Raw genomic sequence first — 72,089 nt, 5'->3', positions numbered from 1 at the left:
CAAAGGAAGTGGACCAGACATTGTATAGATCTATGATTGGAAAGTTGCAATATGTAGTGCACACAAGACCAGGCACTGCCCTTGTAGTAGGAATTCTAGCAAGATTCTTAGCAAAACCAAAAGAAAATCACATGATGGCAATCAAAAGGATCATGAGATACTTAAAAGGAACTGAAGAATATGGATTATGGTACAAATTTTGAGGAAAAATAGATTTAAAGGTGTTTATTGATGCAGATTGGGCAGGAAATATTGATGACAGGAAGAGCACAAGTGGAGGAGCTTTCTTTCTTGGAAAAAGGTAGGTTTTTTGGACAAGAAAAAAGCATAATTGTACATCTCAATCCACAGTAGAAGCTAAATATGTTGTAACAATAGTAAATTGCTCAAACATTGTGTGGTTTAAACAAGTATTGGAAGGTATGAAGCAAAAAATCAAAGAACCAATTGTTATGTTTTGTGACAACACAAGTGCAATTAACATTTCCAAGAATCCAATGATGCATCCAAAAACCAAGCATATTGCCATAAATTATCACTTTGTTATAGAATTGGTGCAAGAAAAGGAAATAAGATTGGAATATGTGCATACAAAGGAACAAATTGCTGACATATTCACAAAGCCTTTACCTAAGGATGCGTTCTTGTATCTAAGAGGTAAGTTAGGGGTCATTCCCCTATCTGAAGCTCACTAAGATACAATTTTTGTGATGAATCTACATGAATAGAATTGGAGATCTATCAGTTGATGCAGCAAACCAATGAAGACATTGCATATGAATCGGTACATCAGGTACAATGCTATTTAGTTATTTTGAGTTATCTTTCGCATGTGTTGTCAAAGAGGGAGAAATACCATCATATCTTTTTGAAATTTGCAAATAAGAAGAGTTTTTGTAAGAGGGAGAGATTATTATGAAAGAGGGAGTTTTTGTATTCTGTCATTAAAAGACTTGTTTTCAAATTTCATTTTGCTATGACATGTTGTGTTGCCATCAATGCCAAAGGGGGAGATTGTTGCATACAATTGTTCAATTGTGTGTTGTCTTTGATGTCACACAAATGTCATATCAATCATCAGATAGTGTCTACCAAACTCAGAAGGTCAGCAAGGCAAAGGACATTGTGTACCGAGCTCAGAAGGTCAATAAGGCAATAGACAGTGTCTACTAAGCCCAAAAGATTAGTAAAGATAGTTTGCAGTGTCTACCGAGTAAACAGTTGGTTATCGAGCTTTCAAGGTAATCAAAGAAATTTAGTTCTTACTGAGCTCACTTGGTAATCGAAGAAAATATGACAAAAGTAGTTCTTATCGAGCTCACTCGATAATCGAAGAAAATGTGACAGAAATAGTTCTTACCGAGTTCACTCGGTCATCAAAGGTAATTTGATAAAAGTAGTTCTTACCGAGTAAACTCGATAGACAAAGGATTTTAAGGATATTGTAATGTTAACCGAGTCAAGAAGGTTGACTCTAGAAATTCTTGGAAGTAATATTTACCGAGTAGGGTTGGCCAGTAAAGGATTTCATTGTCTTTTGAAATAACATTTATTTGTTTAAGAGTAATATCTGTAGCCGAATGATGAATGGTTTATTGGTAAATGTAACTTGTAAATGGGATGACTTGACAATCTGAATGGTATAAGTAAGAGGTCAAGTTGCGAATTCAAAGTGATATAATGTGGAGGTATGAGAAGTTAATGTGATATGAAGACTGATTATTGTGGAAGTGAATTTGAAGGATGATCAAAGATCATTGAGGAGCAACAAAGTCATATTTGAAAAAGGAGGATCTAATGATGCTGAATAGAGACTTGTATCTAGCAAATTTAGTTGCATCTTGTTCAGGTCAATTCATTGTTGCTTTCTAACCATTGTGGCAGTGATTTCAAATCTCTTAATAGAGTTGGTTTAACAACCATTTTGTAAATCCTCTAACAAGGTGACAGTTCAGTTGAATTGTTCTAAAGACCTCTAGCAGGGCCACTCCTAACAAGGTGATTGAATCCTCTAATAGGGTCACACATAACAGTGTGTATTGTAACCTTTAACATGGTTGGTTCTTAATAGGTCTCACTTCAGAAGAGTGAAAAATTGGTGACTAGTTACTTGGTGGTTTTTCCCATATTAAGTTTCCATGTTAAATTTGGTGTCTCTTGTGTTTATTTTTTTTTGAGTTACATGTATGAATGCTTGAACTTAAGTAATAGTTTAATTTTTCGAGTTACAACATTTGTTTACCAAGTATCAATAGTAACCAAATCTTTAAGACATCTAAGGGATATGTGGATTAATTTTTGTTAGTAACTGATTCACCCCCCTCTCAGTTACACTATCTTTAATCCTAACATGGTGGAAAAATCTACAAGGTGATTATGGATGGTGGTAGTATTGATAACCTTGTTTCTGAAGAGAAGGTTCAGAAACTTGGTTTGAAGAGAATGAGACATTCTTACCCTTATAGGATTGGCTAGTTGCAAGGTAAGCATACTTTGGAAGTGAGGGAGCAGTGCCTTGTTGATTTCTAGATTGGGCAGTATAAGGATCAAGTGTCGTGTGATATTGTGGATATGAACAGTTGTCATGCTTTACTTGGTAGACCTTGGCAGTATGATTGTAGGACTGTACATGATTGTGTTAGGAATGTGTTTTCTATTGAGAAAGGTGGTAGGAAGTTTTTCCTAATTCCTTTGCATAATGAAGAACTTAGTAGGAGGAACCTGAGTATTGGTAGCCAAGTTGAGTTGGTAGATTCTGAGAAGGTTGGAGATCAACATGGAAAGTAGATATATGGAACACCTATGGTGGATGTGAAGAAGAAGAAGAAAAACAAGGGAAAGAGTGTGCAAGTTGAAGAATTGGAGGACATCTATGTGAAGAACCAATTTGGGATTTATGTAATGAATCCTAGAAGATTTTCTTCTAGTTACTAAAACATCCTTTTGAACTTGGGGTATCTAATGCAAGAGCATCCTAGGCTTGCTTACAATCCTACATGTTTAGAAGAATTTTGGTTAAGTGTTGAGGAGAATTGAGTTTGGATTTTGGTGGAGTTATACTTTCATGGTTAGGGATGTGCTGGAGACACATCGAGGAACCTTTCCTCATGATTTCATAGAGATTGGATGGATTGAGTTGAAGTTTGAATTGGTTTTTACCATACTGCTGAAACTATATTTTTCTGGTTTTTGGGTGCCTATTGCAGGCTATATAACTAATTTTTTATAATAAATGAGAGGCTATGAAATTTAAGGATTGAAGAGGTCCTAGAGTAATTCCTTTATTCAAAGGCATGAGTTCTAATTTCTCATAAGTTGGGAGACATGAAAATTCTCTCGGAGTATCAATTTCTGGCAGTTTTGCACAACAATTTTCTATGCTTCACTTTTGGGATGGATGCACACTTATCCTTCAGGAATCAACCTTTGCACATTTAAGGAGTTATAGAGGAATTAATGTTCTACTTTTTTTTTGAAGCATGAGTTCTAATTAAATCATAGCAAGGAGATATCATGATTTTTCTCAGATATCAATTTTTGGACATTTAATTGCTCTTGCAGGCCGACTTGTGGCTGTTCAAGTGTTTAATTTTAGTTTTTAGCATTCTAAACCACCTTGTGGCTTATATTATAATATGTAGGGGTTATGGTGAAGTATTTTATGATTATTATGCATCTTGGAGCATGGAGAGTAGCTAAAGAGCAAGTTTTCCTAAGTATGTGGACAAAGCACTGAATGTGAGGCAGTTTACAACATGATTATGATGGAATTGTGAGTGTGTATACAGAGCACCAAATGTGAGGCAGTTTACACTTGGATCTTGATAAAGTTGGAGTAGAGCTATGGTTGTAGCTAGAAAATAAGGAGATCTCTTCGTGGTCTTGCGAGCACAAGTTGAGATTTCCTTGGCGGTTTCTTCCTGATTGTTGTTATGTTATAGATCTGGGCTAGCTAGGATACTGTTTAAGTTGGATCTTGAGGGATCTTGCAGAACTAATTTGGTAATTGTTGTTTGTATTTGGCCCTAACCTAAAAGGCCTTACAACTAGGCATATTACATGTAACAGTTATATTTTATGAATAAATTATTGTAATTTGGTATCAGATCTTGCATTGTTGCTTCTTGTTGTTGTGTTTTGGCTATGTGGTTATATTGCTAGGAGCTAGGACATCTCCTTTGGGGATTCTCCTGCCTTGCACTATGTCAGTATTGAAATCATTTTAATCAAAGATTGACCTAACAATTATTAGCATGAGTGCTGATGATACTACATTGGGGGAGTATCCTAAGCAAATGAGAGTATGGATATATTGTATTCATGACTGTGTTTGTCATTAATGTCAACATAGTATTATTTCTGTAAAGATTGGGAGAATAGTAGTCAGAGATCTTACTGGTATGGAAAATGGTTTGACTATCTAGTGATGCACAATTAAAGACATATTCCAGACTATATCGTGGTGGCATGGTTAAGTACATAGAGTCTAATTCAAAGGCATATGGTAGTTGTACCTAATTTACTGAGAGTATTATAGAAATAGAGTATTGGAGAACAACATTCTGATGTTTGTTTTCTATCTTACATCTGAGATGCAATGAAGAAGTATGTAGTCACACAGTGATAGAGGATAGTCATATGATGGAATTAGCAAGTGCGCAAGCCCTAGTATCACACATGTGAAGATTTGTATAGACTGTGAGCCAATAGTTCTATTGTCATTATAATTAATAAATTATCTTATTATAATTAATTATGAAAGCCTCAAGGCTAGCTCAAGGAATTATTATGAAGATATGGTATAAAGGAAAGTTATTTTCCTTATTTTTATCAATTCATATGTGTATGAAGTGCAAAGTGCGAAAAGGAGAAGGGTGCTTACTGAATGTGAGTAAGCGATCCAAGTTATTGTTGGATGCAAGTTTTGTGATTTGGTTACAAGATCTAAAGGAGCAGAAGTCCGATTGATAGGATAAAGATAGAGGAAGGAAGTATATTTCATTTCTATTATCCTAAAATGAATAATACAAAGATCATTTGGGCAATGGGTTCATTGGTATGAACCTTGAATCTGTTTGGGCAGTGGGTCCGGCTGTCTTCCACAACTCCTAACAAAAATTTAAAGTCTCCTAATAGGGACTGATATGTATTGAATGTTGTAATAGAATCTTAATAGGGTCCCTCCTCTAACAAGGAATACTTATATTAGTACAACTATTAGAGTATGTAGTCCAGTGATGATATAATTGAGAGGGGGGTGGTGAATTAGTTATCTAACTAATATCAAAATTAACAACTTTAAATAATCTTAACCATATGAGTAATATAAATTGAAATCACAAGAAGATACTCATATACAATTACACTAGATATGTTAAATAGGGAAAACCTTGGTAGGTATGGTACCCACAAGATGATGTACTAATATAAATATTCCTTGTTAGAGGATAGACCCTATTAGGAGTATGTTACAACATTCAATACATATGAGTTCCTATTAGGAGACTTTGAATCCTTGTTAGGAGATTCCAACCCTATTAGGAGTTATGGAAGACAACTGGACCCACTGCCCAAATAACTTCAAGGGAAAGACCAACGAACCCACTGTCCAAATGATCCTTGTATTATTCCTTGTAGAATAATAGAACTAAAATGTACTTCCTTCCTCTATCTCTTTTCTATCAACCAGACTTCTGCTCCTTTGGATATTGTAACTAGATCTCAAATCTTCCATGCAATAATCCCTTGGATTGCTTACATGCATTAAGTAAGCACTCTACTTCTTTTTTCACTTCACACTTAAACAATGATCTCAATATACATCATAAATTTTACAATCAACGAAAATATCTTTCCTTTATACCATATCTTCATAATAATTCCTTGAGTGGGCCTTGAGGCTTTTGCAATTAATTAAAATAAGATAATTAATTAATTACAATTACAATAGCATTGTCGACTAATAGTCTATACAAAAATTCACAAATTCCATACTAAGGCTTGTGTATTCACTGATGTCATTAGATGACTATCCTCTATCACTGCCTGACTATGTATCTCTTCATTACATCCTAGATGTAAAATAGCCAACAATCATCAAGAATTGATTTTCCAATACTTTGTCTCTGAACTACTCTTTTTAAATTAGGTACAACTTCCGTACATCTTTGACTTAGACTCTATGCACTTAACCACATCATTAGAACACCGTGTCATAAATGTCCATAATTGTGCATGAGTAGACAATCAAAGCATTGTCGGTACCATCAATATCTATTTCTGCTACTCAGGTAGTCTTGAAAAAAACAATGCTATGTTGACATCAATGACAAACACAGTCATGATTGCAACATCTAAATACTCTCCAATGCTTAGGATACTCCCACAATGTAGTATCATCAACAGTCATGCTAACATACATCATCTTGTGGGTACCATCCCCACCAGGGTTTTCCTTATGATCAAGGGTTTCCCTAGTTGTGTATGAGTATCTTGTTATGATTTTTGATTATATTGATCATATGATTAAAGTTTAATAAGGTTGATAATTATGATATTAGTTGGGTAACTTATTCACCTCCCCCCCCTCCTAGTTATATTGCTAGACTATATATTCTAACAATTGGTATTAGAGCATCAGTTCCTTGAAGGATAAGCTTAACAACTTTGGGAGACCAATGATGAATCTTTTTAGAAAGGATAGTCCTAGATTTGATGGGGCCAACTTTGATGGTTGGAAGGAGAATATGAAGACTCATTTGTTATGCCTAAATCTAGGTTATTGGCTTTTGACATAAGCTAGCAAGAAAATTGTTGAAGAAAAAAAGATTGAGGAGTGCAGTGAGGTAGAAAGAGATTTGTTCATGTGTAACATGAGAGAAAGAGAAGCTTTACTATTAGCTCTTCCAAAGAATGAATAAAGTTAGGTAAAGACACTTCAAACATCTCATGAAATTTGGAAATCATTAGAATCTACTTTTGGAGGTGATTTATAAGCAAAGAGAATTAGATTGTAGAATTGGATATGTGCATTTCAAGATGCTAAAATGATGGAAGATGAATCTGTAAGAAGTTATATTTGTAGGATATTAGAAATTGTTGTAGGAATAAAGACTCATGATGGAACCAAGGAAGAAGATGAGGTTATATAGAAGATCTTGGAAAGTTTGACACTATCATTCAAGCAAATGGCTCAGATGATTCAACTACTTAGACCCTGCACTAAGGATTTCACCAAGTAAATATTGCTCGGTAGATTGGAAGCTACAAAAGTAGATATAAGACATTCTAGAGATCTAGTAAGAGTGGAACAAATTTTAGTGCACTTAATGTTAACCAAGTTTGACAAAGAGTACAAACACAAGAGGGAATCTTTTAGTAGTACTAGATCTGATGTAGACAAAAAGATTGAGGAAGGTATAGCCCTTCTTTTGAGAAGAGAAAAAGATGGTAAGAAAATATTATGCATCTAAATATCCTAAAAGAGAGAAAAATAATAAAGGTAAGATCAAGCCTAGAAGAGATAGAAATTGTTTATATGCTAATGAAGATGAAGAATCTAATAAGAGAGGTCAAATTAAAAGTGATGCCGAATTAGGATTTGTGGCTATCAAGGAAGATGCTCTTGATAGAGAAATTAGAAAAGAAAGAGATATGATTTTCCAAGTTGAAAAGAAGTCTCATTGGATAATTGACAATGGTTCTTCATGTCACATAATTAGTGATATGGATAAGTTTGTTAAGTTCAAGAACTATGGTGGAGGTATTGTTAGCGTTGAAAAATATATATCCTATCATATTACAAGGATTGGATCCATTACTTTAGATGAAAGAACTAACACTAACAATGTTTATTTTGTTGATGGATTAAAGCACAATTTGTTGAGTGGTGGAGAGTTGGTGGAAAAGGGATATCAATTTTTGTTCCCAGAGAAGACCTGTATTATCAAGGATAAGGATGGTAAGATGATTGGAACTAGAACTAGATCCAGAGGTAATGTATTTCAGTTGAATCCTACTAAAATGACATGTTTGGTTGTGAAAGTTGATAATAGTTGGTTATGGCATAGGATATTTTTTCATATAAACTTTGATAATATTGGGAAAGTTAGTAGCACATTTGCAGTTAGAGACTTGCCCAAGATAACAAAGCCTACTAATGTTATTTGCAAAGAGTGTATTATGGCTAAGTAGAAGAAAGTATCTTTTCCTAGCAAGAAGTTCACTACCACAGAGAAGCTAGAGATTATTTAGACATACCTGAGTGGTCCTCTAACAACAAGAGGATTCTGTGATGAAAGGTATTTTATGATTTTCGTCGATGATTTCACTAGAATTATGTGGGTCGCATTTCTTAAGGCAGATCTAAAGATTTTGAGAAGATATTTAAGAATAGAGTTGAAAATGAATCTGATGTTAAGAGGAGGAGAGTTCACCTCTAAAGAGTTTAACATATTTTGCAAAGAAAATGGAATCAAAAGATAGCCATCCTCACCTAGAACACCTTAGCAGAATGGGATTTCTGAAAGAAGAAATAAATTAGTAGCAGATGCAACAAGAGCAATTTTGTTCAAGAATAATATTTCTGAGACATTCTGGAGAGAAGCAGTCAATACAATAGTGTACAATCTGAATAGAGTACATATCAGAAAAGGTATGAGAAATACACCTTATGAATTATGGTTTGGTCATTCACCATCAGTTAAGTATTTTAGAATATTTGGGAGAAAATGTTACATTAAGAGAGATGATGACATTGGTAAGTTTGATCCAAGAAGTGATGAAAGTATGATTCTTGATTATTCATTGAAAAGAAAGGCATACAAATGTTTCAACTATAGAACTAAGACAATAGTTGAATATAAAAATGTAAGGATTGATGAAATGTTTGGTACTAAGGAAAAGATGGTAGATTATAATTCAGATGAAGAGCAAGACAATTCTAGAATTCTTAGTCAAAATGTTGAAGGACAATTCTAGAATTTTTAGTCAAAATGTTGAAGTTTTCTTTGAGACTATCAATGATTTGTAGAATGATATGTTATCTATTGAGAAAGGAGAACACAAGTCTAAACCTAGAAATGAGATAATAGTTGAGATGTCAACTCCTACCCCTAACAGGAATTTGACAAATAATTACCCTCCAAAGTAGATAATTGGAAGTAAAGACAAATGTGTGATGAGAAGGAATAGAGTGAATGAGGAATTATGTTTGATTTCTCAAGTTGAGCCTAAGAGCATAGATGAAACATGTAAAGATGATCATTTGATTCAAGAAATGAAGGAAGAATTGATAAGATTGTGAAGAATGAGACAAGGGAGTTAGTTCCTAGACCTAAAGACAAGAATGTGATAGGAACCAAATGGGTATTAAGAAATAAGATGAATGAACAAGGAGAAGTTGTGAGAAACAAGGCCAAACTTTTTAGCAAAGGTTAATCACAATAAGAGGGCATAGATTATGAGAAAACACATGAACCTATATCCCAAATGGAAGAAAAAATAATGTTCTTGGCTTATGCAGTGAATAAGAAATTCAAAGTATACCAAATGGATGTCAAGTCAATTTTTATGAAGGGAGAATTTGAAGAAGAAGTCTACATTGAGAAGATTGATGCATTCCATCTGGCAGAAGATAAAGAGATGGTATACATACCAAAGAAAGTTTTATATGATCTGAAGCAAGAGCCTAGAACTTGGTATGCAAGGAGATAAGTATTTGACAAAGCTTGGATTTGTTAAAGGTAAGAAAGATGATAATTTGTATTTGAGAGTAATTGACCAAGAAAAAATTATCAAAATTTGTACTAGAAATCATGAATCCACTCATGCAATGAAAGATATCATTCAATTAAATACCCATTGAGACTAGATCAATATAAGTGGCCTTCCTTGGTTATTAACAGAGAAGCAAAGAAATGCTATAAAAGAAGACATACAAAAATATACAATCTACCTCAGGATTTTCTGTGAACTTAAGCAATCTCTTATAAAAGAAAAGTTGAATTTGGCCCAGGGTTGAAAATGCATGATTGGCATAGCTTTATCAAGATAACTTGAGTTGTTATGTATTTACTAGATATTTGTAAAATGTGTGTATTTTTTATTCTATTATGTTAGAAAAAATGAAACAATTAATTTATAATTATTGCAATATGTGCTACCTCTATGTCTCCCAGACCACTTTAACAATAATGTCAAGAAATTCATGAATGGTCTTGGAAAATACATGAGGTAAATAGTGATATTTGTTCTTTTTTTTGTATAGGTATATTATATTAGCAATTTGGTTTTCTTGTTATGTAATACCTATATATTTTTCTATCTTGAATCTCTTGTAGGTGGTTGTCATCTAAAAAAATACATAAAGATGATATAGAATATTGGAAGAGAAAAATTCCTTGTCTAATGTGTAAAATGAAAAAATTTCTACCTTCAACTTTTTAAATGGACAAGAGCACTACCTAATATAGCAAGTTGAGGAGATTGAAATTTGTGGACCTATACCCACTAGATCGATGTGGATGGTTGAGAGACACTTGAAATTTATAAAGGCTTTGGTTCGACAAAAAGCACATCTTGAGGGTTCTATGGTGGAGGGACATATAGTATACTAGACTCTGGTGTATGTTATTGAATGAATATCTTCCTAAGCATGCAACAAAGTTCCATATAGATCACATTTGGGATCCCATCCCTATTAACCAATTTTAAGGGAAGTACTTGACGGGGAAAGATAGATTGAGGAAATTGAAAGGTAAATATAAGATGTTATTGTAGTTAAGTAATTCTTAATCTTTAAAATAAATCATTTCTAAGTCATCTATTTATTTTTTCTATAGTTGGTTGAGAGTGGAATGCATTGCATTTGTATCTTGAAAACCATCTTGATAGAATGATGATATGGATTGAATTTTGTCAATAATTTGGTTGCATAATAACAAGGGAAGGTGTGTCTTCATTGGTTAAAGAATATTATTGTAATGGAGATTCGAATGTTACAAAAAAATAAATTGATTTAGCATGTGTCTTAAGAGGTCATGAGGAACATATAAATTTACTAATGACTTGTATGTTTATCAAGTCACAATGTAATTGTTTTTTGCATGTTTAACATATTATTACAGCTCAAAAACCACAAGGCTATGTGGTACAATGGTTATAAATTTGGCATCCAAAAGTTGGATGATAGGAAGAAATTTTTTGTTCTGGGCTAAATACAGTCTTTGATGTGATTGATGTTTCAACCAGAAATGACATACATCCTTAAGAGTCTCAAAATTGATACTATGGCATTTTGGATGATATAATTGAGTGTGACTTCAACTCCTTCAAAATGGTTATCTTCATTGTCAAATGGTATAGGCTAGGACTCAATAAAAATGATCCTAATAGAACTATTATTGGACGTGAAAATGGATTTAGAATTTTTAATACAAGGTTGTTTGAGCCAGTTAGGGATGAGCCCTATGTTCTTCCTAGCCAAGGTGAGTAGGTATTTTACTTAGATGTTTCAAATAAAATGGGCTGGTTTTTCTTGTTAGACATGATCCAAAGGGAAGGACAATAAAGTCTAATGTGATAGAAGAAGAAGATACCAAAGTAGAGGATGATGTAGATGATGATCACAATCAACAATTTGTTGATGATGATCTTGATGGAGATGTTCATGAAGAATAATAAGAATATGATGATGATGATGATGATGACATCAACAGTGACAATGATGAAATTGAAAATGATGATGATGGTGGTGGTGGTGATGGTGATGGTGATAATTATTATGATGATGATGATGATGAGGATGATGACAACGATGATGGAAATGATGATCATGATGTTGAGTTGGATGAAGAAGACTATCAATGACATGAATAAAATATAGAGGTATGCAATCAATCCTTAATCTATTTAAACAAATTTTATTACATTTGGATTTTTTGATAAATGTAACCTTTTGTATTTCAACTCGAAGGGGTGTTGAACAAGATGACGTGGGGCGCCAATCAAATTTGGTGTGGAAGATGGTGTTGGACAATAAATCTTTCATGTGCTAATGTTAATGAATATTATGTGTTAATGAATGAATATTATATTTTATTAATGATCAAAGAAAGAATGAATATTAGATGTTAGCTTTGGCTGTTAGATGTTTACTTCATGTGATGATGAATGATTGTTATATTTTATTAATGGATGAAAGAATGAATGAATGTTAGGTGTTAATGGGGAATTTAGAGTTATATTTGGTTGGGGGGGGGGGGGGGGGGGGGTGTGGGGGTGGGGGTGTAGTTAAGCTTCCACCTTTACGTGGTTGGTCCTACTAAGTAGAGAATTATAAACTATTCTCCAAACAAAGTGAAGCTCAATAATATGCTAGATCTAACCATCCTTTTTATAAGACCTATTAATGGTCAAGTACTTGTAGGATCCACCATTATGTATAAATAAATCACCTTTTCAAACTTTCATGACATCTAGATCAAACTCTATTATCATTGCTCACTAATTTTGATACCTATTTGAAAAAAATAAGACTTATCTGCAATGCTCCTTAATACATTCAATAGGTCCAAATGGCCCAAATTTTGATTTTTCCAAAGGTCTAAACTAAGTCGATTCAATCCAAATGGCTAAGTTTCAATGTCCCACACACTCATTCATTAAGAAAACACCATTGACACTACTTGTTAGGTCTAGTAACCCAATTAGGCCTCCAATAATTGAATTAAGTTCCTTTTTCTAAAAATTTCCAAATAACTACCCAAAAAAATACTCTTTAAAATACCTGTTTGCCTCTATTCTAACATATCAAAAGATTACCCCATGATATTTTGGATCAAAACCCTCAAAATGGAAAAAAATGACATTTTTTAGGCCTCAAACAACCCACTTTTCCAAAGAAAGCATGTGAAATACTTATTCCCTATCCCTAGAGCCTTCAAATAGTATCTTGAAATGTCTTTGGTTAGCTTATTTCAGAATCAATATGAACATAAGGGTTCATTTTCTACTAAAGCACCAAATCTGGTTTGAAACCAATTTGGCTTGTGTTATTTGTCTCTTTCAAGAGCAGATTTAAAATGTTTAATTGTTTTCAAATGTTGATTTGTGGCTTCTTGTAGATGGTCTCTCTTTGAAACCCCACTTTCTTTGACAAGATTATTGTGATATTAATTGGAAAAATTAAAATTTGAATCTTTTGTTACACAACTTTGTAGGAAAGGTGAAAAAGTGTATAGTGAATTTTTAGGGTATTCACCTCCATTGAAATGATTTAGAGGTCATTCTATGATTTCTAACCCTAGATTATGAACTTATAAAAAAATTATTACATTTAAATTTAGGTATACAATATCCTACGACACAAAATATTTTCAATATAATTTATTTATTTTTATTGTTATCAGATGTATACTAGAGAGTTATGAGCTGAAAAGAAAGGTTTTGAATCAACTCCACTACAAGATCTAGCATAGACATCATACAACTACAAAGGAGAAAACAAACTAGTAAGCTCACCATCAAAGGGAAGGATGCAAGAGATAAGACAAAATGGCTTTGATAAAACTAAGAAGTACTTGGATCCTACCCAACACCTTATTTAAAATTATTATGCTTATTGTACTAAATGATCATCCTATTTTCTTACTCAAGAATAATGAATGTGAGGACAAAAGTGTAAAATTGAGGCAATAAGAGATCATAAACTCCTCATTCAAACCTAACTGAATAAACATTCTTCTACAAATATACTCCAAATGAAATTGGTAAACATGAAATCTTCTCTTGGAAGAGAAAAATAACACAAACCAAATTAGTTTTATCTTTAAGAGATCCAATCAACATCCTATGAAAACCAATTATATATGGAAAATTGGTTAATTATAGTGATACAAATGTAACTGCTAAAAACATGAAGAAAAAATAAATCTTCTTCTTCATTTAGTTCAGATCCTCACTTATCTCACAAATATAAATATCTAAAAGAAGTATGAAAATCACTACTCACAAGTTCAACATTTTTCAAAAAAAAGTTATACAAGATCAGCGACAAGACCACAAAGTCAGTTCTTCTTCATACATAGGTTGTTAAATCTCAAACTCAAACCAAATTCCAACAACATCTAACGTAAGAGTATATACAACCTATGATCAGATTAATGAAATAATGGCTATTTTGCAGATTTGATGCAACCTATGAAGAGATTTGTATATTAATACTTGATTTCTATTTTGTAGATTATGATCTAATAAATGTTGATATGAATGTTATTGTAGACTATATATGTATTATGAATGAATGAAACACAATTTCTAATATTGTTGATTTGAAGAGAACAATGCATTCTTATAATTTTGATTATTATTGTCTTGGTATCAGTTCACATATATATTTACTCCAAAAGACATAATATGGGCAAACATGACTATTAACCATATGTCTCTTGGTGAAGAGATGAATATAATTCACGATCTCTCTTTAAGAGACCCAATTCTAATCGAGTATGATTAGTAAATTTGCAAGTTCTTAATATGTATTTAGATCTACTTAATGCAAAAGATCATAATGACATAATATAATAATGACATTTATGTGAGTGTGTATATATCACTTAACATAGTAAAATGATATATGTACATTCACATATGTGTAGAGTTGCATTAAACAACTTATTCTTGTATCTGACCAACACTATCATAAATCAATAGGGCAAGAACTTCCTCATCACAGGAGCAGCAAGGTTTATCGCCAAAGGTATATGACACTCCATCTTTAGATTTTTATGATGTAATCTACTAAATTTTTATTTGTCTTCCATTTAAAGCACTCATGTTCCTATTGCAATGCTGATATAATGCATTTTGATGATACAACTAAATGTGAAAAAGCTCTTTCTTCTAATCAAAGTTCGGGATTCTTCGTCTACCCTCAAAAAGTTGAATAGTGAAGTAAGTGTAGTTCATATTTAATTGCATCTTGTTTATAAGTACTGCAACTATTTGTTTGTCATGTTAAGTTTTTGGTCATCAAAATTTGCATGGAGAGAAATGTTCGTCTTATAAAAATGCTTCATATTCTTATCCCATTAGGTTATGAATATGGAGATATTCAAGTTGCAAAAAAAATGTGGTAATGGGAATGAGAAATTCATGCTACAACACTTTGTTTCCATAAAAGGTGACATGACTCAGAATGATCTTGGAATAGAAGAAGATGTGGCTGATATGCTCATTAAGGAAACAAACATTGTTGTCGATCAACTATTTGCATCAATCGTTTGTGCACATAGAATTAGAGGTATGTAACTTTATCACTTGTCAGTTGTAACTATAATTTGTAAACACTTCACATGCTCATCCAATTCATTAAACAAAATGAATTCATAAAACAACACAATTTATTTTTTACTCTCAATATATAAAATGAATAACCTTAGGGTAGCTAGGGGGTGACCAAAAGGCCTTCCTAATGGCACATCTTAAACACATGCCATGTACATGATATTGACAAATATTTTTAAAAGAACTTTTAACACTTAAGAATTTATGCTAAAATCCTAATATTGATCAATGAAAACTTTCATTATTTCTAATTAAAAAATTTAATATGCTGCTAATCACTACATTGAACCAATTCAAATGAAGTCAATACATATCCCAATAGCCAATAGATAAACAATATCAAACTGATGTAATAATAGTGAGAAAAATTGATAATGATATCAATAACCCAATAATATCAATAATTGATCATGATGCCACACTTATAAGTGAACTATAGTAAGCCACAAATGTAAACCTATAATGTGTCATAAATCTGACAATAATCTAAAATCAATACTATCAACATTGTAAAGATACCAAAACTAATAATTGTAAGAAAAGATGTTTCATGTATATAAACTATAGTATTAGACTGAGTTGAAGGAAACTACCTAAACACATTGAATATTAGTCTTTTTCCTATCATAATACTACCATGTAACTCCATTAGTGTGTTTGGAAACAAGGACAAAACAACAATGGTGAGAGAAATAGTCTCATTCTAGTAAAGATATATTTTTTGATAGAAGACATCCTTTGATAACAAAGCATTACATTCTCTTTTAATTTTTGAATCTATTTGAAACCTTAACATGGTTGTTTCTTTTAAAGTTAACATCTAGTTCATTAATTAGATTGCTCCTTCCTATCATTGAAGTAACTTAAGCAATTATGTTATACCAAATTTGGTGATTTTATGTAAAACAAAAGGTGGTCAACCATCTTACATAAATAAATATCATGCCAATAGTACATTAATAAACTTTTCTTGAATGGGATATATGAATAATAAATATTTTATATTGGATTTTGAATAGTGGTCTTTGGTCACTATGAGTTATGATCGTAAACATTTTACGTCAATAAAAAATATTATAATTTGTCTATATACCTTTGACATTGATGTCAATATTTCTATCAACAAATTAATATGATATTAATAACATCTTCGACTTCGCTTGACATCAAACACAACTTACAACATAAACTTGAAATGTATGAGGATTGAGTCTAGTCTAACAATGTAAACTAAGTATCTTTTCCAAACCCCTTCATTGAGGAATTGAATTAGAGATAAAGAAGTAGTTTGAATGACACACACATGACAATATTTAGCATGAACCAAATATAAAAGATAGAAAGCTAACACAAGTTATGGATAAATAATATAGAAATGAATATGACATTGAAATTTACCACTAAATTTTTCAAAGAGTGTGTTGGGTGCCATATACCTAAAGATGATTCTATTAGCAAAATTTGTATATTAGGAAAAAAATTCTAAAAAAAATCAATAACATATGCTAATCAACATAGACCATAGGTTTTTACCTATTCAAAATCTAGAACTATATGTCTCAATCTAGTTAGCAAATCTATAACTTTCTTCTATCAAATGTGTAACTTGTACACACAAAATAAAGAAAAATGGTTATGTTGTACACAAACTTTCCTAACCCAAACCATGGGTAGATACTAACCACCACAACAACTAAGATTGATCACAAAATAGAGCTTACTCTTAGTAGGGAAGAGGTTAAATCCAAAATGAAATGTTGCATTAAAAATATTATACCTTTGGATTAATAATGGTAGTGATGCAATTATCTTTAGATAAGTCCTTCAAGTATCATTGATGCAATGACATAATAAAATCACTCCCTTCCCACCAAACCTTATACAGTCTCGTTTAACTTTCTCATCAAAATGTGCACTTTGTGTAGGTTCATCTCCCACTTCACTATAATTACTAACATTTTGGAAGATAAAGATATCTCCACTCCATTCTTGAGGACATAGTTCTCATGGTTGGGGATAGGCCTTGCACTCAATCATTCAATTATGAGGGCCTCCACATTTAGTCTCAATTTAGTTTCTCTACTAGACATTTGTCTACAGACTATTCACATTTCCTTTGCAAAGGTTTTGCCACTTGGTAGAAAGATGGAAGTGATGATCATTTGAAAATCCAATCTTTTGAGTCTCTCTTGTATTCTATCTTTGAGGTTGAAGCTCTTATTGCAAATCTAGGTGATGCTTCTATTGTAAATTTGGGTCATGATCCTACTTATTATATGGGTGACACTCCACCATAAACCTTGCAAATACCACTTGTGCCCCTCTTGTTCTAGCTCTCTTTGGACATGTGGACCATTCTTTTCTTTTTTATCCTTCTCTGATCAGCTTCAACTAATAATGTATAAATTTTACAACACTCCAAACTTTGTGTTGACAAATGTCGAAATGGAGTTCAATTAATTGCCTCCCCTTGTGGTGAGGATCATATGGTAGCATAGGAAAAATAGTTATTCAAACTCACACTTGTCTCTACACCCAGTGACTAAAACATCCCCCCAATTCTTGATGAGGGTTACTAGCCTTTGTAATAGTGTACCATTTTTTAAATTTTGTTTCTGATAGCACATATTTTACTTGTGTTGTTTATGATTTTTAAAAATCTCTTGACGTTGGTATGTTGATGTCATATAAGGGTCAACCCCCTTGTTAGGCTATTGATTATAGTAAAAAACGTGATGAATCTCAACAAAATCCATCATGAAGTCATACTTACATATAAGTTATTGTAGCTTGATACTCCTTGTACTCAAATTGTCTCTTAAATGAAGGAATTGAATGCTCGAATAAGACTTTTGGATTGTGACCAAATGAATTAGAAATGATGCATTTATATAATATTCTAAAGGTATTTTCACATTTAGGCTATATTTGAATTGGTCATATAGAGACATCAATACTATATTTGCAAAATGGGAAAGTCAGCACTATCACCTTGTGAACATGTAAATGTCTCTTGTCTTCTTGCTATATGACACACCTCATTAAAAATCCTGCCCCTATTCCAGTCATACCATTTGTACTCAAATCAAGTTCTTCTAGCTGCTCATGACCTTCCGAAATGGCCTTGCATATTACATATGATCCATCATCCTTGAGTTTATTGTCTCCTGCATAAAACATGGTAAGCAAGTCCTTTTCAGCGAGACATTCCGCCAAAGCTGGAGCTGCTTTTGCAGTGATATCATTTCCTCCGACCGTAAGGACTCTTAGAGATGGGGCTGTATTCTTGAGGCTGCAGGCAATAGCAATCACCCTTTCGTCCTGAAGTTTCATATCGCTTAAGTAAACTTCTGTGGGACCTACATATCCAGACATGACTTGGCTCAGACAAACCCCGCACACGTTAAATTCAAAATCGAGCATTGTTAAACTGCTGCGTTCCCCAAAGTTTTTTTCCGAGAAATTGACGTCCTCCAGGGCAATGCATTTATTAACAAGCTCTGAAAGGGGCTCCGCTGCATCATCTGCTTTTTTGTTATAAATGAAATACAAATTCTCAATCCTTTCAATAGAGGGAAGCAGCTCAAAAATGGCCCCAGCAGCTTCAAAGGAAATGTTGCTACTAACGAATTCCAGTGTGTCCAGCGTTTTCTGAGATTTCAGAGTGGTGCAAAAGCTCTGACGCCCTTCTTTCCCAAATCACCAAGCGCAAGAGTCAAGGATCTCAGCGCGCACCTTTCTAAAGCAGATGAAGATATTGACATGACCTCAAGTGCCTCATCCTCAGATCTTCCAAAGACGAAATGTTCAAATTCCACCTCTTCTAAAGTTTTATGAACATTCAACAGGGCTCTTTTTGCAACAAGGGCTGCCTCCACTCCAAAAATTTGGTTTCCAAAGCAAATCTTGATGCAAGAATCCTTTAGTTCTTCCAATGGCCCGAAGGCCTCTATGGCTGAGCGCTCATCAAGAAATAAGAAATCACATTCCCCATTTTGCGTTGATGAATCGAAAGCAACATTGCCATACCACATCGATCCCAGCTGAAGTGCTCTGTTTCTGTGATCTGTCGCGTAAAATTCAATAACCCTGCAATCAAACTAAATACTCAAATTCAACTAACAAACTCAGTTATATCTTCTGTTCTTATCCCCCGTCATTAGAAGGCCAGATCACACAAGGGAAATCATCGACACCAAAACAAGTATATACAATCGCTACCACCAAATTTCTTGAACAAAGAATTCAGGCGGTTTGAAGCCGACAAATGGACGCATACCTATAATTCATAAATTATGAGGAGAGTTAACTTTAAAAATAATCTTAAAAAAAGACAGGGAGGAACAAAATAAAAATTTAAGATAATAACTTGACAAAACGAGGAATACTATACTTATTGCAATCATTCATTTTAAATTTTAAATTAACTCGGCCAATCACAATTAAAATAAATAAAAAAATAATTCTAGCATTTGCATAAAAAGAGATGCAGCAATAATGCCAATACTAATATATAAGAGATTTTAATGAATGTATTAACTAAAATTTATAAAATTCAGATTATAATTACAATAATACTAAATCTAACTTAATGATCTATTATCAGTCATTTTTTTAGTATCAAATATCCTACATAATTTTAACACATTATTATTATTATTTTAATTGAATATCTATGTCAAGCAAAATTTACATAATTTACTTTTAATGATTTAAAATATTAATAAACATTTAAGTTACATTATTAAATTTAATTTTTTGTTATTATTTTATTTTCTTTCTCAAATTTAAAAGTTTTGTCTTTCAACTAATTCTATTTTTAACAATAACATTTTACTTAAGAATAAGATCGACACTCTAGAGAAAATACAATCCAATAAAATCTTTGTATTAGGAAAACCTTTTTTCTGGATCAGGTTTTTTCAGCTTCGCTCATTAGCTTTCTCCCCCTTGCTAATAATTAAAATATCTTGACCTCCATAAATATTTCATCATTGTACTTGCCGTAGGCAAATACTATTGTTGAACTTCATTAGAATTATTGAATTAGTTTTAAATCTCTCAACCAATTACAATTAATAATTTTTCTAATAATTGAATATTTGTAAATTTTTTTATATCTTTTTATTAACTACATATATTATACAAATTATATCTTTTGTATGTAATTTTTTGTTGAGGTCGAGCCTCCTTGGTACTCTCGATTGATACTGTAGTATCCTCTTTTGATTGTTTTGAAAAAAAAAAAAAAAAAAAAAAAAAATAAATAAATAAATAAATAAATAAATATACATACATACATACATACATACATACATACATACATACACACACACACACACACATATATATATATATATATATATATATATATATATATATATATATATATATATATATATATATATATATATATATATATATATATATATATATATATTCTCATGTATGATTGGTCGATTGGATTTGGTGTTATAAGATCCCTTTTTTGGAAAAGGTGTCCAAGAGTTCCCCTAGAGCCATAAATCTTCATTCAGTGCAACTACTTACGCTTTGCCGAATCGCCAAACAATACACAAGGATTGATACTGTAGTATCCTCTTTTGATTGTTTTGAAAAATAAATAAATAAAAAATAAAAAATAAATAAATAAATAAATAGATAAATATACGTACATATATATATATACATACATATACATACATATATATATATATATACATATACATACATACATATATATATATATATATATATATATATATATATATATATATACATATACATACATACATATATATATATATATATATATATATATATATATATATATATATATATATATATATATATATATATTCTCATGTATGATTGGTCGATTGGATTTGGTGTTATAAGATCCCTTTTTTGGAAAAGGTGTCCAAGAGTTCCCCTAGAGCCATAAATCTTCATTCAGTGCAACTACTTACGCTTTGCCGAATCGCCAAACAATACACAAGGAAATTGATTTGTATGAAAAGATATTTCCTCTAGACTTACTTCCATTATGACGATATGCAATTATGACATATTCAATGCTACCAACTTTAGAGGCAAGTTTTTGGAGGCGAGGCGATGCGCAAGAACCAAATCTGTTAATCCTTTTGTCATATTTATTTTTGCTCAGTTGGAAAATCTTCTATCGATTATTTTCATGAGTAAGACATTACATTTGATGGTCTAAGTTTGTTCTATCACCTAAAAAAATTTATGTGATTTTTTATTTTAACGGTCAACAAAATTGTTATGTAATTTTCTATTTTAAATATAGAATTCTTAATATCAAAAATTAATAATAATAATTTAGAAACTTAACATAATATAGATTAATATAATTAGATTGGTCAAAATATTCACATATAATAATAAATGATATAATAGTAAATATCAAAAATAATAAAATTGTAATAATATAATTTTTATTTTAATTTTTTGATCAGTAAATGGCCGAAGCCTTTGATTATATTAATTTAATACAAATAAAATATATCAAAGTATCTCCGTTCAAACGGGCACTAGTAGGAAAGAACGAAGAAGAAAATCTCTAGTCTTGCTCGAGACCTTAGTCTTATTTTATTACATAATTAAAAGGGGCATTACCCCAGTTGTCATTTTTCAAGAATTTTATACTCATTACAAGGAGAGGGACAATAATGCTCTCCTGAATTTTGTAAACTTTGCTACTTCTTTTACTGTTTCAGCATAACTCAATATCCGAGATGATTGGTTCAACCGAAGCCTTAAACTCTTCATATGTGCCTCTTTGTATCTATTGTTCTTGAGATGCTTTCCCCTTACTATCTTGTTACTTAGTTATATAGCTTAATGCAGATGTTAGTACTATTAGTTTTAAACCATATGATAAAATGAGATCTTGGAAGGATGTAATTGGAATACTTTGGCTATCCAAGTGGGACAAAATACTAGAGTAAACCTATTTAGTAGCTATACTTAATTATATATATTAATTAGAGCCCATCATTTTAATCAAAAAGAGACATTTTAAATAATGTTGTATCTTGCTAGAATGAGATTTACTATATTAATCTAGGAGTAACTATATTTTAATGAATAAATCTTACATGTATGCAAATAGATTCCTAACCTTCCTTGTTTAAATAATGACAATATTAAACATCATATTAGAAGTTTATTCTTATTATAACTGCCTCTACGTATTGCTCTATTATGAAATCCTAATTACCCTTCTAGGATGTTTTGGATCCTTCCAATCTTCACAGAGTAGTTATCAAGATTAGTATTTTATCCTCATGATACATTCATTCTATCGCACCTTAAAACATATCCCATTATCAAAAAGAAGAAGGAATGCATCCTAATCAATTTGAATTCAGGAACAACACTCCAAGTAGAATAAAAGGCGCCATTGATATAATATATAATATTGTAATCTTATTGCTTTATTCAATTATTATAATTATATATTATTATATAAACATGTAATATAATATAATATATATGAAAATTTAACATCATGTATAAGTAATTATTTTCATGAAGCTCAATTTTATTGGTTCTTGGGGAAGGAGATTAATGTTCTTTTTTATCAGTGGTCTTCTTATTTTATCAATCAATAAGTTTAGTGATAATTGCATGTTGTCTTAGGTCGCATTGGGGAAATAATTCACGCGGAGCAATTGTGCTTTCAAATTTCACATACATGAAGAGACATGTGGGAGATGATAAGCATATGAGAGTTGTTTCATAAAGATAAAATAAAAAAATCTTAACTTTCTACAAAGCTTTGTGTTATAGTGAATATATAAAAAATGAGCAAAATTGTAAGGTAGAGTTATGGATCCCAATGAGACTATACAAAATCTCCCTTATGAAAAGGATGACCTTTGGCTCTACTATTACTATTGGGCTTTTCTTAATTATGCCGCTATACTCAATATACCCACCCAGAGAAAGTAACACTTCTTATATGCTAAAAACTCTATACTCAATATATCTAAAAAAAAAAAAAGTTTTCAATTATGATAAGACTTTTGAACAATTCATTAGAATTTTCCACTTCATTTTGTTAATAGCAGAGAGACAATATGGAGAAATCAAATCAAATGTTCTTTATGTAAGAAGTATTTGCAACATCGACTCTGGAACGTGAATAATTTGGTGAGCACTATTATTTATGAAAATACAGGAAAACATAGTTGGTCTAGATTTTTTATATGACAAACAACATTTTCTTTATGTGCTTCCAAAGTAGGTCATCCACATTTAGTCATTAGTCCAAATTCACTTTGGACAAATATAGCAGCAAACTTTGACTTGGAGCAATTAATTAGAACTATAGTTTCCATTATTTCATGGCTTTTTTTTCTTACCATGCTATTTATATTTCAAAGTCAAAGTTGTTTATGTTGCTTTAAGTGATTTAAGTAAGAAATAATGGCTAATTTATGTCTTTCTCCTTTTTAGTGGCTTTTTTTTCATTATATTTTGAAAATTTACAAGAATATCACATCAAGTCCTTTGACATTTTGTTTTAGTTTTTCCTTGTTAAACTCCAGGCATGGGCATGAGCTTCCCTCTAATATGAGATGGAGTAAACCATTTTTGATGTGGCTTTTTCTTCACTAAACTGGGCCAAATTCATGTGTACAACATGTTTATGTGTTATACCACTTTATCACACACATCTAGGGTTGTGGGTCACCTTATTGTAGTAATCAGAGATTTAGGTTTGCATTCTCTTATATTGATACTAACTTATCATTCTATCACATTACTTTATTCTTCTATATGTATTCATTTCCTTCAAGCATGTATCTATCAAGCATATTTCATTGCCTTCGAGTACGTATGTATCAAGCATATTTCATCAAATAGACATTCATGAGTTTATTCATATTATATCCTAGTTCAAGTTTCATGCTAGTGTTGTGTAATGGTCACTTCCTGGTTGTAGTGTTCTCGAAGGGTCACTTCTTGATCTTAGTTGTCTAGAAGGGCCACTTTTCTTAGCATGAAACATTTTTCATACAATATTTTTACTTACTGAAATCGGTTTTTGCTAGCAAGGAAGACCTTGGCTATTGCTACTAGATTACTTGCATTGCACTAAACCAAGTGTCAATCTTGAAGTGAACTTTCTAAAGTGATGTTATTTTCAAGTAGTAAATCATAATGTTCTTCTAAAAGGTAAATCAACAAACTCACTACTAAGATTGTAATAAATTATTGATTTGGCTATGAAACCATGCTTATTGAGAGGTATTTCCATCCTTTAATATTTATGTAGAATTTTGTTAGCCCCCACATGAACTCCAATTTTCAAAAATTCTAAAGTCAATATGTCCCACTTGCATGTCATGCTTTAGCAGGTATCTTCTTTCTAGTTTGAAACAAATAAGGGAAAGGACTTGGAACTTCCTTGAACTTGGTTTAGACTAGTTCAAACATTCAAGAAGGATCATGAGTACATGTAGGTGCATTTGAATTTGAAATGGTTCAGATCAAGGATAACTCTCAGAAACCTTTCTTGAGAAAAAATAAATGTAAAATGTTGGCGAATTCAACATTAAATCAGCGAAAAAATTTTCATCTCAAGGGTAATATTTTGGTTCAATGTAGGAAAATTAAATAATTAATGTTGACGAATTTTTATCTTGCACTAACAAAAAACATTTTAAATGTGGTGAATTAAATTACTTCTCGGTGGCATATAAATAAATGGTGGCAAATTTTATTCTTGCCCATAATGAGTTTGTAATGTGAGAGACAAATTATTATTTTGTGAGAGGTCAAATAATAATCGTCTTGGCTAATCTTTGGTGGTGGCTACATAAATATAAATCTTTGCCTAATTTGAAAGAAAATTTGCGAAGTGCAGTGGCTAGTGACCTTTAAGCTTTATGGTTACCAAGTGTACTAAGTAGTGTCCATTATTAATAGTTGTCACCAACTTGTCTTCTACCACTTTGGTACTATTAATACATTAATTTTATTAATCATTGATTAATCAAAGATCAATGACCAAAGATCCATTTCGAGGCTAGTTACTCGAAAAGACTTGGAGCAACACGAAATTCTATGGAATGGAAACTTATGGCAACTTTTGCATGATAACCATTAACTGGGATGTAGTTAATGTCATATCAATATTAAAATCATAAATATGAGACTGACAGTTACTATTAATATATTCCATTTCTAGCAAGCTTAGTAGACACTCAAACATTAATGCGAGTACATTTCCCACACTTGCAAATTAATAGGAATATGAAAACTAAAGATATGAAAGATCACAAATTTTTTGATGCAACTACTATTAAAGAGTCTCTTCAATTCCTCTTTCACTATCAAATTCTCAATTCTATTTTTGGTTCTCAGTTCTAGTAGTTTACCAAAGTTCTTAGGTGTTTGGTGTATATTTCTTTTTGTTTTGTTGATTTGTAGGTTTGTAGTTCTTGGTTTCTAGTTCCATCATAGATACACCAATTACATTGAGATGCAACAAAAAAGATCAACAAAAAACCTTTTTGAGCATGATACTTGAGGATGTGGTCATTATGTTATGTAAGGAAGTTTCTAGTGGACCTTTTTTTGCTATGCTTTGTTCATGGTCCTTGGCCATGAATTCTTAAGAAACAAGGAGAGGTAATGTGTGTCCATGGACATTATCTTTTGTGTCCTCGTGTCTCTTCTTGACCTTCAACTAGATATTTTGATGCTTCTGCGTAATATTTTTAAGGAAATATTTTTAGAAGATGATGTCAAAATCCTTGTATTAGCCAACCAATTACCGAGCATTGACATACCTTTTATAGATGTAGCAGACAAGTATTGGGAGCAAGGCATAGGGAGCATTGTACAAAAGAAACCCTTCCTGGTTGGCATGAATAAATGACAATTGACTTACCATTTAAAGTGGGTGCGACTCGGGAGAGATTTTCTATAGAAGTGGTTGTTGTTGGACAATGTCAGCGACACTGACTTCACTTGGCTGCACAAGTTCAAAAACACTATCATCTCTAAGATATTCCTATTGAAGGGGCTTGAAGACCTTTCTAATTGAAGGCTTCAAACTGAATGTTCCCTATTTTCTTTCCATCTTTCAAGTTCCTTGTTTAATCATCTTGTGCCCTTAGGGCATAAAAATGTTTTAAGAAATCTTTTTCTTATTTGATAAAAAAACTATTAGTAGTTAGTAATTACTTCAAATTGGGCCTTGCCCTTGCATGTAAATTACAAAATAGTATAATTGGGCTTATTTAATCAACTATTTTGATTATCTATGTTGTGACTATGTATAATAATAAATATATTCAATGAAAACAATAGTTTTTTGGCTTAAATTGTCGTTCTTGCAAATGTGTGAACTTTTGTTCAATTTTATTTTTAAAATAAAATTATTTAGTTTCAACTTAAACTCAAACTGTAATTTTGTTAGAGTGATGAATCATGATTTTCTCAAATGCACTCTTAAAATGTTAGTCTTTGACTTTGTTATGGCAGATGAATGTAGGGCCAAGCTCATGCCATGTAGTTTTAATTATATAATAAAAATTATAAATTATTATAGTTAATAGTTATAATGATTTTGATTAATTGTAATTTAGTTAAAAATATTAAATAAGTAAAAAATAGTTTATTAAAGATAAATTTATGATACATCATGCAATTTAAATTGTATAGATTAGATTGATTTGAAAATTAAAAGTTCAAATTATAACCAAATCTAGATTTATTAAAATATCATCATAAATATTTTTATCATATTTTGAATAATATTTTTAGTTAACTAAAAATGCTACAATTATTAAATTAAATTATCATTAAGAAGCAACTATAATTGTATAAATACATGATAAATTATGACTATCCAATAATTATAATTTTATATTTTCAAATTTTCATTTTGTTTCCATGTTTATTTTTATTCTAATCCATATTGAATTTTTTTTATTTTAAATTGTATTGAAATCCCTTTATATCTTGGACAATATAATTATTGTGTGGGAAGGGATGGAATGGGCTCAACATTCCAAGCAATAGGCCATCTTTCTTAAGATTGATTTTGCCAAAGCCTATGACTAGATTGAGTGCCCGTTCATCCTTGCAATGCTTCAGGTGCTTGGGTTTGGCTCTACTTTTTTACAGTTAGTCCAAATACTTTTTGGGGATGCCTCTGCTTGCATCTCCATTAATGGTCACTAGTCTCAAACCTTTGGGCTTTATTGTTCAATTTGACAAGGCTGCCTATTGGCACCCTCTTTATATGTGTTGGCAGTCAAAGGTTATGGGCATTTTTTTGCAAATGCCATCTCACAAGGGAGGGTCTATGGTATTTCCCTTCTGGCTTCCACTAATCAGCTTGTGAATGACCATTTTTCAGATGACTCCTTCCTCACTCTCATTGAGGATGAAGAGAATGTTGCCTTTACTTTGCAATTTCTTGACACATTCTATCTTGCTTTAGGGTCTACTATTCAATGGCACAAAACCCTTTGCTATAGATAGTATTCCCTTCCTTGTCCTACGTGGCTTGGGCAATATCAATGGAAATGGGTTTAGCATGGGGAATTTTTTCATTTTCTAGGCATCCCTTTTGCCTTCTAAGCCTCAGTCGTCGAGCTTTGGAATGCAATTCTTGCAAGAATAGAGAAGAAGTTTGAGTATTGGATCACCAAACCTCTCTCCCTTGCGAAAAAATTCTACATTTATTCCAAAGTGTTGGTCACCACCCATGTGTACTATTCCTCTTGTTGGGCTCCTTCAAAGGCCTCTTGTCTCAAACTTGAGCGTCTATTACATGATTTCCTCTAGGTGTAAGATGCTTCTGACTAGGGATTTCATAAAGTTTCCTGGGATTTCTGTTGTTTTCCTAAAGAGTTTGGTGGCCTAGGCTTGTTGTCCACCTAGAAGAAAGGTTCTATTTTATGTGCCAAATGGGTGATTTGAGCTCTTTCTGGCAATGAAGCATGGAAGATTTTGTTAAGACATTACATTTCTTTAGGCTTTCCGGTTCACTGGCCAGCCTCAAAGGGGATTGGTTTATAAATCCTTCTTATCACCACTAAACCTATCTAGATTCAGGGCACTTTTGTTGCCAAGAGTATTTGGAAAACCTGGGAAGTAGTTAAGCCATGGCTTCATTGGGTTGGTAATGGGTTTAGAGATGGGCTCTCCATGAACCAACACAATCTTTGGTGGTTACCATTACATGCTATCCAAGGTGTTCCTCGGCTAAAGTGAATGGGGCTAGTGCTATACATTTTTTAAAATGTGGCATAAGAACCCCTAAAGATCTTTTCTCTAGAGTTACTATGAGCTTATGGTAGTGGGAGGATATGAAAGTGCAATTTTGGCTCGCTCATCTAGATCGACATACTTTTGATCTTCTAGTTTCTACGGTGCCTCTACATTTGTTACGTAAAGTTGGAATTCTATCCTCTCACCCTTGGTGGAAAGAATAGAAGTGGCATCTAGACACCCTAGTAACCAGCTATAAGCCTAGGCTGGGCTACTGATGGCAAGTTCCTCACCTGTCCATGGTTGAAGTTCTCAACTAATGATGGCATTTGCAATCTTCTCATTGTACTTGGAGCCATAGGTTCTCCACTGTGTGGCAAGCCATTACTAAGCCAAAAATAATGCATTTTTCTTGGTGTATTCTTTTCTAGGGCTTGCCTTTAGGCCCCTAGCTATGGCACTCGGGTGTTCTTGACCCCTGTTGCTCTTTTTGTGGTCTACCAAGGACTTTTTTGCACATTTTTTAGTTTTGTAGATGGGCTCAGTGTTACTGGCAATGGATCCATGATCTCTTTCACCCCTTCCGCCTATAACCTTTCTCTTGGCATATTGTTGTTCTAATTGACAACACTCAGATTCCCATCAAGTACTCCCAATATGACATGCTTTTAGATTGGAGATCTTATTTACCACTTGGAAAGATCATAATGCAATTATTTATGCTAACAACACACTTGACATTAATGTTGCTATGTATGCTAAAGCATGTATTTATAACAATGTCATATTGTAGATTCAAGTACACATAGATAAAGTGGCTCTAGAGGTGGCTCACTTATAGGAGCTTTTGGCTCATTGGGGAAATGCCCCTTGTATGGTAGCTTGTGTTCCATTGGATTTTGCATCTAGGGATCGTACTCCTCCTCACAATCATTGTCAAGGATGTAGTAGTTCTGTTGACCACTCTCACATGCCTCGCTCTTAGCCGCACCTCTCTCCCAGCAGTGGTGCTTTTGGTCAGTGCCACTATTTTGGAGGATTTGGTGGTCCGCACCGCTCTTCCTCACCTCCTCGAAGATCTAGCTCGGGGTGGTCCCTAATGGCTCCTCCTGCTACTCTTGCTATTGATTGTCCCTCTGTACACTCAGACCCCAAGTGGTTGTTTCCTCAACTAGACTTAGCCATTTCTCCTCCTAGGCCTGAGGGAGAAAAAGATGAAGATAATGTTGCTATCGTTGATGATAGATGGGCTCCCCCTAAGCCATCTACTCATCCCACCCTCATGTGGGACTCTAATGATAAGGATCCTCCTCCCTTGGTTGGTGCTACATTGGCAGCTTGAGGATATTTTATGTTTTCTAAAGTTTTTTTGATGAATAGTTGATATCTGGTCTTTAGCTGTATGAACTTGAGGGGTGATCCTGTTTCCCCCGGCCCCCTATTTTGTGAATATATAACTTTATTGTATTTTTTTTAATAAAGGAAGGGACTATTCATCAAAAAATCTCACTTTAAAAAAAGTTACATGACGTTTCAACAAAATTTTTAAAGTAATAAAATTCAATATATTAATTTAGTCATTAGGCTAAGATTATTGGAAAAAGCTCTGGATAGTTTTCAATTCCTCACACGGGTTAAAAAAAAGCCTAACCGAAACAACTTTTACTAGATTCAGAAAAAAATTACGAATAGCAAAGAAATGAGGGAAAAAACTTATGGTGAGGTTATGGCCTATTTTGAAGGATATTAATGGCAACGAATTTCGATATTTTGTAGAATTTGTGGACTTTAACACAAAAGACATTGATCTTTGTTAGAATTTTCATGTCATGGAAAAGGCCTTTGATGTTTTCAATTTGGATGCCAATAGATCCATTTCTGTAGGTGAATTGTAAAGATTTTCAAAAATCTTGTGGAGAAATATAGCTTGGATGAGAGTTTTTGATTATGACAGAAATGGGTCTGTCAAATTTTTAGGAATTTTTTTATCATAATGACCCCACCTGAAAGATTTGGGCTCATTTTGGAGAAAATTCTCATATAAATCTTACAACATATCAGTCATTTATAGTGGGCCAAATAAAAGAGAGGTAACACAATCTACTTACTACATACAGACACAAAACCCTAGAGGTCTACTCTACAAATACCAAATTATTGAATTCCTGAATTCTTAATAACGCCCTTTTACAAGGAAAACATGTCCACCCTTTTCTCCCACTTCCACTCTCACAAGAAATTTGCCTCTCCTATAGACACTTCTTCTCAAAATAAACTTGTTAACATGTATGTCAAGGAACATGAAAGAATAAGACAACACCTCATGGAATAGAATTGTCACATCATAAGGAAGAGAAATGTATCCTCACAAGGCATTCACACTATTAAAATGTAGGCACAAATAGGTTTCCAATCCAATAATTTCATCTTTACTAGCGGGATCCCAACCTATGTCGTAATGAGAGCTTTGGAACAAGGATGAAATGGGAGAGATTTGGAATAGGAAATACAATCATTACAGGATATACACAAAATGAATACGTTGATATGATGTTAGAAATTTTTAATCGATGCAATCGTGGAGAGTAATTTTTATTTCATAACTTTTTGTGTCATCACTGTTGGTGCCAAATTTAGAGCTTTAGAATAGGGCATGAATGACTAGCAAAGCCTAAGGAAGGGGGAATTCTATTGTTATAATTGCAATTGCCTTGGTAGATGTGTATGTTCAATGTGGAATTTTAGATAAGGTGTGTAAACTGTTTGACTAAATGTGTCAATGAATCAGTAGGGGCTTTCCAATCAATAGGGGAAATGAGTTAGTTATTATTCATGTACTAATAGTTGATCATTTTTAATTTTCTTGGTTTCTAATTGGTCTATTTGTGCAAAGAGTACTATTTTTGGGTAAGTGGGTATTGGGAGTCTTTTTGATGGGTATCAAGCAAATATTTTAAAATGACACTTTTAGACCACCTTGCACTATATGATTTCAAAAAATATCTCTATAAACATGGGAAAGCCAAAGCATTAGCTTTAATCTCTTAAATTAACTATGGAAGTTCATAAAAAAAATGGCAAATTTTGATATATGGATTAGGAATTGTAGGTGCACAAAGTTAGGCAGGGTGGCTATTGGATCGTTTACCCTAAATTTTTTTTTTGGATGCCCTCATGCCATGTTAGAACAAGCAACAATTGACATTGGAAATATAGAGATATGACGCCTAACTTTCATAGAAATGTCTAGAGTTAGGTCATTACATGACCTTCACATTCAACCAATGTTCTCCTTGGAGATATATCTTAAAATAGGAAAAAACCCTAAGCACAATAAAAAGGGCAAAAGAGGCTTGATTGCACCAACTCTCTATCTAACAAATCAAGGTATTACAAATATTAGAAGACATGCAACAAAATATAGGGTGAGCAATTGAAATGTAAATAGTGTTTGTAATGTAAATTCCTTGAAAGAAATATGTATTGAAATGACATTACAAACAATTAATTAACCAATGTAAATTAGAACTTGAAAATTTTTCATGCATGTATTATGTGTTGCTAAATAATTTTTAGCTTTTGTGGTGTCGATTTCTGGAGACATGCCATATAAATTTGCCAATGAAAAATGTAACATGCACAATAACCTATCTAATCTTGTTCTTAAACTTACTCTTGCAGTTGCTACAAATACAATAATCAAACACAAGAAAAGAAACTCCAAATCTTTAGCTATCTACACAATGTAAAACAATTCAAGTTAATCAACATCTCTTCGCTTATCTATGTGCTAAAGTTTTATATAATCTTAAAATCATTTTAATAACATTACGAACTATAAGATTGAATTATAGAGATAATTTTCCTTTCCATCAATGATGTGCACTTTAATACATTATTTAGAGTATATTTTACTATTGGCTTGTCCATTGCACATCCTTTTGGTGCAAGTTTACTATTTAGAGTATTTTTTATTTTTTATGCAAAAGGTTTAAGGAATTGATTTGGAATATTGAATGAAAAATAGATCAATGGTCATGGCTCTATTTTGGGCTTGGTTTTGGGTATGTTGACACAAGAAGGGGGGATGAACTACTAGGGCCTAGGGCACACCCAACTATCCAAATCACCTTGCAAGAGTTAACACAATAGAAACACGAAATCAAGGATAGCCACCAAAGGAGGAAGAAGAAGAAATACTTTATTGATTAATGAAAATATCAACGTCCATGCCCAGGTATAAGGCCTTCTAGATTATGGCCATATGTAATTAATTCCAAAAAATTAGAATTCCAATCATCCTAGTCTTCTCCATCTACTACTCTCTCTAAAAATTGACTCCTTAAAACTTAATCCTAGACCTCTTTAAATACTTGCCAAAATGGTTTACATAAGATTCTAGAACAAGGAAGGCCACATAATACCAACTAATAAACTCTTACAAGTGTAGCCACAAGTTGGCTCACATCAAATATTAACTACCTATTCCAAAATTAAATGCAAACAAGTTGGCCCAAATAGGAACCAAACACAGACTACTCGATAAACAGGCACTTGGCATCCAAAGAAATCATTTTCTTCCAACTATGAACTTGAGATCTTGACGCTCGACAACCAAAGGAATCACTCGGCATCCAAGGATCACTTGATATCCAAAGAAGCAATTGACAACCAAAGGAACTTAGCAGCAACTAGTAGAATGAACAAAAGTGGAGGATTGCAAAGAAACCCAGGATGCTCCTGCATCAGATGACTAGGGTTGGAGAAATGATTCTCCTAAATCATGCAAGTGTCACAACCTGAGCTACATCCAACTCAGATTGGGAAATCCATGTAGCATCTTCAATTGGTCTATTCTTCCACTTCACCAAATACTCATAGTAATATTTTCCTCTTGTGCTCTTACCAATTCTTTGACTTAATACGTATTCAGCCTCTTCAATATGTTTCTTAGGATAATCATCAGGTACAACCACTTCATCATTTGACTCATGATACTTATATAGATAAGAAATATTGAATATAGGAGATATGTCCATGTCATCAGGTAACTCAACTTCATAAGCATTACCATTATCAAACTTCTTCAAGATTCTACAAGGTCCAAACTTATTCATCTTCATCTTACTGTATGTTCCAATAGGAAATTTTCCTTTCTTCAAATGAATCATTACCTCATCACCAACTTGAGAATCATAATGTCTGCTAGACTAATCAACATTCTCCTTATACTTCTGATTACTTTGTTCCAACTTCAACTTCACTTCCTTATGCAAAGACTTCATAAAATCAGCAAATGCTTCTCCTACAACACTTCTCTTTTCTTCACCAACAACATCTCTCAAATTTGATACTCCTCTAGGCTACATTCTAGTAACAATATCAAAAGGTGTCTTCCTTGCACTCATATTCATAGAATTATTATATGCAAACTCATATTGTTCCAATACAATTTCCCAATTACTTAGCTTGTCTCCTACTAAAATCTCAACAAATTACCCAAGCTTCTATTCACAACCTTTGTCTGTCCATCTATTTGTGGATGGAATGTGGAACTAAACTTTAACTCAGTTCTCATCTTCTTCCACAAAGTCTTCCAATAATAACCAACAAACTGTCTATCTCTATAAGAAATAATGCTTTTTGGTAATCCATGCAATCTCACAATATATTTAAAGAAAAGTTCAACAACATGCTCAGCATCTGATGTCTTCTTTCATGGTATGAAATGAGCCATCTTAGAAAATCTATCCACTACAACAAATATGGAATCATACCCCTTCATTGTCTTAGGTAATCCAAGAACAGAATCCATACTGATGTCACTCCAAGGTTTCTCAGGAATAGTAATAGGTATATACAAACTAGTATTTTGACTGACTCCTTTAGCAACTTGACAAACTTCGTAATTCTTTGCAAATTTCTAAACATCCTTATACATTTGAGTCCAATAATACTTCTCCTTTAGCAAACTTAATGTCTTATCAATTTTAAAATGTCCAACCAATCCACCACTATGCTTTTCCTTTATCAAATTAACTCTCACAGAGCTTTTAAGAATACAAAACTAAATATGTATGAACACCATAGGTTGTTGAATGAAATATTCATCATACTTACCAATGTGATTTGTTAGATTTGGTGCTTTGCGCTCTCTTCACACCTCAGAAAAATCAAGATCAGTGTCATACAACTCTTTTATTTCATCAAAATCAAGAACTTCAACTTTCATTTTAGTCAACAAAGAACATCTCCTACTCAATGCATCAACAAATTTATTAGTAACTCCACTCTTATGCTTAATGAAAAATGTAAAATTTTGTAAGTACTCAACCCACTTCATATGTATCTGATTCAATTTATGTTGACTTCCCAAGTATTGTAAAGATTTATCATCACTATACAACACAAAGTCCTTAGGAATCAACTAATGTCTCTACTTTTTTAAAGCTTGAAAAATAGCATAAAATTCTTGATCATACATAGAATACTTCCTTTTAGCATCATTCAAATTCTCAGTAAAGAAAGTAATAGGTTTTCCTTCTTGACTCAATACAACTCCTATTGCACTACCACTTGCATCACATTCAACTTGAAATACCTTATTGAAATTAGGCAAAGCCACTACAGGAAACTCAACAAAATTTTGTTTCAAAGTCTCAAAACTCTTATCAGCTCCATGTGTCCACTTGAATTCCTTTCTATCCCCTCTCATTGTCTTAGTCATAGCATTACAAATAGAACTAAAATTCCTTATAAACTTTCTATAAAAACTAGCCAAACCATGAAATGATCTTACCTCACCCACATTCTCAAGTGTAGGCCATTCCAAAGTTTCTTTAACCTTCTCAATATCCATCTTCAAACTATCATCTGAAATCACAAATCTAAAATACATAATCTCCTCTTGCATAAAAAAACACTTTTTCAGATTAATCAACAATTTTTCCTCTTTCAATCTTTGCAATACTTGTCTAATATGCTCAATATGTTCTTCCTTAGTCTTACTAAATATCAAAATACCATCTAAATAAACAATCACAAACCTGCCCAAAAATCTTTTCAGAACTTCATTCATCAATCTCATGAAAGTACTAGATGCATTAGTCAAACCAGAAGGCATAACCAACCATTCATACAAACCATCTTTTGTCTTGAAAGTAGTCTTCCATTCATCACCTTCTCTAATTCTAATCTAATGATAGCCATTCTTCCAATCAATCTTGGTAAAATACTTTGCTCCACTCAAACAATCCATAATGTCATCCATCCTCGACATAAGAAACCTATATTTTACTTTGATCTTGTTAATAGCTCTAAAATTAGTACACATTCTTCATTCTCCATTCTTCTTAGGTGCTAATATAGTAGGCACAACACATGGACTCAAACTTTCTTTGATTAATCCCTTATGTAGCAATTCATGCACCTTCCTGTTAAGTTCTTCATTCTCTATAGGTGTCAATCTATATGGTGCTTTATTTGGCAAACTAGCTCCAAGAATTAGATCCATACAATGAATTATACTTCTCATTGGAGGTAAACCATCACATATGTCCTCATCGACAATCTCTTTATATTCCTTCAACAATTTTTCAATTTCTTCTGGTACTTGGCCAATACTATCAATTGTCATTCGGTCACCACTGACTGGTACTTGGCTAACACTATTTTTTGGCACTTGGCTACTATTGATACAACTTGGTCTTCTTGGAATTATAACAAAATAGACTTGATTTTTTTCATTTCCCTTTCAAATTGTTTCCCATTAACCATGCAAATTTTCATAGTAGTATAGTTAACCTCATCTGCACTTTCAATCAAAGGCAACAATATTTGCTTCTTTCCATTCACCCAAAGAGTATATTGATTCAATTTTTCATCATGTATATCATATCTATCATATTGCCAAGGTCTACCCAACAAAATATGACAACAATCCATAGGCATAATATCACATAAAACTTCATCAAAGTAATGTCCAATTTTGAACTTCACAAGGCATTTCTCACTTACCAATATCTTATGCTCATCTTTGATCCATGAAACATAATAGGGTTTAGGATGCTTCAGCCTTTGCTATTGCAACTTTGTAACCAACTCTTCTGATGCCAAATTTGTAGAACTTCCATTATCAATGATCACTTTGAAACATTTTGCATCCATCTGACATCTTGTATTGAAAAGACTTCTTCTAAGGATAGTTTTCTCATCACTTCCTTTATTACATAAGGTTCTTCTCACCGTCAAGTTTTTACCAGCCTTAGGTCCACTTGGTGAACCCTCATCATCTCCTTGAATCACAATATTTATGTTGCACATTTTCAGAGGATATACACTCAAAAGATCTATGTCCCTCTTTATCACATCCGAAACAATTGCCATGAAATCCACCTCTAGAATAAGAATTACCTCTTCCTTGGTAAGAACCCGTACCTTCTTGGTATGAATTACCACCTTCCTACTTGATCTCGCCTTTGTCATCATTTTTTTATTTTGATTTGCCTTTATCTTGCCCAAAATTGTCAGATTTTCCATCTCCTCCATAAGATCTACCTCTACCTCTCTAGAATCTAGCACCTCTATCTCTTTCTTTGTTCATGCTTCTTTGTCAAGATCTCCTCAGCTTTCAAGGCATATGGGTATGCTTCTTCTACACTCTCTAATTTTACAAAACTTATCTCATCTTGAATTCCAGATCACAATCCATTTATGTACCTTGCAATTTTCTCAACATCATCATCCATATGTCGAGATCTAATGTTCAATCTATAGAATTCCTTAGTATATTCCTTCACACGCATGTATCTTTGTCTCAAATTTTGCATCCTTCTTAGCAAGTTAACTAGGTAATCAATAGGAAGCAATTTGTTCTTTATCTCGTTCACCATCTTCACCCAAGTTTTAATCTTTTTCTTTCCTCTCCTTTGTCTATTAGTTTGCAAATGCTCGCACCATAGTGAGGCATGACCTTTCAACCTAGTAAATGCAATCTTCACCTTCTTATTATCAAGAGTGTTTTCATACTCAAAGAACTTCTCCATATCAGAGATCTAATCCAACACAGTGTTGGTGTACAATTTCTCATCATAAGGAACAACTTCCACATCAGGCTTTGAATTAGCCCTAGACAACACTCTTAACAACCTTTCCACATCTTGATCTTCTTCATGTTTTGGATTAGGGTTTGGTGCTACTACTTCATTATCACTTACATCATCAAGATGTGCTACTATCCTTTGGTTTGTCTCCATGGCATCTAATTTGGCTGCAATTTATCTCAATGTATCCAATATTGCATTATCAACATTTCCTCTACCTCGAACCATCTTTAGAAATCAGGTTCCTATAAGATCATAACCCTTTGCAAGTTATAGGTGAAATCAATAGATCTGCCACCCTAGAACCCAAATTCACTCAGGGTTCAACACAATCCATTCAACACAATAATGAACCTACATCTTTGATACCACCTAACACAAGGAGGGGGGACAAACCACTAGGGCCTAGGGCACACCCAGTTATCCAAATGACCTTTCAAGAATTAACACAGTGGAAACACAATGCCAAGGATAGCTACCAAAGGAGGAAGAAGAACAAATACTTTATTGATTCATGAAAATATCAGCATACATGCCCAGCTATAAGGCCTTCTAGGTTACAACCATATACAATCAATTCCAAAAAATTCACATTCCAATCATCTTAATCTTTTCCATCTACTGCTCTCTCTAAAAACTAACTCCTTAGAACTTAATCCTAGAGCTCTTTAAATACTTTCCAAAATGGCTTATAGAAGATTCTAGAACAAGGAAGGCCATAGGTAAGCCTAATGTAAATACCAACTATTATACTCTTACAAGTGTAGCCACAAGTTGGCTCACATAAGATATTAACTACCTATTCCAAAATTAAATACAAGCAAGCAAACCCAAATAGGAACTAGATATATACTACTTGACATATTGGCACTCGAAAACAACTATGAATTGGGCATCTCAATGCTCAGTAACCAAAGAAATCACTCAGCACCCAAGGATCACTCGACATCCAAACAATCACTTGGCAACCAAAGGAACTCAGCAACAAAGGAACTTCAACAATCAAAGGAACTCAACAATAAAGTAACTTGACAACCAAAGGAAATCAACAACCAACAAAACTCAGCAACTAAAGGAACTCAACAGCAACTGGCGGAATCAACAAAAGTGTAGGATTGCAAAGAAACCTAGGATGCTCCTACATCATATGTGCAGGATCATGGTTAACCAAACTATGGCTTTAAGTGGCAATGAAAAAAAAAAAAATTAGGGTTATGTCAACTTGATGTTCAATTTTAAACTTGTTATGAACTTTAAATCAAAAATTTGTTAGAAAAGAATCTATAGAAAATTGAATTTCTAAACTACTAGGCCTTATTTGAAGAAAGGAAAAATTGATTGGTCAAAATTTTGAATTTTAATGCAATAGTACAAATGTTTTAGGACAAAAATAAGAAGTAGGTGTATGTCTGACCACCTTAATCAAAATCAAATGATAATATTTTTTAATAAGATTGTAGATATAATAAGTAGACTCATGCCTAGATGTGATACATATTTTTGGGTATTTTTATTCCAAATAAATAATTCGTTATGAATTTTCTCCTATAGTCTTTTTGAAATACAAAAATTCACATGTTTGACAACTTTAACTAATTTAAAACTTTACAAAATTTATTTTTTCTTTTATTTTCCTTATAATAGAATAATATATAATGTGATGCATCTTTTGGATTTGAAAAATGTTATACCATTTCAAAGTTATATTTATTTTTCAATTAATGTGTCAATCAACACTTTACACGTAACACCATTAGAAAATGAATAATAATTACTTTGTGAACTTGTAATTTGACATACATTACATTTATGGAAAGATAAGAACATTATTGAGAAACCCTTTTCATGTCATCAAATTTGAGTGAAAAAAAAGTCACTAGACATATGTGTGAAGTTAAAAACACACAAGAACAGGCAAAAAACATATTTTTGAAACATTTTAAAAGTTGACCATGTAGGGTTGGTATCCAAAGAAATACTAGGCCTTATAAAGGTATTAATATCTTGGTTTTGTATTAGGATGGATTGGAAATAAGTTAGAATAGATTTTGAAATGCTTTGAGGCATTTCAGAACTACATATTTTTCAGACCGCCACTTTTTGGCACACCATGATCCTGCACATACCATTTTAAAAGTTATAACTTAAAGTCCATTTCTTCACAAAATTAGGACACATGTCCTAAATTTACTCAAGAGTCAATGTGACACTAATTTTTGTAACCTTTCTTCTATTTGATCATTGATTAAAAGAAAGATCGACGATCTGAGATCAATTTCAGGTCAATTTGGGAAATGCTTTCCCTTGTACTTGGATTCATTTGGCGAATGTTTTCCCTTCTTCCTAGATTCATCCAGATTCATCACACATGTTCTCTCATTAGAAATTTATTTATTATTAATTAAGTTTCATTATGTCACTTAAACTTTATAAATTGCATGTCAAAATTGTTAATAACTTCTTGTAAAAGAAATTGATTAGGCTTTATTTTAGGCGTAATGAATAAATTTTAAAAATTATAACATAAAGTTTATTTCTTCCCCAAATTAGAATAGGTGTCATCATGTCCAAAATTTAGTGACAACTGACAACATACAACATTGATAGATGTAAGTGTACTCTTAGTCTTTGTTATTCCACACCATAGATTGAAAGAAAGACCAACAACCTAATCTAATTTTTAGGTCCGATTTGGGGAATGTTATCATTGTTGGCTAGAGTCATCCAAGATTGTGATACATGTCACGTGTCATGAATTCCATAAATTTTATTTCTAAATTCTTCCCCAAATTATGACATGTGTTGTCATGTCCCAAATTTAGTGACATGTGATGACATTGATAGGTCTATGTGTACTCTTAGTCTTTTTTATTTTGTAGTGTGCATCATAGACTGAAAAAAAGATCAACAACTCGATATGAATTTTGTGTCCAATTTGGGGAATGTTACCACTATTGGCTAGAGCCATCTAAAATCATGACATGTGTCATAATTCCCGATGACTCTAGACAACATTGATAACACTCTCCAAATTGAACCAAAATTTATATTGAGTCATTGATTTTTAGGTTCTCTTTTTATTATTTAATTTTTTTAAGAATTGTAGTTGTACCAATGTATTATGCAATTAATTATTATTTACATTATTGTTACTATTAGTAATGGTAGTAACTTGGTAGTTTTAGCTTGCATGCATTGTACAAACTACCACACTTTAAACTATTAATAATCATTAATTACTTATAATTTAACTTTTAAACTTTTAATTTTAATAATTTTAGACTATGAAGTGTTTGAAAGTCAGATACTGTAGGGTTTTACTTGAATTCTAATTTTTGTTTGAAGATTGAAACTTGAGAATCACAAGAGAGTACCTATTGTCTGAGTCTTCGCAAGCACTAGTCTAGCTCTTGTGAAAATTAAATTTGAATTTGAATAATCAAATCATGTCTAGGTTATTTAAATTTATTTATTTTGGAATACAGTTTCAGAAATAAAAGTCTTCATCTATAATTTGTTTAAATTAGGGCTTGACATTTGTGTAATGATGTGCTCTCAAAATTGTATTCCCTTGCCTAGAAATTGTAATGCTATGCTCTCAAAATTATGATCAACATAGAAAGGAAATTTTTAACAAACACACTCAGGAGGAAATTTTATCCATAAATGAGAATGAAATTTTCACTCTATTTTACCTAGGGTTTAAAGTAGATAGCTTTAATGATGCATTGAGTTGGATAAACTAATACAGGCTTATGACAATCCAGTTCAAGATTTTTTTCAAGATTCCTATATTAAGGGTTTAATAAGCTTAGAGTCATCTACTAATAATATTATTGTTAATATTACATTGGACAAAGATCATAGGCTTCCTTATAAGTATGTTATTTTGTGTCATGGGTTCAAAATACTATTTCTTTGTTAGTATTTTGTCTAGGATTGGACAATAACAAAGATGTGGGTGCTAGTGCTCTTGAAATGATTTATAACATCCATTGTGAAAGTGAATTAGTTGACAAGGTAGAAGTAAGACATAATTTTGTTTATCACATTGTTGAATTTATGCAAGGGCAATTACCATTTATTAAACAAGGTATACAAGAACTTTAGGTTCGCAAGTTACTTGTGCTACTTCTTTTAGCAAATAATCACCCAATATTTGTGAATGAGAAAAAAAGGATTGATATTGAGGTCTATAAGTTTGATGAGTGAACCTAGAAGAAATCAGAGACTTCAATCCAATATATGAGTGGACACATAAGATGATAATGAGTGCTAACAATAATTACTACAATAATTTTGTAGACTTCCTTTTGGCACCTATTTACCATAAAAGTATGGGCACTTCAATGCCTATATTCCATGTGTCTTGTAAATATTGCATTCAACTAGGAAGTCAAATTCAATTGTCTAACTGGTTCTTCATGCAACACTATACTATGTTAAGGTTTTATAATTCTGTGGTTAAACCATGCAAACTTCTAATATCTCTTTATCGAGATATTTTTTGCATTGGAATATTTATGTCATATGGAGAGTGCAAATAGATGATTTAGTGGACAACAAAAGAAAATGCTATTTCCTTCCTTTCCTTTTGCAATTGGAGGGTTCACATTTAAGAGAAAGGATTTCATCAACACTTAAAACTTTAACCTAAAAAACAATTCACCTAAAATCCATCTCATTACTTAGCATGTAAATTGAAATAAGTAACCATACATCACATCCATAGCATAAAGAAAATTCAACACATAACACAAATGATTTGATTATCTACAAACCCTCCACAGAGAAGGTAAAATTTTTGTGGGGATGACACCCATAAATCTTCACTACTACAGTTGTAAAGTGTGGCCTATTATGGTTACAATAATTTGATCATAAATAATGATCTACCCTATGAAAGGTATTCTCTATTAAAGGATTAAAAAGGATGTTAGGTCTCACCTTGCTTAATGATTTCAAAGTCACAATTAAATAAGCACTCGATTAAGAGATTTACAATAGCCTATTAGAACTACTCAATTAAGAGATTTACTTTGTATCACCTATTAGAATTATTCAACACCTGATCCTTTGGTTATCACATTACTAATTAATATTAGATCTCCTCCTTACTATTTAAACCTTGATCCTCAAGGTCAAATATGTATCCTCTATCCTTTCACTACTTTAGTCTATTCTCCTTAAACTGATTTTGCAATATATAACTTTTCCATAGCCATCTATGCAATGATGAATGCTATCTCTGCTCTTATCATTTATTTCCTCACACATGTATCATCTCTTTTAAAATATTTAGGGTTTTTACCTTCTTAAATAGGAATTAGGATAGATGGGATATGTCATGATCAATAACTATGGTTAATCCATTTTGCTGCCTAATTCATTCCCTTTTTTGATTGGTTGCATGCGTTGCATAGGGATTCACAATATGACTCAATACTTATCTTCTATAATTGTAAAATAATGTTTATGTTAGCCAAAAATGGTTTATATAGAAGTTTGTGCCATTACAAAATTCTATGACATAGACTGTTCACTCGACATCCATAAGCTTTGATGCTTGTCTTCCACTATGCTCTGCATGCTATAACTTGGCTTCTGAATAGCTCAACACTCATTGTTTGCTCAACATCTGAATCACTTGGAACATGTTCTTTGCTTCACACCTTATTTTGTCTTATCAGCTAAATGAATCAACATATAGACTTCATGTCACCTACTAGTGCTCAACACTAAATGTCATATTGCTTGGCATGTATTGTTTGGAGCCTTATGCTCAACATATACTATGCACTCAGCTTACACTGTACTTCTTCTAGATAATGAATAAGCGTTTTGTCACTGCTTTGCCAAAACCAAAATGAGATCAACAATCTCCCTTTTTGATATGAGTGGAATTTTTTTTTTGTCATGGCATATACATCCTTATTTTATGTAGAAGTCAGATAATGTATATTTTCTTATCGACTTCTATACAAAGTTTTTAAAATATCAAAATTTGCAAAATTGTTGTCTATATTCCATACCTTATTAATCCCCCTAAGAAAATACTTCATTTCTATTTCTTCTTTTATTACTCCTGTTGAGTAAATATTTTCCTTGACAAGTTTCCTCCAAAATTTCACAAAACTTCATAATCTCCATTTTTTGACACTTATGTCATTTGGGTTGTACAATTACAACGTGTTTGTCTAAGAATCAATTGTGTAGCTCCATTATAATCCTCAATGCTGCATCCCAGTTAACACACAATGCATCTAATGATTGAACTTGTATTTCTAGATTAGTAGTCAAGTCAACTAAGCTTTCATGAGTAGAAAGATGAGAATCTTTCTTCATCAATATTTCTGCATAGGCTAGTTCCTTGTGCAATACTTCTATGTGAGGCATCAACATGGATTGGATACTAATAAGAGTAGATCTAATATTTTCATTTTTCTTACAACTCACAAATCCCACTTTGAGTTGTCTATAGCCTCTAAAAATGAAACTAACTATTACTAGGAGACAGTTTCAATGTGTTACCTCTGAGTTGCAAATCTCCTTCTAGCTAGTCAATAGCCAGTTGATTTTCCTTGGTGAAAGATTGCATAACTTAGTGTATAGGGAGAAAATTTTCTCTAACACCTTCTTAACACTTTCCATCTTGGTTTCTATATCAACCTATCTAAGTAAAATAACATTAGATATCTTTTCGAGAACCTGTGTATGAAATTTTCTTTCAGACCATTCTAATAATTTGACATTAGATTCTAGGTCATCATCCTTTATCTTGTCCACTATGTTGACAAGTTTCTCTATAATAGGATTATCTTCATTTATTTCTAGGAGGTTGAAAGCATCAATCAATATATCTTTAATTTCATGCAAAACTTTCTTTTGCCTATGCTCCCCCCTTAAGATTTCTTGCCTTTTCTTCCTTTGTAGAGTGTCTTGAAGAATGCTCATTTCCTCAATTGTAATTGTGTCTAAATATAAATTTTGTAGTTCAAGCACCTCATCTAAGCTTACATCCCCAAATGATGTAACTTCAACACTCTTTGGTGTGTTGGGTCTTAGCCTTGATATTTGTAGTGGTGTGGCTTTTGTACTCGACATTTGAAGAGTTTGACTACTGAGAGGAGTTGTAGAGGGAGGTAAAGTAACCAATTTATGTGTGGAAATTTTCTCCTCAAGTGCTATAGTCAACTTGGGCTCTTTAGTCTTTTATCCTTCTTTTTGAACTTCACCCTGTCATGGTGGAATAGGTATAAGACTTGCTTCCTTACCCTTGCTCTCTTCTATTCCATCCTTGTCAACAATCACTATGGTTGGTAAACCTAAATTATTTAGGATTGGAAGTGATGTACCTATTGGTTGTGCTTCTTCCTCTTTCATCTAAATGACAATTGTTGGCATTGTAGATGGTGTCTTTGTATTATCATCTTTCTATTCAAGGCTTACACTTTGATCTCTTTGTAGATCCTATGATTCCTTCTTATTTTCATTAGTAGTTGGTGGGGGCACGTATGGTGTAACTTTTTTCTCCTTCCTTGCACATGCAATTTTTGCCTTTGATATTTCATCCACTCTCACCAATATTATATTATTACATTGAATTGTTGCATTGGTAGAGGCTTTTATTAGCTTCTTCAAATCATCCTCAGTTAAAGGATTTATATTTTGTAATTTATTATCAAGAACATCCTTGATACTCACTAAGTCTTGTTGACTTTCTTGGTTCTCATGTGGGGGGTAGGTCCTTAGCAGTTGCACATCCTATACATCTTGATCAACCTATTGCTCTTCTTCAACTGTGGATTCCCCTATTGCTATTGTATCCTTTTCTTTATTTTCCTTTTCCTGAACATAATTTTCTTCCACATCTTTTTTAGTGTCTTTCTCTCCTGTCTCCTTTATAGCCTCTATGGATAACTCATAAATACTAGTGGAGTGGTATTAAATGTTGCCGTCATATCATATATTGCCTCTTCAATATTATTTTTATATACACTCCCTAGCTTATCAAAATCAACATGTGTGAAACTTGACAAATCTCCATTGGTCTTAATATTCTCACACAAATTATCAATGTCAGAAGAGGTATTGTGGGTTACCACTTTGTATTGACCTAAGTGATCATACACTATCTTCTTCTCATTTGAATCATGTTGAGGTCTATACTTCTTGCTTATATTCTTAATAGGCTTGCTTGATTCTTTTGTAGCACTAACTCTCTTTCCTTTGGCTTTTGTAGGTTTCTTTTCCTATGTAGTGGCTACCCTAGTGCTTGACCTTGTTAAAGGTACAAACAGCTTTTGTTGTGACTACTTCACAATATTCTTCAATATCTCCATGACATGTTTCTTTTCTTTCCTCTTCTTCTCTATTTCCTTAGGTGCTTCCTTGTCTTCTTCTTCCTTGGCACCTTCGACATCATCATATTTGTCTTTAGCTAGGCCTTGTGTTAGTTCTAGTGGTGTTTGGACTTCTTCTTCTTCTTCTTCTTCTATTCCTTCTCCAAACTTTTCTTTGTTTTTCTTAACTATCTTGTTATTCTTTCTTATTTTTGAGGTAGTTTGTAAATTTATTATTATTCCTGATTTGGCCTCCTCATAGTTTCCAAAGGATTTCTCATCATTTTCAATTTCCTCAACTAATAGGGTAATGAGTTTTGCTGAGGCTTCATCCACATTTATCTCATATATCAATGGTTTTAACCATCTTACCATGGGGATTGATGCTTGCACATATGTATAATCTGCATCAACTAGGAAACACATATCATTGTAATGTTGTTCCACTAATGATACAAAAATCATCAATATTTATTTCATGGATTTTCTAAAATCCTCAAAATAACCTATCATCACTGACTTAAAATTATCTCCAAGTTGTTCAATGTACTCTGCAATCTACTATGTTATTGACCTATTGCTATTTTAAAAAACTTTGACACAAGTAGGGAGAGTATTTTTCACATAGAAAAATATGCAAAAAATCAAAGAACCAAACTTACAAAATACACTTTTGGTCTTCCTAAATACTTCCAAATTCTATGAAAGTAGTTGTAGTTGCAACTCGACTATGTTGTAGGAATGGTCTCTCTTCACAATTTTGTAGCCTATGTCAACTACCATATAGGAAACACTATTCAGTTAGCTTGACTGAAAGAACTTATGTGCAATGACTCTAACTATTAAGGCAACAATTAGATCTACAATGGTATCAATTGACATCCCTCTCTTGTTCCACACAACACATATATTCTTCTCAATAACCTTCTTTGCATCACTCTGCATAGTCTTTGGTTAGTCAAGGGTGGGATACCCTGTCACTCTATGCATAATTCTCTTTGAAATTATAATTGGTACATCCTATAACCAAATCTGGTTATCATTTTATACAACTCAAAATAATCTTAATCCACTTAGTTTTGTAAACTAGAGGAAATTCTAGGGCACATGTCAATCCTTTCCTCTCTATAATTTTATTATCCTCCTTCAAAACTCCATTGTTATGTAATTTTTTGTAAATGTCTCTAACCTCCATGTCTCCTACTTATCCTACCTTACAATTGTAGCAACATCGTACATGCAAAATCATTAATAACTTTGATAGTATGACGAACCATGCACCAGAAAAATCTCCCTTATATGTGATCTCAAGAATTGTATGTAATGGGGGTTGTCTAACATCATTTCCAATTAACTAAATGTCGAAAACTTCCTTCCCCTCTTTCCTAACTATTGTTAAAGAGCTAGATGCCATAATGACTAACTAGGGTTCACAAAAATGAAACTGTGTAACTCAACACAAGCTAAATACCTTTTAAATCCACAAAATGATGTCGAGTACTAGTTGAATCTTGTTTTCAAATAGTTGAACCTCTTTTCACCAATCACCTTTGTGCTCTTCAAACTATGGTAACTGCAAATGAGTCAAAAATAAACTATATAACAATTCAAATTTGGTATTAGTTGCTTAGTGCTTATACAACTGTAAGCTCGACTAAAATAGGATTTCTCAGTTAACATAGTGAGCTCGACTAATATTAGCTTACCTCCATTACTCAATAATAACTATAATTCATTTCATACTCAACAAAAATATAGAAAACAATATATCTATAGAATATCTCTTACTTCTAACTTCTTCATTGCATCTTAATTCATGCATATATATTCTTTTTAGATCTTAGATATTTGGAACTAATGCATAATGTTACAATTCAAATATCTATCCCACACACACCTTTGATTGCCTAGTTAAGGGTGATGTGATCACCCAATCCATTGGCTAAAGTGACCTCATCTTGACTTAATGTGTTACAATATTCCTTCCTTTTCCATGTCTTATTCATTTTCACCTTCACCTTTTCAACATCTATTTTTTCTTTACCCTTGTTGAATTCATTTCTCAATGCTGGTGACCTAGTTGGACACTTTTTATTGACATGACTAGTCTTAAGACAACTAAAGCATGTAATCTCACTCAACCATATATTGTAATTACCTTTGAAGTGTGTTATTATGCAATTTTTGGGAACATGTTCATATGCTTGACAATAGTGACAACTACACCTTGTATTGTAATCCCAATTGTAAGAATTTCCATGATCTTGGACCTTTATTTTCTTGTTTGATGTACACTTGGGCTTGGATCTACATTCATATGATTTGTGTCCATACTTTTGACAATTGTAATAGTATCCTTCAAATCTCTAGGTTCTTATGGTCTTGGTCCTTGTTTGTTGTAGTTGTAGTAGTATCCTATTTCTACTTTGGGTTTTGGTTGGTAGTTTTTCTCCTATAGACATTTGTTGTGTGACCCAATTTTCTACAATTATAATAAGTGGGATTTTTGTTCTTATCTTTTTTACTCCATTTCACACCACTTCTAGATGATTCTCCTTCCTTAATAGCACTATATCCCAATCCAACAATACCATTATTAGGTCTTGGTGATTCCATCAATTTCTCAAAGTATTTTATGCCTTCACTTGGTTTGTTGAATCTTTCATTGAATTCCTTTTATGTTCTTAATTCATTTTGTAGTAGATCATTATGTGACATGAAGGTTGTGATCTCAATGTCTTTTTCATTCAATTCATGGTTTGCAAGCATCAACTAATTTATTGTATCCAATTACATGTTAGCAAGATTTTGCATATTTGATGTCTTCTCTTCAAGTCTATTATCTAGTATTATTTTATCTTCTCCAATCATGACTTTGTCTACCTTAGTTTTTTTTTTTTTTTTTTTCATTTTAGTCATCTCACATAGCAATATTGATTGTACTTCTTGTTCTCTTTTGAGATGCCTAACTTCTTTATTTATGACACCATTCTTTTTCATCAGATTTGTAATTGTTGCATCAAAATCTTCAAAGTTTCTACCTACAAATAATCCAGTAGTGTCTATCTCTTTTTATTGTGTGTCACTTTTTTGCATGGCTATTTTTTTGCTTCTTTTCAATGACTATTTAAACATCTCTTGCTTCATTCAACTGATGTAGGACTAATTGTATTTCAATCTTCTGGTTCTTAATATTCTTTTTCAATTTGTAGACTTCCATCTTCAAGGTCTAATCTCTCAAGTTGTTTACCTTTTCCTTCAAGGTAACTTAGCTTTGATACCAACTTTTTGAATTTAAAATGGAAAAGTAACTTCAGAGGGGGGGGAGAGGATGAATCAATACTTAAAAATTTAACCTAAAAAAAAATTCACCTAACATTCATCTTATTATTTAGCATGTAAACTGAATAAGTAACCATACATCACATCCACATCATAAAGAGAGTTCAACACATAACACAAATAATTTGGTTACCCAAAAATCCTCCAAGGATATGGTAAAACTAGGGTGGGGATGACACACACAAATCTTCACTACTATAGCTATAAATTGTGACCTATTATGGCTCCAATGTTTTGATCATAAACTATGATCTACCCTGTGAAAAGTATTCCCTGTTAAAGGCTTATAAAAATTGTTAGATCTCACCTTGCTAAAGGATTTAAAACTCACAATTAAGTAAGCACTCAATTAAGAGATTTACAACAACCAGTTAGGACTACTCTATTAATATATTTACACTATATCACTTGTTAGAATGATTCATCATTAGATCCTTTGGTTAGCACCTTACTGCTTAATGTTAGATATCCTCCTTACTCTTTAAATCTTGATCCTCCTAATCATATATGTATCCTCTATCCTTTCACTACTTCACTTTGTTCTCCTTAAACCAATTCTACAATATATAACTCTATGATAGCCATTTTACCCACCATCAATGCCATCTCTACTCTTAGCATTTGTCTCCTCGCACATGTATCATCTCTCTTAAACTTGTTAGGATTTTAACTCCTTAAATAGGAATTAGTATAAATTAGCTAGGTCATAATAAACAATTGTGGTTGATCCATATCACTACCTAGTTCATTCCCTTTTTTGATTGGTTACATGCATTGCATAACGATTCACAATATGACTCAATCTTATCTTCTACTATAAAATAATGTTTATGTCTACCAAAAATAGTTTACATAGAAGTTTGTCCAATTATAAACATCTATGAAATAAACTATTCAGGTTGTAACTTGATTTCTGAATAGTACAACACTCATTGTTTGCTCGACACTTGAATCACTCGGCACATACTATTTACTTGACAGCTTTTGTTGGCTCAACACCTGAATGACTCGAGACACACTGATTTCTTGGTGTCTACTAGTGCTTGGAACTAACTTTTGTTTTTCTTAGCATATATTGTCAAGAGCCTTATGTTCAACATATACTATGCACTTGACTTGCACTTGACTTCTTCTAGATAATGACTTAAGTGTTTTTCACTGCCTTGTCAAAACCAAAATGAGATCAATATAGTTTAAGAAATAGATGGAGAAAAATGCAGTAGAGAATAATATTTCAATGCGAGAATTTTCATCCCAAATTATAGTATTGAACATATTAGAGTCCACAAATTAAAACCATTGAAACTTCTACAAAATATATGTCAAAAGTGTGTGTCCAAAAAGTGTCACACTTCTATACACCATTATTCTTGAGTATACCCATGAAAGAGGGCATCTCAAGAGGCAATTTATAGCTCTCTATATATGACATGCAAAGGTTGTGAGATTGTGGCTCTCAAATGAACCAAGCTATGGAACCCTTTCAAGGTGCACCATAGAACAAGAGATTCAAAGATGGGAGTAAGAATGCTAGTATTTGTTGAAATTAGATTGACACAAGTATGATAAATGTGTTTCAATCATTATTTTATCACTAATGTCAAACCTACTTTTTTTTGGTAAGACAACTACTTATATGATTTAACTACTATTACCTATTTGATTGATGAAAAGGATTTGATCAAAAAATGTAACAATAGCACCTAGAGGAAAGGTTGAGTTATGATATACAAAGGAGTACAAGAATCAACTAAGATAGTGATATCATAGTGCATTGATAATCTACTTAAGGTTTCCAAGGTTTGTTACACTTAGCAAGTTCAAAAGAACAAGTTAAAAAAAGTTTTTCTACCAAGCTTGACCAAATGGATAGTAGGTGCCGAACAAAGATAGTGCAAGCCAAGCAAAAAATTAGTTGGAGCCAAGCCAAAGTTCATTTTAGTGTATGCTGTGCAAAATACTGAATGTCAAGTAAAGTTTAGTTGATGTCGAGCACTAGTAAACTTTAGTTCATGCCAAGTGAATTTATAGAGGATGTTGAGCAATGTAGTATGTGCCAAGCATCAGAAGCAAGTTAATGTCGAGTGCCAAAATTAATAGAAAGATCATGAATTTGATGGATTTGAGCCGACAAGATTGTTTTCTTGGATTATGTGAACTAGGTTGAAGATAAGATTGATGAATTGCTGGAACATAATTCATGGTAAACCATTTTGAGGAAAATTCAAAGAGGATTGAAGGAGAAGTTTCTAGAAGAAATATGGAATGAGGGGTAGATTCATTGAATCCTACCTAATATATCCCAACCCTAAATTGTTTGATGAAGAATGAACATCGAAAGATCTTAATTCTTGATTTATAGGGATGGTTGGTTAGAAGCAAGGGTTGTCATGTGTGAGAAACTAAGGAAGACAAGGAGTCAAGGGTATTGCTTCATCAAGTGACCTAAATGAAGAGTCTACATTAGCATGTTAAGAAAGAAGGCTTAAGGGTATGAATGCTTGAAGGGTAAACAAGTTATCAGAGTTGAAATGTGTGAAAGTCAAGTAGAATAGAGGATCAAAACAACGATCTATAAGCTACAAATGGAATTTTAAGTTGTTATTAGATCAAGCCTTACTGTTACTCTCTAATAATTGTATTAGTCTAGGGTAAATCCTTTAGATTGAGGTTGACCTAATAGTCATTTGTAAATCCTTTAACCAAGTGATATTCCAAGTGAATGGTCTAAAGTCCTTTAGCAAGGCTCACTCCTAACAAGGTGATTGAAATCCTTTAACAGTGTCACATCTAACGATGTGTATTGTAACCTTTAACAAGGTTGGCCTTTCACAACACATCATGTAAGAAGAGTGAAAAAGAGTAGCATGTTACTGGTGGTTTTTCCTGAATTAGGTTTCCACATAAATCATTTTGTCAAGTGTGTTGTTGAATCTATTATGTTTGATATTTACATTTTCACAAATTGATTTGACAATAACCTACAAGTTTTAAAGTGATTGCATAATGTTATGGATGCATGCATGATGATAAATGTTTTATGGGTTCACTAAGCTGTGATAAATTTTATTTATACATCTAGACCTAGATAACTAATTCACCCCCCTCATTCATTCTAAAGAATTTCGACAATTGATATTAGAGCCATCTACTTAAGAGGACTAGTTTGAAGGTACTAGAAGTAAAAAGGTCAAGATGTCAAAAGGAGATGTACCTAAGATTAATAGAGATAACTTTCCTCCATGGAAAATTATGATGAAGTTGCACCTTGGAGGACTTGGAGATCATGTATAATCTACCATTACTAATGAGCATTTTGATCCTGTTGGAGCCCTAACTATCAAGGATATAAAAAAGAAGAAAGAACACAACCAGGCAATGCTAGAGATTGCCTTTTCCCTAAGGTATGCTGAATTTGATGATATCAAAAGTCTTGATAGTGTAAACAAAATGTGGGATGCTTTAACCACCATTTGTGGAGGAGACACGAATGTTCTAAGAGCCAAAGCTGAAAGTCTTAGAGGTAAGTTTGATGATATGAGAATGCAAGTAGGTGAAATTTTTTCTCAATGTTGCTCAAGGATAAAATATGTTGTTAATGCAATAAGAGGAGCTACTAGTACAATAGATGATGATACTGTACTAAGCAAAGTTTTAAGAACACTGTTGCCTATATATTCTATTAGAGTTTCTACAATACAAGAACTGAGATGTATACTAGGGAATACTCTTATCTCTTGAAGGTCTGGTAGGTAGGCTCACTACTTTTGAGCTATGCAAATTTTTGATAGGGAGATGAGGATGAAATAAGCACTAGTTCATGCTTCTAGTCTACCTCTAAGACCTAAGGTGTCTTACAAGATCACCAAATGGATATATAGGATCCCTCCTATGAAAGGATCCCCCAATCCTAAGCCCCACTCTCCTATCTTGAACAAACTTGACTTCTTGGCATTTGCTAGGTTCTCATCCTAGGTGGAGAAAACTCTAGGTTTCTAATTGAACTAGGTTTTCATAGGTCAATTCTTGCACACCGGTTGCAAGCTTATGGAGATGGTGAAAGACCTTTCAACACACCTCTTTCATGGCATAAATCAACCTTATGCATTTAAATTTCTCACCAATCTCACACTTTCCCTTAAAAATAGGGCTATAAGGAAGATCCCCAATTAGCCCTCTTTTTCCTAGACATCAAGGATTTTTTCAAGTCTCTTCCACTAAGAATTTCAAACTTCCTTCATAGACCCCCATTAATTTGATGATTAATAAATTTTTTTCTAGGTTTTGTGCTTCAAAAATGTTGTACAACACCTCTACAAAATTTGAAGGTTTCAAGGGTTTATAGGCCTTTACAAGACCAATTTGTTGTTTGGATTGATTAGGTGCCTTAGCAGATTTCTAGCACCCTATCTTTCTCCCCAAGGGACCTTCACTTACTCACCTTTACATTCCATATCTACTTTTTTGATGTTCTTCATAACCTTGCAAATTCCATGCTCTATTACTTCAATGTTCCCTAGTTGGGTATGCTCTTGCTCGCTTAGGGAAAGAGCTTAAAAATGCCTCCATGGCTTTTGAGGACCCTTCCTTTTGCAAATAGGAAGTAAATAGAGTAAAATCACTATCCCTAAGAGGCCATACTATTTCTATAGTGGGACAGTGAGTTACATCTCCTTCAATGTCAACTGCCTGGTTCAGGACAACAAATTGGCTCGAACAAAAAGATTTACAAAACAGTGAAAGGAAACACAAACAAACCTAACCTATTGAGTAAAAAATTTCCTTAAAAATTCTATCTACAATTTCAAATCTTATAGAAATTAAATCAATGCTCAAAAACCTTCTTAGCTCTGTATTTTTTCTTTTTACATTAAAAAATCATGCCACAACATAGAGTCCATGCATTAACTTCCAACTTCTAGAAAGTTTAGGGTTTTAGAAGCTTATGTTTTTCTTCTTAGGTGTTTTCCCCTCACATTTAGGACTTACATAAGTCTCCACCATTTTGGAAGGGTTCTTGCAAGTTAATCAGCAATTTTGCAAAATTGCAACTTTTTCTTGCATAACAACTTTTTGCAATTTTTGTGTTGACATCTATTTGACATCTTTTCTTGCCAAATTGGCTATCTCTTGGATTTTCAATGCTAGAGACCCATCCCTATGCTAGGGACCTATGCTAGGATTCCAATGAAAATTACTTCCTTAAATTCTAAGGTCACTTATGACTTCAAGACAAGGAATACTTTGATTCCAAGACCATTTAATGACTTCCTATCCCCTAGCCCATGTTGCCAAAATACACAACTATGTCTTCAGACCTTTATTCTAATTACAAAAGATCTCTAAGAGAATATGACAAAAAAATTGAAAATGGTGAGGGCCCTATGCTTCAAGGTGTCCCTGCACCATACTCCCCACCAAAGAAGCTAGCTCCTATCTAGAGACAAAAGGTGGAGATCTATACCCTAAAGTTTGAACTAACTCTTAGGGATCAATGTAGCCTCTAAGTTTGGCTTACCTTGCCACTTGATAAGGTGTTCTTTATAAGTTCCATGCTTGGTATTGGTATGAACTTGAAATTCCAATATCTTCTCTACTTGTAGCTTGGGCATAGGGGGTAGAGCTGTTGTTTGAGCATCCTTTTGAGATTCCTCCACATTCTGATCTACCTCAGTAAGAGGTTCATTATGCCTAACTAAGTCTACTATATTGAAGATTGGGAAGATGGCTAGATCATTTGGCAGCCCAACTTTATAAGCATTTTTCACATACTTAGCTAGTATAGGACATTGTCCATGTCTTCTCATCGGCAGGTTTGTTGAAGTTCCTTTCTCCATTCTAGCTTTGTTTAGGTGAACGATGACTAAGTCCCCTACACTAAACTATACCTCTCTTTTCTTCAGATTAGTTTTTTCTTTGATCTTCTTGGTGTTGTAAATAAGGGCATGTTTTACTTGATCATGTACTTCATAGATTGACTAAAATCTCTAGCATAACCATTATTAGGTACATGACTGTCTAGGTTTCTCAATTCACATACACCCCTAGGATGTATCCCATATACAATTCCAAAGGGACTCTGTCATGTAGTTCTATTTATGTTGTCATTACAAGAAAACTCTACTTGTTGAAGGACTAAATCCCATGTCAAACCATATTCCTTGGTAAACATCTCAACAAGTTTCTAAATGTCCTATTGACCACCTCAATTTGACCATCAGTTTGAGGATGGTAGGTTGAACTAAATCATAGATTGGTACCTTGTATTTTCCATAAGGACCTCCAAAAGTATCCCCTAAATTTGCTATCCTTTTCTTATACAATGCTACTTGGCAAACCATCAATTCTCACAACTTCCTTGAAAAACAAATAATCAATATGACTTGCATCGTGGGTGACCTTACATGGGATGAAATGACTTATTTTGCTAAATCTATCCACTACCACATAGATGCTATCAAAATCACTCTTTTTTCTAGGCAAACCAACCACAAAATCCATACTTACATAGTCCCATGGTTTGTTTAGTATTGAGAGAGGCTTATAAATTCCTACATTTGTAGAAGTCTCCTTTTCTTTTTGACATATGATGCATTGCTCAACATAATCTCTGACAACTCTTTGCATTTTAGGCCAATACTAGTATCTCTGAACCAATTTCAAGGTCTTATTTAAGCCAAAATGGCCATTCAAACTACCATTATATTTTTCTTGAGTGAGGTTCTCCCTCATGGATCCTTTTGGTACACACAACTGCCCTCCTTTCAAGAGTAGCCCATTCTGCAATGTGTAGTCTACAAATTCATCATGAAGGTGATTTGGGTGCTCTTGACACACCTTGTATGCTATTGCAAAGTCTCCATCAATTTGGTAGAGTTCCTTGAAGTTATCCAACCCTAAGCTCCTTATTTGGACTTCTTGAATAGTGAGTAGCCTTCTACTTAAGGCATCTACTACTTTATTGAGCTACCCCTTCTTATGCTTTATGGTGAAGGTATAAGACTAAAGATACTCCACCCGCTCGACATGTCTATGACTTAGTTTGTCTTGGGAATTGAGGAAACTCAAAGCTTGATTATTAGTGAACACTACAAACTTATTAGGCAAAAGATAATGCCTCCATTTTCTAAGGGATTGAACAAGTGCATAAATTTCTAAATTATACAAAGAGTACTTTTGTTTTGCTACATTTAGCTTTTCACTAAAGAAAGCCACTAGTCTATTGCTTTGACTTAGAAATCCTCCTACTACAATATTACTGGCATCACATTCTACAACAAAAGGTTAATTTAAAGTAGGTAACCTTAGGATAGGCTTAATAGCTACATCTTTCTTCAATGTCTCAAATCCCTTCTTTGTTGTTGGTGTCCACACAATTTTGGTCTTTATTCCACCCTTGATAGTGTCGATAATGGGAGCACATATCCCATTGAAGTTCCTAGTGAACTTTCTATAGTATTGAGCTAGGCCATGGAAACTCCTTACTTCACTGGTATTCTTGGGAGTTGGCCAACTCAATATTGCTGCAACTTTATCCTCATCTATTTTAAGATCTCCTTCAGATAGAAAAAATCCTAAATAGAATAGTTCCTACTTTATGAAATCACACTTGTGTAGATTGATGGTTAGGTTTTCCTCTTTTATCTTAGACAATACAATTCTAATATGTTCTATGTGTTCCTCTTTACTCATGCTGAAAATTACTATATCATCTAAGTAAACTACCACAAACTTACCTATGAACTCTTTCAACACCTCATGAATGTACTTAGAGCATTGGAGAGGCCAAATAGAATGACGAGCCATTCATAGAGTCCTTTATTAGTTTTAAAAGTTGTTTTCCACTCATCTCCCTCTTTTGTTTGTATCTGGTGATAGCCACTTTTAAGGTCTATCTTGGTGTAGTACTTAGCCCCTCCTAGGAAATCCATTAAGTCCTCAATCCTTGGTATGGGAGACCTTTACTGGATTGTGATCTTGTTAATGGATCTGGAGTCTATGCATAATCTCCATGTTTCTCCTTTTTTTGATGCCAAAATAGTAGGCATGGCACATGGGTTGATGCTCTTTCTTATCATCCCTTGATCCATAGGTTCTTGTACTTGCTTTGCAACTTCCCTATTCTATTCAGGAGTTAGCTTGTAAGGTGCCTTATTTGGGAGAGATTCCCCTAGAACCAAATCTATTTGATGGTTGATTTATCTTTGAGGTGGTAGTACTATAGGTGCTCTATCTAATATAATTCTCTTGAATTCCTCTCAAATTTGTTGCACTTCATGAGGTATGTCCTCCTTCTTGGTCTCTCTTTCCTCTTTGGGTTTTACCACAATGGCATAACCCACTCCTTCTTTTTCAAGAGTTTCCATGAAATAATTCCCCTTCAAAATTTTCACATTAGGTCCATTCCCTTAATTATCTAATTAAAGTAGTGACTAAATTTTATAACTCACCCCATCCTTTTTAAAGGTGTATGAGTTGAGCTCACCATTGTGTATGGGGTTTCTATCAAACTTCCATGATCTACCTAACAATAGGTGACAGTCATCCATGGGTAAAAATATCACATAAAATATTGTCTTTATATCCTCCTATGGTGAACTCAATCCATGCTTTCTCATTCACCAAAACATGTTGCTCCTTGTTTAACCAAGTGACTTTGTAAGGAGTTCTATGAGGTATTTTAGGAATCTTGAGGTTAGCTATGGCCTCCTCTGAAATGCTCTTATCCATAGACCCTGAGTCTATGATAACTTTTTAGACCTTCCCCATAATCTTATACCTCACCCTAAAGAGTGACCTTCTTTGTTTGGGCTCTCCTTTAACTGGTTCTTTAATGAGAATCCTCTTTATCACTAAATTCTCACCACTCTCTAAATCCAATTGGATATCAGGTGACTTCACACTTGAAGCATCTTCATGGATGTATGCTATTTTTTTCCCTCCTTGTGATGTTGATCCCTTTTCATGATACCTATAGGTAGGGTGCCCCAATTTCTGATAGTGGTAACACTTAGTGAAGTAAGATGGTGCACATTCCTCCTGGTGATCTACCTCTACCTCTACCTCTACATGAACCACCTCTTTGACTAGTTTCTCCACTTTGTTGAGCCAGCTTGGACTCACCTTGGGACCTACTATCATTGCTTCTGCCTTCATAGCTTCCCATATGTCCTCTTCTATCTCTATGTCTTCCTCTATTTTTTGAGGTACAATCTTGCTTCCTCTTTCCTTTCTCTTCCACCTGTAGAGCCATTTGGTAGCATTTATGGACTATTTTAGGGGTGACAAGACTCATGTCTTCTTAGATGGACCACTTGAGTTCATTCAATACCTTGCAATTATGATGCTTTCATCTTCCACCACCTTGGACCTTAATAATAAATTTTGGAACTCTTCAGTGTAAGAGTGTACATCCATCTCTTTTTTCCTAAGAATCTTCCTTCTCCTATGTAGCTATATTTCATAGTCATTAGGAATATAAGCTTTCCTGATTTTAGTCACCATTCCTTTCCAACAAGTTCTTTTCCCTTCTCTGTTTGAAAAAATTTCCACTAGGTTAGAATAGTACCTCTTAAAATTGACTTTTCCACCTTGAATTTTTGAGCATACGAGACACCATAACATTTAAAATGGTTCTTCATTCCTTCAATCCTTTCCATGATGAGGTCTAGATCCATCTTGTGACTAAATAAAGGGATGCCTTCCAAGGCTTTTCTATTTATTGCTTCTAGTGCCTTTAAGAAAGGCTCCTCTGGTATAACAGGGTCTGGTATTGGGGCTTATTCCTCCAACTCAATTTCTTTCTCTTTGGCTTCCCACTCTTCTTTCTACTTCATCTTTTCCTTGACTTTATCTGTTGTGTCTTGGACATCACTTAACAACTGTTCAAGTTGTGCCAATCTTTATCTCAGAGACTTATTGTCTTCTTCTTGTTCTTCTACCTTATTGGAAAAATAAATATTGGTCACCATCTTGCTAGAACCATTGGATTCAGTAGGTCACAACATTAACCTTGTTTTACACTTGCTTCTCCCACACCTTTTATAAGGCTATGATACCACTGAATAGGGAGATGGGGATGAACTAAGTACTAGTTCTTTCTTCTAGTCTACCTCTGAGACCTAAGGTGTCTTAGAATATCACCAAATGGATCTATAGGATCCATCCTATGCAAAGATCCCCTAATCCTAAGCCCCACTCTCCTATCTTGAAAAAACTTCACTTCTTTCCATTTGCTAGGTTCTCATCCTAGGTGGAGAACACTCTAGGTTTCTAACTGAATTAGGTTTTTCTAGGTCAATTCTTGCACACTAGTTGTAGAGTTATGGAGATGGTGAAAGACCTTTCAACACATCTCTTCCATGCCATAAATAAACCTTATGCATTTAACTTTCTTAGTGATGTCACACTTTCCCTTAAAAAAAGGGCTACAAGGAAGAGCCCTAATTAGCCCTCTTGTTCCTAGAAATAAGTTATTTATTCAATTTTATTCCACTAAGGATTTCAAAATTACTTTATATACCCCCATTAATTTGATGAGTACTAACTAATTTTCTAGGTTTTGGGCTTTAAAACAGTCATACAACACCTCTACAAAATTTGAGGGTTTCAAGGGTTTTTAGGCCTTTACAAGGCCAGTCTGTTGTTTTGATTGATTAGGTGTCTTAAAATATTGATAGCACCTTTTCCTTCTCCCCAAGGGACCTTAAATTACTCCACTTAACATTCCATATCTGATCTACTGATGTTCTTCATAACCCTGCAAATTCCAAGCTCTATTACTTCAATGTTCCCTAACCGAGCATGCTTTGGCTTGCCTAGGGCAAGAGCTTAAAAATTCTTCCATGGCTTTTGAGGGCCCTTCATTTTTAAAATAGGAAGTACATAGAGTAAAATCACTATCCCCAAGAGGTTGTACTATTTATATAGTGTGATAGTGAGTTACATCTCCTACAATGCCAACTACCTAGTTCTAGACAACAAATTGGTTGGAACAAAAAGATTTATAGAACACTGAAAGGAAACACAAAAGAACCTAACCTACTAAAGAAAAAATGTCATAAATAGGTCTATCTACAATGAAAAATGGTATAACAATCAAATTAATGCTCAAAAACCTTCTTAGCTCTGTATTTTATCTTTTTACATTTAAAAATCATGCCACAACATATAGTCTCTATACTGACTTCCAACTTCTAGAAACTTTAGGGTTTTAGAAGCTTATATATGGATTCTTAGGTATTTTCCCCTCACATCTAGGACTTTTATCAGCCTCCACCATTTTTGGAAGGGTTCCTACAAGGTAATAATCAATTTTGCAAAATTGCAACTTTTTCTTGCATAGCAACTTTTTGCAATTTTTGTGTTGACATCTTTTCTTGCCAAATTGGCTATCTCTTTTATTTTCAATGCTAGAGGCCTTTCCCTAGGCTAGAGACCTATTCTAGGACTCTAATGACAAGGAATCCCTTAAATTATAAGGTCACTTATGACTTTAGGACAAAAAACACTTTGATTCCAAGACCATTTAATGACTTCCTATCCCCTAGCCCATGTTGCCAAAATGCACACCTAGGTTCTTAGACCATTATTCTAATTAAAAAATATCTGAATGAGCATATCACAACTAAATTGAAAATTGTGAGGACCCTATGTTTCAAGGTGCCCATAAACCAATTTGATAATTATAGACCTAAAAATGTTGAATCTGCTTTCAAAGCTATGTTGTCATTGAAGGAACTCGACAAGAAGAAGAAGAATACAAAGACAAAATATGTGTCCAGTGATAGTGATATAGGTGAGAAGGATGTAGATCAACTTGAAGAACTACTAGTAAGGAGATTTCACAGAGGTGAAGGCAAGTTTAAAGGTAAATTACCTATCATTTGTTTCAATTGCAATGAAGTCAGTGATATTGCTGCTAAATGTCCAAAGAATAAGAACTACAGAGGTGGTGACAAGTATAAAAGTATAAGAAATGAGGAAAACAAGGATTAAAAAGAAAAAGGAAAGAAGTCATGCTACATTGCTGAAGAGGAAACAAGAGATGATCTGATGAACATGATGATGAATTGGTGTATGTTGCAATGAAGGAAAAATCTAATGAAGATGAGGAAAATGTACTTGTGTCTTGTGTGAATAGGAATGATAGATGGATCATTGATAGTGGATGTTTACATCACATGACTAGAGATAAAAGTAAGTTCATTACCCTAAATTTTTATGATGGAAAAAGTATAAGATTTGGTATTTATGCACCATGCTTCATAAAAGAAAAAGGTTCTATCAAACTCATAGAAAATATTTAATGTGACAATGCATACTATGTTGAAGGACTCTACTAAAATTCGGTAAGTCTATCACAATTGAATAATTCAAGATTTAAGGTTGAGTTTTAAAATAAGATTGCTAAGATATATGATTCTGATGGAAAATAATTGGAAAGGGTGATTAAATTAGGAGTAATCTATTCTACCTTGATATAGAGGATGCTACTTGTCTAATTGTAAAATTTGATGATGTGTGGCTATGGCACAAAAGATTATGTCATGTTGATTTTGATAAGTTAGTTAGTATTAGTAACATGAGAAAAGTTAGGGGTTTTCCTATGTTGAAAAAGCCTAATAATATAATGTGCAAACAATGTCAGTTAGGAAAAATGACAAAGTCAAGTTTTAAGAGTAAAACTCATACCTCTAAAGAAATAATAGAGATTGTTCATTTTGAATTATGTGGACCAATTAACGTGCAAAGCTACAAAGGAGATAAGTACATTATGCTACTTGTTGATGATTATTCTAGAATGATGGCAGTTATGTTTTTGAAGCTGAAATTTGATGCTTTCCAAATGTCTAAGTGGTACTTAGCAAGAGTTGAGAAGGAAGTAGGTAAAAGTATAAAATGTTTGAGATTAGGTAGAAGAGGAGAGTTTATATCAAATGATTTTGAGATGTTCTATTATGACAAAGACATCAAAATATAGACATCTACTCCTAGAACCCCTCCAAAAAATGGAATTTTTGAAAGGAGGAAGAAGTATATAATAGAGTGTGCTAGGAAATTCATGATGTAGAAAAATGTTTCTTTGAAATATTGGAGAGAAGCTGTAAGTACAACTATTTATACCTTGAATTGTGTACAAGTCAAGAAAGGTACTCATTCAACACCTTTTAAACTATGGTATGGACAAACACCCAATGTAAAATATTTTAAGGTATTTGGAAGAAAATGCTTTATTCTCAAAGATTTCAAGAATGGTAAACTAGATGCAAAAAGTGAAGAAGGTATATTCCTAGGTTATTCCACAAGAAGTAAAGCTTATAAGTGTTTAAATACCAACACTAAAAAAGTTGTAGAAAGTACAAATGTGAAATTTGATGAATACACAGAATATATGAGGTTGAACCTATAAAGGAACTAGAAGAATACAAATCATTTGTATACTTTTATGAAGGTATTCTTGCTAAAGAAGATGTTGTAAATCATCCTATACACCAACAACAAGTTTCACTGATTGTCGAGTCACACACTATGAATGTCGAGTTGCATTAAGAAACCGAGCTACATTTAGATGCTAAGTTACAGAATGAAGTTGAGGAACTTTCTAATTCTAAGATTAGTGTACATGAGAGAGATTCTAAATTACCTAATAGAGATGTACATAGTGACTAAAGTTGAGAGACACAATGAAGAAACTAGAGCTGAACCGAAATTGTCTAAATATGTCAAGAGACATCATCCTACTACACAAATTTTTGGAGATAAAGATTCTAGACCAATGAAAATGAAAAAATTAATAAATGAAACATGTGTTCTAAGCAAGAAAGAACCCAAATCAATAAAATATGCCTCAAAATATGTGGACTAGAGTAAAGCCATGAAAAAAGAGAATGAAGAAATTGAGAAAAATAAGACATGGACTCTAGTTCCTAGACCAGAAGACAAAAATGTGATTGGCACCAAGTGGGTGTATAGAAACAAGCTAGATGAAAATATTGAAGTCATCAGGAACAAGGCAAGATTAGTCTAGAAAGGATATGCACAAGAAGAAGGAATTGATTATGGAGAAACATTTGCTCTTATTGCTAGATTAGAAGGAGTGAGAACTCTACTTTCTTATACTACATACAAAAGTTTCAAAGTTCATCTAATGGATGTTAAATCTACATTTCTGAATGACATATTAGAGGAAGACATTTACATAGAATAGATAGAAGGATTTTTTGGTGTTAACAATAAGAACATGGTATATAGACTCCACAAAGCTCTATATGGTTTGAAACAAGCACCAAGGGCATGGTATGAGAGACTTCATAATTATCTTGTAAAGATTGGATTTGAAAGAACTAATGATAACAAAAATCTATACATGAAGACAGAGAAAGTCAAAGGTATTTTGTTATCTAAAATTTTTGTTGATCATATCATATTTGGAGGTCAAGATGCTTTATGTAAGGCTTTTGAAAATGAAATGAAGCAAGAATTTGAGATGTATATGTTTGGAGAGATCAAATTCTTTGTGGGTTTGCAAGTACATAAGATGAAATATGGTATATACATTACTCAGTCAATGTATGTCAAAGAGATATTAAATTTTTTTGGATTGGAGGATTCCAAACTAGTAGGTGCACCTATGGTGATAAGACATAAATTGTCGAAGAATGATGATTCAACTGAGGTGAATCAAACATTATACAGGTCTACAATTGACAAATTACAATATGTAGTACATGGCAGACCTAATATTGCATTATTTGTAGGGATAGTTGCAATATTATTTGCCAATCCTAGGGAGAATCATTTGATGGCTATAAAGAGCATAATGATATATCTGAAAGGAGCAAAGGAATATGGTCTATACTATAAGAAAAATGAGAAATTTGAATTAAGAGCCTATACTAATGTTGATTGAGCTGGAAACATTGATGATAGAAAAAGCACTAGTGGAGGAGCATTTTTCTTAGGCAAGAGGCTGGTTACATGGACTAGCAATAAACAAAATTACACTTCACAATCTATTATTGAAGCTAAATATGTTATTATTGCTATAAATTGCACAAACATTGTACGGATCAAATAATTGCTCAAAGGTACGAAGGAAGAGATCACTGAACTAGTGATACTTTATTATGATAATGCAAGTACTATAAATATATCAAAGAATCATGTGATGCACACAAAGACTAAGAACATTGCAATCAAGTATCATTTCTTGAGAAAATTAGTTCAATATAAAGAGGTGAAGATGGAATATGTTAACAGAAAAGAGAGAATTGCTGATATCTTTACAAAAGCATTACCTAAGGATGCTCATGGGTATCTAAGAGGTAAACCAGGGGTAACACCCCTATCAAAGGTTGTCTAAGTAACAAAAGGAGTGCCCTACATCAAACAAGTTGATTTTCATATTCTACAAATTGATGTAATGGATCTTACTTTAGGAGCTACTAAAAGTAATCAAAGTGCTGAAATTACAAATCAATCACAAGGAAGGTGATTTAAGAGAAACTAAAGAATTTCATATCTACATATTAAGATGACAAGTATTTTTCATTGTTGTCAAAGAGGGAGAAATAAGAGATTAAAATAATCATGAAGGGAGAAATATGAACAAAGAGGGAGAAATCCTAACACACAATATGAGGTAGAAATGTTGACTACTAAGAAATAGAAAGGAAGTGTATCTATTGATAACATCTACCTAGTAAGAGGGAGATAATTGTAGAAGGGAGATATAAGAAGTAATTTAGAGTGAGTTATACGGATGAAACAAAAAAATTTTGTAACCTATTTAGAAGAAGATGAAAGTTACTGATACAGGGAGAGATTTCAATACAGGGAATTATTTTCTTTTTGATATTTTGTTAGTCTTACTATTTAAACATAGTCAGTTTGGTTGATCAGTTTGGTTTTTTCATCAGTGTCAAAGAGGGAGATTATTGAAATTAGATTGATACAAGTATGATAAATGTATTTGAATCATTGTTTTGTCATTGATTTCAAACCTAGTTTTGATGGTAAGAAAACTGCTTATATGATTTAAGTACTATTACCTATTTGATTGATGAAGAGGATTTGATTAAAAGATGTAACAATAGCACCTAGAGGAAAGGTTGAGTTATGATATACAAAGGAGTACACGAATAAAAAAAGACAGTGATATCATAGTGCATTGATAATCTAATTAAGGTTTCTAAGGTTGGTTACACTAAGAAAGTTTAGAAGAACAAGTTAAATAGGGTTTATCTACCAAGCTTGACCAAATGGATAGCAGTTACTGAGAAAAGATAGTGCAAGCCTAGCAAAAAATTAGTTGGAGCCAAGTAAATGTTCATTTTAGTGTATGTTGAGAAAAAAATTTGTTGTTGAGTAAAGTTTAGTTGTTGCCGCGCACCAGTAAACTTTAGTTCATGCTGAGTGATTTTACAGAGGATGCTAAGCAATGTAGTATGTTTCGAGTATCAGAAGCAAGTTAATGCCAAGTGCCAACATTAATAGGAAGATCTTGAATTTGATGGATCTAAGCTGACAAGTTTTTTTTCTTAGATTGTGTGAACTAGGTGGAAGATAAGATTGATGAGCTAGTGGCACATAATTCATAGTAACCCATTTTGAGGTGAATTCAAAGAGGATTGAAGGATAAGTTTCTAGAAGCAATATGGAATAAGGGGTAGATTCATTGAATCCTACCTAATCTATCCTAACCCTAAATTGTAAAATGAAGAATGAATGACAAAAGATCTTAATTATCTATTTATAGGAATGGCTAGTCAAAAGCAAGGGTTGTCATGTACAAGATTGTAAGGAAGACAAGGAGTTAATGGTATTGCTTCACCAAGTGTCCTAAGTGAATACCCTACATTGGCATGTTAAGAAAGAAGGCTTAAGGGTATGAATACTTGAAGGATGAATACGGTATCAAAGCTGAAATGTGTGAAAGACAAGCAAAATGGAGGATTGAAATAGAGATCTATAATCTTCAAATGGAGTTGTAAGTTGTTATCAGATCAAGCCAGACTATTAGTCTCTAATAAGTTTATTAGTATAGGGTAAATCATTTGGATTTAGGTTGACCTAATAGTCATTTGTAAATCCTTTAACTAGGTGACATTCCAGGTGAATGGTCTAAAGTCCTCTAGCAAGGCTCACTCCTAATAGGGTGATTGATATCCTTTAATAGAGTCACATTTAACAATGTGTATTGTAACATTTAATAGGTTTGGCCTTTCATATGACCTTGCTTTAGAAGAGTGAAAAAGAGTAGCATGTTATTGGTGGTTTTTCCCAAATTGGGTTTCCACATAAATCATTGTGTCAAGTGTGTTGTTGAATCTGTTATGTTTCATATTTATATTTCTAAAAATTGATTTGACAGTAGCCTACAAGTTTTTAAGTGATGCATGGATGATGATAAATATTTTATGGGTTCACTAAGTTGTGAAAAGTTTTATTTATACATCTAGACCTTGGATAACTAATTCAACCCCCCTCTTAGTTATTCTAAATAATTCTAATAGTATCCAAGAATATAGAATGAATGTAATGCAAAGCTAAATGAGAGAAAGTAGAATGCAAGTTAAGCTAGAAAATAAGTATTACAACCCCTATTTAGATTATATTATTTAATCTATAAGAATGGAGAGAAACTACAATGAATGAGAACTATGAAGAATGAAGAATAGAAGATAGAAGAAGAGGATCTCCATAACTATGAGATCTTCAATCCTACAACATAACATTAGTAAAAGAGTGGAGTTGTGAAGTGAGAAGAGAGCTTAAGTGTTAAAGAGAAATGGATTATAGAGATCATGAGGAAAGTTGCACATTATCAAGGGTAGAGTTTGGAAGTGGGAGTGAGCCATCACACAAGCATTTCAACCAATCATGATGAAGAGTTGAATTTTGTCCCCCATGTGGGACAAAAATGTCTTCTTTTTTTTAAAATAAGGGAAATTTTTTTGTGTGCACAACTTAGAAAAAGAGATGAGTGAGAAATTTTATTTAATTAAAAGGGGGGACATGTTCTTTTACTTAAATATGAACTTAGGATAAAGTAGTCAAACTATAGGATACAATCAAATAAAGAGATTTTTGGAGATTTGATCAAGGATAAGCATTAGAGAAACTATGCAAAATACTAGAAATATAACTCATAGTCTAGATGAACATTTTTGGGTGATTCCATTTGCCCCTCTTTAACTAATGTGTGAATGGTCTGGGAACACATTATGTCAAAGAATGAAGAAGCTAAGATGATAGAGAGATCTAACTTTGAAGAATGAAGCATAGAGAGACAACCAACCTGATGCACATTCGATTAGCAACAATACTAAATATTTGGAGAGAGAAGAGCCAATATCAATACCTAAGATGAGATTTTATCTTTCACGAAAAGAAATAAGATAGATAAAGAGAAAATAGATAGTTATAGAAGAAAGCAATTTGCAGCAATGATAGAATATTCGGGATTGAAATCAAAATGATATAGAGGAGATGCAAAAAGAAGCTAGATTTAATTAAATAAAAGTTCATGATGATAGATAAGAGATTAAGACCAAAGAGTGAGCACCGAGAAATGACGATATGCCATAGTTTGACTCAGTTTTCCCAAGAAAGATAAAGAATAAGAATTAGTCAAAGAAAGAAGAAATATGAAATGAGATGAAATAGAAATGAAAGAAAAGAGTGGAAGAGAGTAGAAATGATGAAGAAATGAAGAAATGATGACTGCCGCAACAAGATTCAAAGATTAAGCCTAAATAAGTTAGCCAACTGCATAGAAGAAAGAAGAAATTTTGACTGGCAAGATGAACCTGAGTTTGGATTTTGATCCTAAAAATGGATCCATGATGTTGTGATTAGAAAAGATAGATCAAAAGAATATATGAGATGGCAAGATAGAAAAGAAGTGAAAAATAGAAAAGAAGAGATAAGATAAGATTGAAAAGAGGTAAGAGAATGATGAACATAGTTAGCTAACACATCCATGAAATATAAAGAAGATAGCTCTCTCAACATGCAAAATACAAAGCTAAGCTAGAATGAACCCTAGAATGTAAGCTAGTATGAAAAGGTACAATTGCAAGGCTACATAAGAAGGTCCTAGTTTTATCATCAACCCTTATTGGGGACATCAAAAGATCATACAATAATCGCTAGGATAAATTATGAGGATATGAATATGATCTACATTGAATAGAAATGTGGGAATCTAACCTAAGCATCAAAGATATGTAGGTCAAGATGGCTGGTGTAGTTAGATTCCTTAAGTTTAGTGTAGCATGATCATGTTAATGAACCTATGTCAAGTGATGGTTTCCTTGAAAACTTCACTTCTTCTAAAACTCATGAACCTCCTAAAGTGTCAAAGCTTCCCAAAATGCCTCCACCAAACAAAGAGCTCAATTCTTTTGACACTAACTATGGATATCCCTAAGGGATATCTCTAAAAGAAGCTCAAGCTAATCTTCACTTGGCTGCAAATCTTTTCCATTCTACTAAGACTAAAGACACTCAATCTTCATGTACTACTATGACTACTTTGAAAACTACTCCATTCCCTCTTCATTCTCCCTTATCAAGAGGACTCTCAAAAATACAAAGCTATAAATGTCAAGTAAGATCAAGATCAAGCACCCTTTCATCTCCTTCAAGATGTCACTCTTCTATATCCTATATCTTATCCACCTCCTAAGTATGATTAAGACACCACTTTCACTACTTCCATTGAGCTTATTGAAAACCATGAGAAAAGTTCTATGTCTATGCTATCTAAAGAAATATGTTGAGATCAAAGTGTCCCCTCTTGTTATACTTCTCCATATCCACTCCAAAATTAGGCTACATCTTCAAGTGTTCCGATCAAAGAAGGTGTTGCTCCTATTAAAGCTAATCATGAGTTTATTGATGACCTTGGTCATGTTGCTCACTCTAAAGATGTTGATACCCCTATTCATTATCCTTTTGTATCTACTAAATCTATCCTTGGTCCTTATTTATCTAAGTTAAATCCTTCCAACCTATTGTTAGACAATCTTGCACCCTTGTCCAAACTTTTTATGTAAGGACAACCTTGTGAAACATGGAAACAATCTCCAAGTTGTGGGACCTAAAATATGAGGTTGAATCTTTGGAGAAGGCCAGCATCCTATACTATTAGAATACACTTAAACTATTCTTGAAGAGAAAAGGGAGAAAGAATACATGAAAGTAACTACCTAATCTATTCTAAAGAGGCGATGCACCAAAATAGGGTGTTCAAATCAATCTCTACCCATAAATGCATAGTACCATTATCATGATAGTCCAAAGATATATAGATTTAGACTTGTTTTAATCTATTGACCACATCAAATCAAACAACCACATGAAAAACACTAGGAAAAAATATTTCACTTATCATTCATGGGCCAAAAGAGATATAGAAATGAAAATTATAGATATTCATAGTACATCAAAGAGAGGCAGACAAAGCTTGCATAGTACATCGATAACTGGAAGAGATAAGAAAGGATGTCATATAACTCAGAGGCAAAGAGGGAATCTATAGTAGCATGCCAAAGTAATACTAGAGAAATAGAGAAGATCCGACCCTAAGAAAGAGTATAACATTTTCTTTTATAGCACACGAATAACTTAGATAACTTTCATCATAGGACAAAATTCAACCACTAAAATCAAATCTATAGAGAATAATCATTTCAAAACCAAATAGATCTAATCACAATGCTAATCCATACATGAGAAAATCACTTCACCAAACAAATTTCTGAAAGGTTAGTAATGATAGTCATTAACTTTTGACTAAATGGATAGATCAATAGGTGGTGGCAGAGCATCTCTTTACATTTATTAGACCTAGGGAATGATGAAAGTAGTTGTAGGAGAACAAAAACATTGGATTCATCATCAAGGAGTTGCCTCTACCATCATTAATTTTTCTAGATTTAGCCATGCTATTTGGTCAACTAGAGTTAGCCATCAAGCCTTGCCATGTGGACCAAACATTTACTACCATTCTACCAATCTATTAATAATTCAACTTATACAATGTGTTTGAACACCCATGATCACAATCTCATCACCACCTTTCTTAATTAATAGTTCCTACCAGAAAAACTGTGACTATTGGTTATTGCTTCTTTGCAACCTCCTCTTAACCTTCTTCATTAACTATCATGACCTTGCAAAGATGGAGATATTAACACATCTACAATGTCACCACATCAACTCAAGGTTCCTTTCTAACCCTTGCAACCAAGACAAATAAAGGAAATTGCTAGATCGCAACTCAAACCTTAACCACTTTTTAACATGCTATGATTGTGTGCTGGCTGTAGATCTAAAAGATTTAATGATGCAAAATATATCTTTGAAGCATTGAAGATTTTCTCTTTCCACATTGTTGCAACTTAAACCATAGTGCATTACCATAACTATGCAATTAGGTGAAAACAAAGCAATCGCACCCTATCCATCTTGATCCTGGTTAGTGCTTAACCAACCATGATTGTGTGAAACGTATGGTCGTGAATTAAAATATTCTAAGGCATAATATGAAATATATCAAATGCTAAATAAAAACCTTAGGTGACTGTTAAGCATATTATTATTTGAATTTGATTTTTTGGTGTGAGGGCATGTTGGCTAACATTTCTGATGACTCGGAGGGGATGCAAGTCTACTTGGCATATGACCAGTGGCCATCAAAAGATCCATTAGGCTATGGAGTCTCTAAAACCAAAAAACTCATCAAATCTATCACTTCTACCATATTCTAGGCTATAAAACATACCTTTCTTTCTCTACAACTTGCAAAAACTTGGAACCAAAACTCTCTACTACAAAAAAAAACATGTGCCCATGCACTTCTTAGAAAATAGGAAAGAACATAAAGCAAACTACCTCTAACTATATACATGAACATATATTTCCATTAGAAACAAGACTTGAGATATATACCATTGATTAGAATAGCTAAGATTTCACCATTAGGCATGCTCAACTAGAAAGCATTGGCTTGCTTACAACTGATGATTGCATAGAGACCCCTCCATAATGCATCAAAATCCCACTTCAGTACAATATCACCTTCCTTGAAATTTATGACCTTAGCCTTCTTATCAAAGCTCCTCTTCATCTGTTGCTGAAGTATTTCTAAGGTCTGTATTGCTTGACCTCTTTTCTGCTCTAGCTCTATCAAATCTTCCATTCTTATAGATATGAAATCATTTTCATTTAGTTCCAAATGATGAGCTAGCTCAAGAGTAGGAATCTAGAATGAGATAGGAAGCCTAGCTTCCCTACCATGTACTAACATGAAAGGAGAATTTCCTATGGCTCTCTTGTGTGTTATTCTATTAGCCCACAAGGCAATCTTCAATTTCTAGTGCCAACACCTTTGGTTATCTTCAATAGTCCTCTTGATGATTCTGATCAAATTTTTATTGGATGACTTAGCCAAGTCATTACCTTGAGGGTAGTAATTAGAAGATGTGGTCAAGTAAATACCATGATCAATTGCCCATGCATAAATATGACCTCCAACAAATGATTTGGTATTATTTGATATTATTGTGGAAGGTGAACCAAATCTTGTGACAATTCCTTTAAATAATTCTGCAACTAAAGCTTCTGTAGAATCCTTCAAGGCTATTGCATCTATCCACCTTGTAAAGTAATCTGTAGTAGCTAGAATCCA

At 33.1% G+C, this 72,089-nt stretch overlaps 1 protein-coding gene across 1 annotated transcript; it reads right to left on the bottom strand.

Moving 5' to 3' along the window:
• Positions 1 to 18,369: 18,369 nt before the first annotated feature.
• On the bottom strand, positions 18,370 to 71,600 carry LOC149570896 (RAN GTPase-activating protein 2-like). The gene is made up of 4 exons (XM_089815659.1): positions 71,417 to 71,600; positions 19,570 to 19,624; positions 19,113 to 19,434; positions 18,370 to 18,996 (listed from the first exon to the last, which is right to left on the bottom strand). Exons 1-4 carry the CDS (start codon positions 71,598 to 71,600, stop codon positions 18,370 to 18,372), a joined length of 1,188 nt encoding a protein of 395 aa, XP_089671785.1.
• Positions 71,601 to 72,089: the final 489 nt, after the last annotated feature.

Source organism: Cupressus sempervirens, chromosome 2 (assembly GCF_028749045.1).
Source record: "Cupressus sempervirens isolate cs-2001-9-10 chromosome 2, ASM2874904v1, whole genome shotgun sequence".
In the NCBI taxonomy this organism is placed as follows: domain Eukaryota; kingdom Viridiplantae; phylum Streptophyta; class Pinopsida; order Cupressales; family Cupressaceae; genus Cupressus; species Cupressus sempervirens.
This window is presented reverse-complemented; position numbering and strand designations above follow the sequence as displayed.

Bases quoted from the DNA above. Each gene is read 5' to 3' on its own strand.
- LOC149570896 (XM_089815659.1), bottom strand. From the start codon at position 71,600: ATGGAAGATTTGATAGAGCTAGAGCAGAAAAGAGGTCAAGCAATACAG. The intron at 19,625-71,416 runs GTAAGCAAGCCA...TATGAATTATAG, and splicing joins TCTCTATGCAATCATCAGTT to GTATGCGTCCATTTGTCGGC. The intron at 18,997-19,112 runs GTCATGTCAATA...CTGAAATCTCAG, and splicing joins CTGAGGATGAGGCACTTGAG to AAAACGCTGGACACACTGGA.